Source organism: Macaca thibetana, chromosome 15 (genome assembly GCF_024542745.1).
Source record: "Macaca thibetana thibetana isolate TM-01 chromosome 15, ASM2454274v1, whole genome shotgun sequence".
Lineage (NCBI taxonomy): Eukaryota > Metazoa > Chordata > Mammalia > Primates > Cercopithecidae > Macaca > Macaca thibetana.
The window spans coordinates 37,798,622-37,870,710 of record NC_065592.1 but is presented as its reverse complement, the minus strand read 5'-3'; positions in this window follow the sequence as shown (position 1 = coordinate 37,870,710).

The following is a 72,089-nucleotide window of genomic DNA, read 5'->3' as shown; positions in this document are numbered from 1 at the left end:
TGAACTATAAAACCCCTAGAAGAAAACCTAGGAAATACTATTCTGGACATAGGCCCTGGCAAAGTTTTCCTGATGAAGATGAAAAAGCAACTTTGACAGAAACAAATAGTGACAAATTGGACCTAATTGAAGAGCTTCTCCTCACGGCAAAAGAAACTATCAACAGAGTGAAAGGACAGCCTTCAGAAAGGAAGAAAATATTTGCAAACTATGCATCTGACAATGTCTAGTATCTAGAATGTATGAAGAAATTAAATTTACAAGAAAAAAAGCCATTAAAAGGTGGGCAAAGGACATGAACAGACAATTTTCAAAAGAAGACATACAATGGCCAACAAGCATATGAAAAAGTGCTCAACACCACGAATCATTAGAGAAATGTAAATCAAAATGACAACAAGATACCATCGTACACCGGTCAGAATGGCTGTTATTGAAAAGTCCAAAAAATACACAGATACTGGCAAGATTTCAGAGAAAAGAAAACACTTAAACACTGCTGCTGGGAATATAAATTAGTTCAGCCATTGTGGAAAGCAGTTTGTCAGTGTCTCAAAGAACTTGAAACAGAATTATCACTTCATCCAGCAATCCCATTATTGGGTATATTTCCAAAGGAGCATAAACATATCTACCATAAAGAAACATGCATGTGTATGTTTATTGCAGCATTATCCACAATATCAAGGAGATGAAATTAATCTAAAAGCCTATCAATGGTAGACTGGGTAAAGAAAATGTGGTACATATGCAGCCATAAAAAAATAAGACCATGTCCTTTGCAACAACATGGATAAAGCTGGAGGCCATTATTCTAAGTGAACTAACACAGGAACAGAAAACCTAATACTACATATTCTCACTTATAAGTAGGAGCTAAACATTGAGTAGACATTGACAAAAGAAGTAAACAATAGTCACTGGGTCTACTTGAGGGTGGCGGGTGGGAAAAGGGTAAGGATCCAAAAACTACCTATCAAGTACTATGCTTATTACCTGAGTGACAAAATAATCTCTACACAAAATTCCTGCAACACGTAACTTATCTATAAAGCAAACCTGTATATGTATATGTAGTCCTGAACTCAAAAATAAAATTTAAAAAATAAGTAAAAATAGAAACAACACCAAAAAAAAAGAAAGAAAGAAAATAAAAGCCCAAACAAACTCAAAATATTACAACCAACCTAAAAATAATTTGGCACTTTCTCATAAAATTGAATACGTAATTACCATACATCCTAGAAATCGTATTCCTAGGTATTTACCCTAGAGAAATAAAAAGTTATTTTCACACACAATCTGTATAAAGTGTTTATAAAAGTTTCATTAATAATTTCCAAAAACTGGATATAACCCAAATGTGCTTCAGTAGGTGAATGGATAAACAAATTGTCACATATCTACATAATTGAATGCTAATCAGCACTAAAAAGGAATGAAATATTGATACACATAAAACTTGGATGAATTTCAAAATCTTTAAACTATATCAAACAAACAAGTCTTGAAAAGTTACATGCTATATGATTCCATTTACAAAATATCCTGGGAAAGGCAATATTATAGTAAAAAAGAGAGTATCAGTGACTGCTCCAGATAGGGAGTGGGCATGAGTATAAAATGATGGTATGGGAGTCTCTTGGGCTGTTAGAACAGTTCTTTATCTTGATTGTAACTGTAATTACATGAATCTATAAATGTATTAAAATTCATAGAACTGTACATACAAAGATGATTTCATTGTATGATAAAAACTAAAATTTTCTCCTATGTTATCTTTCAGGAATTTTATAATTCTGTGTTTCACATTTAGATCTGTCATCCATTATATATTAACTGATTTTAGTTGAGAAAAATACTATATATATTTATCATTTATAATGTGATTCTTTGAAATATACATATATTGTAGCATAGCTCAATTGAGCTATTTAACAAATGCCTGACCTCAAATACTTATTTTTTTGTGGTGGTAACACTTTAAACATCTCCCATTTTCAAAATGCAATACATTTTTATTAACTGTACTCCATTTTGACTTAATTTTTGTGAAAAATGTAATATGTCTAGAATCTCGATGATCTTGAGTTTGGTAATGACTTTTTAGATACAACACATGAAATAAGGAATTGATAAGCTGGGTTTTATTAAAACTAAAAATTTCTGACCTGTGAAAGACACTGCCAAAAGAATGAAAAGACAGGCTATGCACTGGGAGAACATATTTGCAAAAGGCCTATCTAATAAGACTGTTATCCAGCATATACAAGAAACTCTTAAAACACGACATTTAAAAACTAAACAATCCAATTAAAAAATGAGCCAAAGATACCTCACCAAAAAAGCTATATAGGATGACAAGGATATGAGAAGATGCTGCACATCATATTTCATCAGGGAAATGTAAATTAAAATGATGGTTGGATACCACTGTATCCAATTGAATGACTAAAATTCAGAGCACTGACAACATTGAAAACTGACAAGGATGTGGAGTAACAGGAATTCTCATTCTTTACTGGTGGGAATTTCAAAATGATATGGCCACTATAATCACTATTAACATTTAACAAATTAAACAAGTAATAAAATACAAACCCTAAGGCCTCAAGATATGTGAATGAACTATATTCTTTGAACAAGTAGGAATCTTAAAGTGTACTATAATGATTTACCAGGATGACTTTATATTGGAGAAAGCTAAAGACCCAGACCTTCTGGAGATTACTGGATACCAACTCTTAATGTACTTTAATCGCTAGAAATCAGAATTTCTCTATGCTTCACCAGTTACAGTAGGATCCTGTGGAGATCAGTGGATGGATTAAGTTTTGGCCCAATTTTGTTTCATGGGATTTTGTGGGACTAACTACAACACTCTAGTTGTTTCTCCACTTTGAAAATTTATAATGGAAACAGATGTACTTAGTTAACTGCGAATTCTTACATTAATTTTTGAGTGATGGAGGGAGGGCTTCTTCACAATGTCATTATCTTCACTGATCATTACTATATCACAAAGTAACAAAGGTCAACCTCTTTGGTGGCCCTTCAACTCTAATTGTTATCTCCTCAGGCATATGATACAGCTGCAAGCTCCAGTTCTTTGCTTTTCTGTGGGGAACAGTGCCTTGTATCTGGTTGCTATAGGGCCATATGGGAAATATTGATAAAGAAAGTCAAGCTCACTTCAATGTGTTTTCATTTAGTATCCTTCTAAAATGTTGAATCATCAAGTTCTGAAGGTCGTGGTCATAGTCCAATGCTGTGACTTTAAAGAACTTAGGTATTTTCTTTAAAAGTCAACTTTTGTAACTGTTCCTGAAAGGTCGTTTGAGGAATTTTTAAATGCCAAGAAAATTTACTTTTTGTTATAAAAGTAAGTAGAACAGTGCATCTGTTCCTATCTGTTGATTAGCAGAAGTTGCTGTACGGATGTCACATGGATGCCCTCGATCCACTGAGTATTGGCTGAATAGCCTCCCCACACTGTGACTGCCATCACACTAGCTCTGTAGGCTCTCCCATCTCTTGCCAGTATTTGCCTGCAAGCTGCCAGTTGTGAGGAGTTGTGAGGGGGGTGCAGCACTGAAATACAGCCAGGTTCAGGCTGTAGTGCAAGCTGCCCAGCCACTTGGGTCCTTATGACTCACCACATCCAAATATATTGGAAAGATCTTCAGCAAACAGAGTTGCTGTATGGAGTCTCTGACAATTACTAATAAAATCTCTAGGGTTTTGGACTAAGTCATGTCTTCTTCTGAAAACAACATACTCTTAATTTGAAAGCAGCTGAATGTTTAGAGCAGCTGAAAGACTGCATACACAATTACTGGACACCAAATAACTATTTGAGTCAAACTAATCATGAAATGTATCTTAGTAATTTATTGAACCTTACAATTGGACACGTACTTTAGCATTTCATTGTAAAATAGAAATATCATACAGGAGTCAGTGCCCTAGCAAGTGCAGAAGTTTCCAGGAAATAGCACAAGCAGGCACAGCTTTCCATGGCACCTGCTCCCATTTCGTTACAGCCTCACCACGATCCTCATCCCATGAGGAATTACTTACCATGTGTCAATGGATAGCAAAAGTAAAAAATTGAATTACAGATGGATTTATATGCTTTGCAGGCACCTGCCAAAGTGGATGGTTGCTGCCTTATGTCTATATTCAAGTATGGCCCCCCAAATTGTTGATTTCCAGTTAGCATATCTCTGGGTGTCACATTTGTTTGTCTACTTCATGTGGAAAGAACGACTGACTAAGATGTGTATTACAGTGCCTCACAGAAAGAGGCAACGCTTTCTGACTGTTGAGTAATTATCAAGATCAAGATTTTTTTAAAAAAATGGTGACAATGAGGTCTAAAGAAGAAGTATGTGGATGGGCCTCTCCTATTGGGTATATTTGTATTCTACATAAATGCTACAAGAGGGCATTTATTACTAGAGGAGAATCTAAAGAACCAGGTAAATATGATAAATTGTTATGTGGATGTCATCTTCCCATGACCTCAGTCTTCTGATGCTTTCTCTATGTGTCTGTCTAGAAGGTGGCCATAGTGGCAGAGATTAAGGCTGTGGAAGATGCTGCCTGTGTGCTCTGCCAATATGCCTTGAACGCTACATTTTCAGAATGTTTAGATGACTTCAAACTGCCAACATATACATCTGTGTCTAAGCATTTTTTTCTGCCTCTGCATCTGTGCCTAAGCATTTTATCCTGGCCATTATTTTCCACACATGCATCACACCCAGATTTCCTGGGAATTAATACCACTAGGATCAGACTTCAACCAATGACTGATTGGAGATTTAATGCATAAATACCTCAGCTTCCTCACATTGATATGTGTCCGTTCTGAGATACATGTTTTACACTTTTCCTCAGAGTTTCTCCTTGAATTAAGCCCACTTGTCCACTGTGGTAACTGGCATAGTAACTCAGCACTTATTGGCTGTCCCCTTTTCCCTGTATCACTTTATAATTCCACTGCTTGTTTTCACTGGAGTCCCAAATAAACCTCCTGCATTACAACCATTTTATTACTATGCATTTCCAGTGCAATTGAAGCTGTTTTGGCTACTTCTACTTCTGTGTGCCCAACATTCCAACAACAGAGGCCAAAGCTGAATCTGTAACATGTCACCATTTCCTGTAGATTCCAGTAAGTTCCCTCATAATGATGATTACATTAGACGCTGTCCATCATAGAGGTCATGACAATATGTCCTTACGGAGTGAAAAGATATTTCTGGTAAGTATTTGCAGTCTAAACAAAAAGCTCTTCCACCAGCATCATACTTAGGATTTTATGGAATATGTTGTCCATTGCATGGTATCTCGTAAAACAACATCTCTGACCAAGGTCATACTATGGAATGATGGCAGTGGCTCACAGCCATCGAATTCACTAGTCTTTCTCTGTGCTCCACTAATAATAAGAAGTTAGAGTGATATTACAATGAAATGTTGTTGAAGAGTTAATTAATGGCATTAATTGGGAGATAATATCATGAGATAGAGATACTAACCTAAAAGGTTCAGTAATATGTCTTAGACCCGTGCCAGGTTACCTCATACCCAGAATGTACAGGTTGGATAAGAGGATGAAAATATGTGTGACTACTTTAAATAATGTATTTTATAACATTTGAATATGATTGTTGCCTGCTTTGACATTTTTAGGCATTGATCAGTTTGCAGGTCCTTGTGTACTATGGAGGATTTTTTTTTTCCCCACTAGAGGACACAATCATGGTTCTACTTAATTAGATGCTGACAATACCACCTGCAATTTTAGGTTCCTCATTCTTCTGTACCAATGGTTAAAGAAGGAAGGACTCAGTGTTCTTGACTCCTATAACAAAGTAGAAATGTGGTTTCTTGTATACAATGAGGGTAAGGAAGACTATTTCTGAAACATAGGAGATTCATTGAGACACCTTTTAGTATTCTCTTGACAAAACGTTCTTGTCAATGAAAAACTAAAGCAAAGTGCTGAGAGTGATTAAAGATTACATGAATTGGGTGGTAGAAACAGATAGTTGTGATTAATTTAGGCTTAATGATCAGCAACAGAAGCAGGTACTGAAACACATTTGTTTTATGTTAATTATTTTTTCTTACCTCCACCTACTTTTCTCACATTATCCTATATAAACAGCATTGCCGGCACCTATTATAATATGCTTGGTTTCAGAGAGAAATCCAACCAAATTGAAATGATCTCACGATGATGTAAAGGTTAATGGAAATTTTACTGTCCTTTATTTTGAAGATAGAAAATTTTACCTGAAAAAAGGACAACTAATTAATCTTAGAGGCAAAAATAGTAATGACACTTTGGTTATCATCTGCATTGTCCCTAAACTACCCATGCATTTGTAATAATATTTTTAAAACTCTTCTCATATACTCAGTTTGAGTGTACATCTGCCATCTATTTCTTGCTTAAACCTTGATGAATGCACTTTTGAAGTCATACTTTCAGAAGAAGAGTATGTTTAGGTTACAAAAAATGTTAAACTGCCACTAAGATACAACATAGTTTATTGCAGTAGTCCAGCATTTTAAAAAATTTTTCTCACCATGTTTTATACTCCCTTTTTCCACAGAAAATTACTTATTGAACTCTATCACAGATCTTTTTGTTTGGTTTTCAGTTTGTACAGGTTCCTTATATGTGTTTTATCTTCTAGATTGTAGATAATAAAGGCAGGTTTTACATCTTTACATGGATGTTCATAAAATAATATACTCCAGTATTATATACTGGTATGTACTAAAGATTTATGATATAAATTACATTATTCTTAAAAACATAGTAAATAGAATGAAGTGTATTAGGAGGAATAAATACTAAAATAATGAGCTCAACAGTTTCTCCCTTCAGTATACAATGCTTTGGTTTTGAACAAAAGAAACAATTCAGGAAACATCTCTCTTGTTTAGGAACACTGCCACACTAACTTAGAATATTATTATCAAAGTGATGTGAACATTTACAACTTTCAGTAGTCACTAAGAAATGTGAAAGATGATTAGTATATTTTACTAGTAAAGCTTATTTAAAAATTCAGCAAAAGACTGAAGAGTTCAGTATAAAAAGAATTTTACATTGTTTGATGAGTTTATCCTTATTTGGTCATTTTTTTCTTCCAGGCCCTAGAGTATAATACATACATCCTAATAGAATAAACTATCACAAGCCATTTCAAGCTTTCTTTCATTTTGTTTTGATATAATCCCACTAGTCTTCAAGTTCTTCCTTACTTTCTGAAACAAAACTATATACTAAGTTAGTATTATACTCTCACTGTCCTGGACCTACAATCAACCTTTCTCCAAGGAATTTTTAAGTGGAGAATGGTGCTATTTGAACATCATTGCTTCTAAACCTCCCAGTGAGTATATATACATGTACATATAATATTATATGGAATATATGTCTTCATATATAGTATATATAATCATGAATTTGTAATATTATGTTATAATATTATACCATTCATGTCTAATACTACTAATATTACAGCTTCCTCCCAACTTGCATTTCTTTATGTTTTAAAAAAAATTTTTCCAGCTTTTAAGTTCAGGGATACACGTGCAGGATGTGCAAGTTTGTTTCATAGGTAAACACGTGCCATGGTTTTGTGCTGCACAGATCATCATTACCCATCACCTGACATCCTATCCCATCACCCAGATCATCCCATTCCCGCTTTTTTACTCTTCCACCCTTTTTTCACTCATCCCCTACAGGTAACCATTTTCTTGTTTCTTATTCTTCATATGTTGCTTTTGGTTAAAAGAAATAAATGGGTATATACAGCCTTATTTTTTCTTACATAAAATGTAAGAAATAAAATATTATTTACTAGTTTTAAAATCTGTGCTGCAGTGATATTCATATATCTTTTTTATTTTTAAAGTTCTCCATATGTGATTTTTTCTCCTCTCCCAAAACTATCTTTTGCTTTTTTGATCCTATTCATACTTTTAATTTTTTCCTTCACTTATATTCTTCATTAAAGAAGTTATGCAGATATTATGCATCTATAGGGATGATAATGTCATTTTCTTAATTTTTGGGTTTATTGAAAACATTAACGTATGCTATAATGGAAAACAATTCCTAGATTACTGAAATAAGCCATATTTTGTTATAAGTAACTTTAAAAAACATTTCTGAATTGTTGGTTTATTACAAACCTTCAAAAATGAAATTAATCTATATATGCTTTGCATTGTCTCATTTTTTAATTTTGATTTTTTTATGGATACATAAACTATTTTATAGTCATATGTATTTATGGGGTACACATGATGTTGTAAAACAATCATGTAATGTGGAATGATCAGATAAAGGTAATTGGGATATTTATCACTGCATGCATTTATCATTTCTTTGTGTTAGGAACATTCCAATTTAATTCTTTTAGTTATTTGAAATATATATCAATTATCATTAATTATAGTCACCCTATTCTGCTACCAACAACTAGGTCTTATTCTTTCAGTCTAACTGTATTATCTCATTTGGCTACAAAATCAAGGCAACATTAGCCTCAAATTAATTTGGCACCCTCCCCATCTCTATAGTGTGGAGAACATTTGGTTTAACAAATACATTATCTGTAATTTGATGGTTTGGTGGAGCAGGTGCTTTTTATGTGGGTAGATTTTGGACTTTCTTTTAAAATACTTTAATCATTATAGGTTTCTTTATATTTTAATTGTTTCTTGAGGTAAAATTTTACATAAATTACTTATTATATCTGATGTCAAATTTATTAGAAAACAGTTTAAATACTATTGTCATGTAACATTTACTATATTCATAGTTAGGTTCTGTTTTTCTCGTCCTTCAATTGTGGCATCCCTACTTGTACTTAATTGGTTTTGCTGAAGTTTTGTCTATTTCATTTGACTTTAAAAAAAATTCCCTAATATGTCTTTATTTTCTGTTTCATTAGTTTCTGCTATTGACTTTATAGTTTTCTACCTTCTTTTTCCTTAGTGGTTTATCCATTGTTATTTTTCTAACTTTCCAAGTGAATAACTCACTTATTTCTAGTATTTGTTTGTAACATTGGAATCGTGGGCTGTTGATTTTCCTTGACTAGATATTTTACTTGCATCTTCAAGTTATAACATGTATTGATGTTACTGTTATTTTAGTCTAAATATTGTTTCCACTATGATTTTTCTTCTGACACTTGAATTACATGTGTGTATGCATCTGTGCATATATGTGTGTGTGTGTTTTCCAATGTAATCCTTATTTTTTCCCACAACATTTTTATTGATTTGTATTTTATTGCACTGTGGTAAAAAATATTCTGTATTTCAGCTCTCAAATTCTCATTTTAATTTTTAGTTTACATTTTATGTGATGATTGTCTTTATTTTAGTGTTAGCTTTGTATTAGCAATTAATTGTATAATTTTTATAGAATATCTATGTTAAGGGAATGAGTGTATTTGCCACTTTAGCTTGTAGTGTCTCAATAACCCCAATATTTTGTAAAAGAAAACCAAATAGTCTTTTGTATTTGTTATAGAGCTAAAGTTGGGAGTGTAGAATTTTCTGATATGGTTGATTGCTTACTACATTTCAAATGCTTTACATATGTTGCCTCATTAATTAATGCTCTACATATGTTGCCTCTATCTATTAGGTAAATATTACTTTTTCAAGAATAAAAATATTGTTCCATGGTCACTTAATTAGGAGACCTAATAGTTAAGGCGTGATCTACTCTTTTTGCAATTACTCCAACTTGGTCCCTTGATTCCTAGCCCATCATGATGGACTTTCTTTGTGGTTTTCTAAACAATTCAAAACACATAGAAATGCAAATATGACTTAGAAAAGACCAAAATAGTGAGACTGTTGCATGGGTGGAGAACTATTTTTCCTAATGAGTAAATAAGCATGGAGGAATCATTCTCAAAGAATAAGATTGAGACTTGAGAGAATAGAGATGTTACAAAATAGTGAAAAATCAGCCTATATTGTAACATATTTTTAAATTAACATTTTAGGATTAAATACAATTGGTAAAATTTCAAAGCAATATTAAAATTCCTGAAAAATAATTGCTTGCATTGTAACTGTACTGTCTGCAGTGATGGAGAAGAGGATGTGGGTCAAAAGGGCAGCATATTGAGATAATTTTACTTTAAATTTTCACTGTGTTACTGTACTGATTTTATATATTAAAAAACAATTAGAAAGTTGGTTATACATAAATGTATTCCTTGGAAGTGTTTAGTTTGAAGCTGGTATTTCATCTTATAGAGTTATACTCCCTCATTGAAAAATAAACATTGTTGTGTTCCGTCTTTTTTTTTTTTTTTTGCTATTTATGTAAAATGTTAGGGATTTTTCATGTGAGAGTACAATATTTGTTAATATGCTATAATGAAAATATAAAAGACATGAGGAAAGCATTTATTGTAAGTCAGAAATTCTGTTTCATGGGTCATGAATTAAAAGATGATTTTAAAAATTACTCAACCACATTTAAATTGTGCCCAATCATACATCATATTTTAGAATGATATTAAGCTAACTTCCCTGCAATTATAATTTATTAATATGAGCTAAAATGTTTCTTTTCATTTTATTCTCCAGGAAATATCTGAAGTAAATTGAAATGAAACTAGATTGTTAACATATAACTTGAGTTCTAGAACAAAGGGTGTAATATATATTATATGTCTCTACCTGACATACTGGCCACCTGATCATATTCTATGCTAGTCTGTTCATTTTCAAAACTGAGAAAAATTGAAATATTTTAAGGGGATTTTACTGTAGTTAGAGGCTAAATTCAGAGTATTTAAAAATGTAAGTTAGAAATCTTCCTCATTAAAGCCTGCTTTTATTTAAGTGTATGGATAGTCTTTCCAAACTAGTTGTAAATCATATTATAAGAATATTGAAAAAAAATGAGCTTCAATCAGATCTTACAAATGGAGTTAAACTCTGAATAGCTAATCTAGTTAAACACAAAATCTATGAATAAGATTAACCATATGCTAATGTTTTCAGATCCATGGAACATTCAACAAATAGTTGGATGAATGGGTTTAAGAAACATACTGTGTATATGTATTGAAAATTCTTTTCCTGAGATCCAAAATAATGAATGCAAAAAGATAATCAGTGGATAGAAAATGTTTACAACATTTGCTAAATATAGAAAGTGATAATTGATAAGTCACGATAGAGAAAGCCACTATCTAAAGTTCTAATAAAGATGATTGCAACCAGAGGGATTCTATTTTCTTCAATGAATTGAAAATAAGCTCCAGATAAAATAGAGAATGAAAGATAAATCATGAGATGAAAATGGAAAGATTAATTTCATTTCTCTATAAGCAGGATTATTACCACCCTTCATTAGAGTAGAATTACCTAAATCCAGAAAATTTAATCACAGGTGATCAGGTATTGCCTAGAGGATGGTGGAAAGTGAGGAATCCAATTAGATATTGAGGGGGGTGATCAGGTATTGAGACTGGGAGGTTCTTGTTAAGCTGACATAGCAAGGTTCCTAGCTAAAACTAGATTGTACAGGAACATGCATAAATAGGCCTAGGAAAAGATGGAGAGACTGACTAAAGTTTGATCAATTTCAATTGCAATTATTAAAGTTTTGAATCTAGCTATTAAAGACCCCAAATCTTTAATAACTGAAATTGAAAACATACAACAGTTTTTTCACTGTAGAACATATTCAGTTGAAGAAGAGATTAGTGATTTAGAATACTGATTAGTATATTAAAAGATATGTATTCTCATCAACAATGAGGAAAAGAGTGATGGAAAATAAAGAAAAATTTTAGGAACCATATGGCTTTCAGTGAAAAATCTAACATATTTGTGTTTATAGAGTCCCACTAAGGTAGGGGGGGGGGGGGAGAGAGAGAGAGAGAGAGAGAGAGAGAGAGAGGAATCACAGAATAGAAGCAATATTTTTGAATGTATAATAGCTGATAATATTTCCAAACTTATGAAAGTAATGCTAATCACTGAAAGTAAAGTGAATAAAAGAAAAATACATATTGGTACACTATAATAAACTTTCTCAAAATAAAAATTTGCAAACTAAAGTATTTCTAAAGCATTCAAATTACAACTGGGGCATTAGCTTCAAAGGGAAAGTGAAGCTGGTAACTGACTTCTCATTAGTGCAGTGGAAACTGAATGGAAATGCAGTGACATCTTTAAAATGGTGAAAGTGTATAGTTTGAAGTCGGGTAGTGTGATGCCTCCAGCTTTGTTCTCTTGGCTTAGGATTGTCTTGGCAATACAGGCTCTTTTTGGTTCCATATGAACTTTAAAGTAGTTTTCTCCAATTCTGTGAAGAAAGTCATTTATAGCTTAATGGGGATGGCATTGAATCTATAAATTACCTTAGGCAGTATGGCCATTTTCACGATATTGATTCTTCCTATCCATGAGCATGGAATGTTCTTCCATTTGTTTGTGTCCTCCTTTATTTCATTGAGCACTGGTTTGTACTCCTTGAAGAGGTCCTTCACATCCCTTGTAAGTTGGATTCCTAGGTATTTTATTCTCTTTGATGCTATTGTGAATGGGATTTCACTCATGGTTTGGCTCTCTTTGTCTGTTATTGGTGTATAAGAATGCTTGTGATTTTTGAACATTGGTGTTGTATCCTGAGACTTTGCTGAAGTTGCTTATCAGCTTAAGGAGATTTTGGGCTGAGACAATGGTGTTTTCTAAATATACAATCATGTCATCTTCAAACAGGGACAATTTGACTTCCTCTTTTGCTAATAGAATACCCTTTATTTCTTTCCCCTGCCTGATTGCCCTGGCCAGAACTTCCAACACTGTGTTGAATAGGAGTGATGAGAAAGGGCATCCCTGCCTTGTGCCAGTTTTCAAAGGGAATGCTTCCAGTTTTTTCCCATTCAGTATGATATCGGCTGTGTGTTTGTCAAAAATAGCTCTTATTATTTTGAGATACGTTCCGTGAGAGTTTTTAGCATGAAGGGCTGTTGAATTTTGTCAAAGGCCTTTTCTGCACCTGTTGAGATAATCATGTGGTTTTTGTCTTTGGTTCTGTTTATATGCTGGATTACATTTATTGATTTGCATATGTTGAACCAGCCTTGCATCCCAGGGATGAAGCCCACTTGATCATGGTGGATAAGCTTTTTGATGTGCTGCTGGATTTGCTTCCTGACTTCAAACTATACTACAAGGCTACAGTAACGAAAAGAGCATGGTACTGGTACCAAAACAGAGGTATAGACCAATGGAACAGAACAGAGCCCTCAGAAATAATACCCATCTACAACCATATGATCTTTAAGAAACCTGACAAAAACAAGAAATGGGGATAGGATTCCCAATTTAATAAATGGTGCTGGAAAAACTGGCTAGTCATAAGTAGAAAGCTAAAACTGGATCCCTTCCTTACACCTTATACAAAAATTAATTCAAGATGGATTAGAGACTTAAATGTTAGACCTAAAACCATAACAACCCTAGAAGAAAACCTAGGCAATACCATTCATGACATAGCCGTGGGCAGGGACTTCATGTCTAAAACACTAAAAGCAATGGCAACAAAAGCCAAAATTTACAAATGGGATCTAATTAAACTAAAGAACTTCTGCACAGCAAAATAAATTATAGTGAACAGGCAACCTACAGAATAGGAGAAAATTTTTGCTATCTACTCATCTAACAAAGGGTTAATATCCAGACCCTACAAAGAACTCAAACAAATTTACAAGAAAAAAACAAACAACCCCATCAAAAAGTGGGCAAAGGATATGAACAGACACTTCTCAAATGAAGACATTTATGCAGCCAACAGACACATGAAAAAATGCTCATCATCACTGGTCATCAGAGAAATGCAAACCAAAACCACAATGAGATACCATCTCACACCAGTAAGAATGGTGATCATTAAAAAGTCAGGAAACAACAGATACTGGAGAGGATGTGGAGAAATAGGAACAGTTTTACACTGTTGATGGGATTGTAAACTAGTTCAACCATTGTGGAAGACAGTGTGGTGTTTCCTCAAGGATGTAGAACTGGAAATACCATTTGACCCAGCCATCCCATTACTGGGTATATACCCAAAGGATTATAAATCATGCTGATATAAAGACACATGCACACGTATGTTTATTGCGGCACTATTCACAATAGCAAAGGCTTGAAACCAACCCAACTGTCCATCAATGACAGATTGGGTTAAGAAACTGTGGCACATATCCACCATGGAATACTATGCAGGCATAATAAAGGATGAGTTCATGTCCTTTGTAGGGACATGGATGAAGCTGGAAACCATCATTCTCAACAAACTATCGCAAAGACAGAAAAACCAGACGCCGCATGTTCTCACTCATAGGTGGGAACTGAATAATGACATCACTTGGACTCTGGAAGGGGAACATCACACACCAGGGCCTGTTGTGGGGTGGGGTGAGGGGGAAGGGATAGCATTAGGAGATATACCTAATGTAAATGACGAGTTAATGGGTACAGCACACCAACATGGCACATGTATACATATGTAATAAACCTTCACGTTGTACACATGTACCCTAGAACTTAAAGTACAATAAAAATAAAATAAAATGGAGGAGCCCAATGCCAGTGGCCTATAACCAGAAACAAAACAAAGCAAAACAAAACAAAAACAAAAACAGAAAAACTAAGAAATATAAACAGAATAATTCTAAATAATAAGAATTAAAAGGATTTGTAGCCAGCAGAACTACCCCAAAAGACACACTTTATGTAAATGAAATATGATCCTTAATGGAAGCACAAAAAGCAAAGAAAGAATGAAGGGTATAGAAAGGGTGAATTTGTTGGTAAATCAAAACAAATATTGACTATAAAACAATGATAATTTATTTTGAAATTTAAACAAATAAAAAATAAAACAGACAATAACTATAACAGAAAAGGCAGAAGGGGCTAAATTGAGATAACCTCTTTGAAATTTCTTGCTTTCTCAAGGAAGTGGTAATAGTATTCATGTACAAACAATAAAATGTACTCAAAGATCTATGTTGAAACCGCTAGGGCAAACACAGAAGAATAGTAGAAGATTTTATAACCTACCAGCTGATAGAAGGAAGGATAAACTGGTTAAAATACGTAATTTTTTTTAAAAAAAGGGCTGGGCACGGTGGCTCACACCTGTAATCTCAGCACTTTGGGAGACTGAGGCAGGCGGATCACATGAGGCCAGGAGTTAGAGACCAGCCTGGCCAACAGGGCCAAACCTCGTCTCTACTAAAAATACAAAAATTAACCAGACATGGTGGTGGGTACCTGTAGTCCCAGCTACCCCCGGAGGCTTAGGAAGGAGAATCGCTTGAACCCAGGAGGCAGAGGTTGCAGTGAGCAGAGATCACGCCACTGCAGTCCAGCCTGAATGACAGAGCAAGACTCCATCCCCCCCAAAAAGTAAAACTATGTGGTTCATACTTGTTTTGCTCATATCATATACAATTTGTATGTAATAACACAGGAAGTGTGAAAATAGAAGTATGAAGAAAGATATACGCAAATGCTATACAAAAAAAGATATAACTATATGGATCTCAGACAAAGGTGAAGAGGGCTTTAAACATCACCTGTTTGTTTCTCCTGTATCATAGTCTCCACTGTCAGGGTAGCCAATCTCATGTTCATGGTCTCTTTATTGGAAAAGGTCTCTATGATCTTAATCTTCCACTATTTTTTTTTTTTACATACACAGGTATATATGAAATTTAGGAAATTCTCTGACACTCTCCTCTGTGTGTTGTTTTATTTTGTATGTCAGAATATTTTTACTACTGTATTTATTTTTCTCTCTTTGAATTGCTGCTGTACCAACTCTGATCTCTCATCACAAGAAAATATGTGCGTTTTTTCTTATTAGAAGGAGGATTATAAACATCAAAATGAGTAGGAGAAAAGTGCAATGATATGTTTAATACTATAACAGTTTATAATCTTTTTTATGTTGTATATAGGATATTGATAATATTATTTCATTTAATATTCACATGTTCATGAATATTCCAAAGTCTTATTAAAGCAAAAATTTATTCTTTCTTGAGGGAAAAAAGTTATGTAATTGTATCATTTCTCTTGTACTGTCAGATACCAAATAAAACAAAGACTTAACTTTAAGTTCAACCTCAACAGAGGTTTGAAGAAGCCAATTTGACTACTTTTGACATACAGTCAAACTATTTTGTCACTACAACTCTGGAAACTGAGAAAATTTCAATTCATCATATTTGTGTCAGAAGGAAATCTCTTCTGAAAATCAAGTTGACTTCTCATCTTTTTATACATTCTCACACTTCACCTCATGCCCTCACATGAACCATTAACTTTAAATGAGGTTGGGTGAAAGAACTCATGACCTGAAACTAGACCCAGGCAAGCCATGCAGTTGAGTGTAAAGAGATAGTTCCACTATTAAGTGGTATCCTGCAGTGAACATCATTTGCTATACTCCTTGTGTAACTGACCATTCCTATCATGTGACCTTGGGTAAGACTGCAAATCTGCCTAGGCCAAAATTGATTTGTAAAAATTGAGCATTATTATAATACTAACATTTTTGGAGCAAAGGATAAAATAGCTAATGTTTATAAAAGCCTTTCCTAAAATTTCAAAGACATATTTATTAGTTTTCATGTGGTTATTTATGTGAAAAATAATAAATAAATTGGGCTTTTATTTTACATTCTAATAACAATCTTTTACTTCCTCATTTCTTTCTTCCTCACTGTCATTTCCTTATGTTTTCACAAACTAACAAACTCTTAATCCAATCACCCCTCAGGTCATTTAAACTATCCAAACAACCTAAGCACTGTACAGAGAGAAAAATTAACGTGAGGATATATGCCTAATACCTCCTTGTTTTCTCTGTTCAGTGCTAATTGTGTATTATACACAATGGGGGATATTTTATGTGCATTTTCTTAATCCTTGCAGTAACTTGTGGAGTTAAGCATACAATCTCCATTTTTAGAAGTGACATAAAATTATGGCTCAAATAGGTCAAAGAATGGCCAAGGTCATTCAATTAATAACTGCCAGAGCAATACATTTCCTATAGGTCTGGTGACTAAGATCTGGCATGTGGGATGTCAACAAAAGTGTCATGTGTACTTCAATATTGCTGACTGGAAAAGAAAGGCTGTTCCCTACTTACGATCTTTACTCTAGCTGGCTAGAATGTGGGCATTATGACTACAACTGAAACAATGATCATATTCATGATGTAAATGCTGAATTAAACATGGTGGTATAACGCTGGTGGTTATTGAAATCACCTTATCATTCTTGAAATACTTACTGGATTTTTCATGACGGGGAATGAAAAATCTGTTTTAGATGGCTTCTATTTTATTTATTCTGTTCATGTCCCCTGCCTACTTTTTAATGGAATTGTTTGTTCTTTTCTTGTTTCATTCAAGTTCCTTATAGATTCTGGACACTAGTCGTGTTTTGGATGTGCAGTTTGCAAATATTTTCTCCTGTACAGGTTGTCTGTCTGTTCTGTTGAATTTCCTTTTCTGTGTAGTAGTTTGTTAGTTTCATTAGTCCCATTTCTATATACCAACAATGTTCAAGCTGAGAATCAAATCAATAACACACTCCCATTCACAGTAGTCACAAAAAGATAAAATACCTAGGAATAGACCTACCCAAGGAGGTAAAAGATCTGTACAAGGAAAACTACAAAGCACAGCTGAAAGAAATCATAGATGACACAAACAAATGGAAAAGCATTCCAAGCTCATGGGTTGAAAGAATCAATATCGTTAAAATGTCCATATTGCCTAAAGCAATCTACAGATTCAATTCTATTCCTATCAAACTACCAATGTCATTTTCATGGAAACACAAAAAACTATTCCAAAATTCATATGGCATTAAAAAAAAGAGCCCAAATAGCCAAAGCGATCCTAAGCAAAAAGAGCACGGGTAGAGGCATCACATTATCTGACCTCAAACTATACTGTAAGGCTACAGTAACCAATCAGCATCCTATTGGTAAAAAACAGATACACAAATTAATGGAACACTATAGAGATCTCTGAAATAAAACTGCACACCTATAACCAACTCCTCCTTGACAAAGTAAACAAAAATAAACAATGAGGAAAGAACACCATATTCAATAAATAGTGCTGGAAAAACTGGCCAGCCGTATGCAGAAGAATGAAAAGAATGAAACTGGATCCCTACCTTTCACCATATACAAAAATGTACTTAAGATGGATTAATGACATCCATGTAAAACCTCAAACTATGAAAATTATAGGAGAAAACCTAGGAAATACTTTTCTAGACATTGGCTGGGACAAATAATTTATGATGAACACCCCCAAAACAACTGCAACACAATTTTTAAAAAGTATGCTTTATTATGTCTCAGAATGCTTCACTGATTCTCATTCCACTATGCCAGTATGTAAAGAGCAGAACAATAGATGTTGTAAGAGTTTTAAGGAAAATCATATAGGCTACCGAGGTTTTGTGAGTTGGAATTAAGCCAGAGCAGAAGCAATAACACGTGGGCAAATATCCAAAACAACAGAAGAACTCCCTCAAAGGAGGAAGCTCTTCCTTTGAAATGTAACTTGAGAGGTGCTGTCAGACACTGCAATTCTTTGAAGATTATTAAGACAAGCTCTGTTGTTTATCCATGTTCATAAGAATTGTTGTTCAAATTTTTTAGGGAGAAATATGCATTGCTGAAAATATAATTGGAGACTTAATATAATAGAAAGAACATTAGTTTGGAACCAGATCGACTTAGGTTTGAAAGTCAGCCTTCCTAATTGTTAACTGCAGCACAAATATACCTGCAAAACAAGATCATAATGATCTCTCAGATTTGTTGTAAGCATTGATTGAAATATTTTAGTTATAAGTATGTACATATGGTTTGTATTTAAGAAATAATAGTGGTCTAAAGATATTAATTCTTTCATGGAAGTCCCTGAATCCTTGGAGCACATAAAGGCAGTTATTTTGGATTGAGTTGCCTCACAATCAAAGTCTGTAATCAGCATTTGCATGTAAATTACTTGGAACACAGTCCAAGGAAGGGGAAGTGAGAGAATGGGGAAAGTGAGGCAAGAAATGGAAAAAAGACTATTTGTGATAATGAGCTAACTGCTACTGTGAACACTGGGACTCAGTACCTCTGGGGATCCACTGATAAATCAAATAGAATATGCATCCAAATGAATAGAATCAAAAATAGGATCAGAATCTATCTGCTGACTCTCATTCCTCATTGGTTGCTGCTTGCTCTTGAAGGCACTAATTCTTCCACATTCTGAGCCATAACTACATAATGGCTGAGTGGCTTTTTATGACTTTGGAGAAAGTTCCAAGGCAGATAAGTAGAGAGATACTGTGAGGCGTTCCTGAAGTCAGATCATGGTCCTGTGTGCGGGATTCCTCATCACAGCTGCACTGAAATCTAATGAGCCAAGGGTATGTGGCCAAGGCATCTCAAGAGTCTGGGGAGTGTGTGTGTGTGTGTGTGTGTGTGTGTGTGTCTGTCTGTCTGTCTGTTGGGGGGTGGAGGTGTCTGTGCATTACGCTTAACTGTTGCAAAGCCTAAATGTGACATTGTACAGAAAAGTGGTGGGAAGGCCGAGAAAAAGATCTTTTTTTTTTTTTTTTTTTTTTTTTTTTTTTTTTTTTCAGTTTGGTTGCACTTATATCACCTCAGTGTGTTAACCCTGTTTTTTTTTTTATGCTGATTAAAAAGAAGTTCTGATTATTAGTAATGTCAAGGAATGTCTAGCCTATGAGAAAGAAAATAACAAAAGGACTCTTAGGTACAAAATATTTTTGAATTATTATCTTAATGCTATGTGATAATAATTATTTTTTGGTAAATTGGCTGACCTGTTTGGTCTTTTTGTAAAGTAACACTTTTGAAAAAAATTATTGTGGTGAGAATATTTCTTATATCATTAATAATGAAATAGAAGTGAAAGCCAATATAATTTTATTTTGCCAAAAGTAGTAACAAATAACAGTATATTTAAGTTTATATTGCTTTAAAGATACTCTTTATCCTAGCAGACCATGTGAGCTATTTTAATCATGTTCAGTAAGTAATATGGTTTTAAAAATTTAAAAGCTTATTGGGACTAATAAAAACATAAAGTGACAACATTCAATCCATTCTATGTACCTGCAGTTTCAGTCAGACTTATTTTTGGTTGTTGTATTTTTCATTAGACACTTGATAAATTGTGTTTTATTATTTACATTCAACTTGCTTTAGAAAGAAATTTGAAGTCATTTATAGAATAGGTATGTTCCTTTAAGAATACCTCAGTAAACAAAACAAACCTTAGAAAATGTCAATTAAAAGGAGATGAAGAGGAAAATAAGAAATAAATACAGCAGGATACCTAAGTTCAAAGAAAATAATTGACCTATGCTTCCTTACAATCAAGGCAATAAAGAAAGTCATGAGTTATATATTAATCAATAAATAATCATCTCTTTTTTCTATACTTATATTTTCTTGCTCAATATATATTTAAATTGAATAACCACGAAGCTAGATTTTCCAACAAACTAGAATTTATTCTTAAATTGGGCAAGTATCCTAAAATGAAAATGGCTGATTTTACAAAATTTATGGAAGTTAAATTTTGGACATTTAGTTTGGACAGCTTAGATATATGTTTTTAAGACATGCAAAATAACTATAATTCCTTCAAAAAATGACAGCAAAGTTGAAGAAAATGGCCTTTTTTGCATATAAGATTACATTGTTATTTGTTTTCACTAAAATGAAAATCTAAGCAAGTGAGAAAGAAATGTCTGTTTGATTTGAATATATCTATTTTCTTTGTTTTCAATCGACATGTAATTATGCATATCTATAGGGAACATGATATTTTGATAAATATATACAATGTGCAGTGATCATCAAATCAGAGCAATTAGCATATAAATTACCTCAAACATTTATCATTTCTTTGCGTTGAGGACATTCAAAATCCTCTTTTAGCTATTTGAAAATATACAAAAAATATCATTAATCATTGTCATCCTACAGTGCTATAGAACATTATAATTTATTTATTCATTCTAGCTGTAATTTTGTATTCTTTAAACAATCTCTCCCTATCTCCTTCCTATACCACCTTTCCCAGCTTCTAGTCATCATAATTATACTCTCTACTAGTTGCTCACCTTTTTTGCTGCACAGATGAGTGAGAACATGCAGTATTTATCTTTTTGTGCCTGACTTACTTCACTTAACATAATGTTCTTCAGGCTCATCTATATTGCTGCTAGTGACAGGACCTCATTATTTTGTATGACTAAATAGCATTCCAAGTATGTATAGTACATTTTCCTTATTCATCCGTTGATGGACACGTAGGTTGCTTCCGTATCTTGTTTATTGTGAATAGTGCTGCAGTAAACATGGGGATACAGATAGCTTTTTGATATGATTTATTTTTCATTGGACAACTACCCAGTAGTGAGATGGCTGGATCACATGACAGATCTATTTGTATTTTTAAAAAGAACTTCAATACTATTTTCACAGTGGTTGTACTAATTTGCCTTTTCACTTACCGTGTATGAGTTATTTTTTTCTCCACATTCTCATCAGCATTTGTTATTTTTTGAAATGTCTGCTGCTGGCCTGATAGAATTGCCTTTGTAGGTGACCTGCTCCTTGTTTCTAGCTGCCTTTATCATTTTTTTTTCCATTCACATTGACATTGAATCACTTGATAACTGTGTCTTGGGGATGGTCATCTTGTATAATAATTCACAGGGGTTCTCTGAATTTCTTGAATTTGAATATTGACCTCTCTAGTGAGGTTGGGGAAATCTTTATGGATACTATCCTAAATTATTTTTTCTATGTTGCTAGTTCTCTTTTTCCCTCTCTTTCAGGGACACTATTGAATCATAAGTTTGGTCTCTTTACATAATCCTATATTTCTTGAAGGTTTTGTTCATTCTTTTTTATTCTTTGTTCTTTATGTCAGATTGAGTTGGCCTTCGAGCTCTGAGATTCATTTCTCAGCTTGGTCTCTTCTGTTTTTAATACTTCTGATTGTGCTACAGATTTCTTGTAGTGATCTTTTCAGCTGTCTCAGACCAGTTTTTCTCTTTCTTAAAATTTCTATTTTGTTGTTCAGCTCTTCTATCATTTTATTAAGTTCCTTAGATTCATTAGAGTGGGTTTCAACTTTGTCCTGAATATGGATGATCTCTACTGCTATCTGGATTCTGAATTCTAAGTCTGTCATTTCAGCCATTTCAGTCTAGTTAAGAACTGTTGCTGGAGAGCTAGTGTGGTCATTTAGAGGTAAGAAGACACTGGTTTTTTGAGTTGCCAGAGTTCTTGTGCTGCTTCTTTCTCATCTCTGTGGGATAATGTTCCTTTGAACTTTGCAGTTGGTTTGGTTTGGATTTATTTTTTATTTTTATTTTATATACTTTGATGCCCTTGAGGATTTGACTGTGGTATAAGTTGAGTTCAGATGAATGGCTTCATGCTGGATAATTTCTGGTTGTCAAACCTGAGCTTAGCACTGCTGACTGCATGTCTTCACCCTAGGCGGCAGGTATCAGGGCATTGTTTTATTCTCTGGCCCCTCAAGATTAAGAACCTGCTGTGCTGGAAGGGCTGAGTGCTCCCAGTCCACTGGCAACCAACACTCTTATGGGTGTTGCTAAGAAAAGCACTTGATCAGGGTGGTGGAAGTGGGGCCAGCATGCACATGTACTCCAGTGTGGGAGTGTCTTCATGCACATGTGTGGTGATTCATGTCTGCATGCACATGTGTGGTGATGGAGCATCATCATCCATGCATGCTAGTAGCAGCAGTGCAGCAGTTTCCACACATGTGCCTATGCTCAGAGGTAGTGGCATGTTTTTTGTCTTTTCGATAATAGCTATTCTCACTATGTTGATGTGATATCTCATCATCATTTTAATTTACATTTATTTAATGATTAGTGATGTTGAGCATTTCTTTGTATACTTGGTGGCCATTTTATGTCTTATTTTGAGAAACATCTATTCATATTATTAGCCCATTTGTTAATCAGATTTTTAGATTTTTTTGCTGTTAAGCTGTTTGGTTTCCTAGTATGTTCTCAGTATTAATTCCTTGTTCTATAAATGGTCTGCAAATATTTTCTCCCATTTTGCAGGTCCTCTCTTCACTCTTCTGATTATTTCTTTTGAGGTGAAGAAACTTTTTAGCTTGATGCAATCCCATTTGTCTGTTTTTGCTTTTGTTGCCTGTGCTTTTAGTCTCATTCATATTTTCTTTGCCTAGACCCATGTCCTGAAGTGTCTCCCTTATATTTTCTTTAAGTAGTTTCATGAATCTTATATTTATGAAATATTAATCTTATATTTAAATATTTTGTAGTTTGGGTTTTATTTTTGCATATGGTGAAAGGTAGGGGTTTAGTTTCATTCTTCTGCATGGAGATATTTAGTTTTCCCAGCACCAGTGATTTATACAACTGTCCTTTCCCCAATGTAGGTTATTGGTGCCTTTGTTAAAAGTCAGTTGTCTGTGAATACGTAGATTTATTTCTGTGTATTCTTTATTTATCTCTATTTTGTTCCATTGGTCTACATCAGTCTTTATGCCAGCACCATGGATGTTTTGATTACTATGGCTTTGAAGTATATTTTCAAGTCATGTTGTATGATTCCTTGAGCACATTTTGTTTCTTTGGCTCAGTATTGTTTTTGCTATTCATAGTTTTTTTTTTTGTGGCTTCACATAAGTTTCAAGATTGTTTTCTCTGTTTTCATAAATAATGCCATTGATATCTTCATAGGTTTTGCATTAAATCTGTAGATTTCTTTGGGTCATATGGTCATGTTTTCAATATTAATTTTCTCAATCTGATATGGTTTGTCTCTGTGTCCCCAGACAAGTCTTATCTTGAATTGTAACCCCCACATGTCAGGGGAGGGACAAGGTCGGAGGTGACTGGATCATGGGGGCAGGTTTTATGTGCTGTTCTCATGATAGTGAGTTCTCAAGACAGCTGATGGTTTTAAAGTATGGCACTTCCTCATTCTCACACATACTCCCTCCTGCCACCTTGTGAAAAAGGTGCCTACTTCTCCTTTTGCTTCTGCCATGATTGTAAGCTTCCTGAGGCTTCCTAGCCATGCTTTCTGTTAAGCCTGCAGAATTATGAATTAATTAACCTGTTTTCCTTTATAATTACCCAGTCTTAGGTGGTATTCTTTATAGTGGTGTGAGAACAGACTAATACACAATCCATGAACATGGATGTCTTCCCGTTTTTAAGAAAAGAAAAGGAGAGAAGACCTAAATTTGCAAAACCAGAAACAATAAAGGAGACATTACAACTGATACTACAGAAATACGAAGTATCATTGGAGGCTATTTTGGTCAAGTATCTGCCAACAAATTAGAAAAGTTAGAGGAAATAAATAAATTCTTCAACCCGTATAACGTACCATGATTAAACCAAGAAGAAACAGAAAACCTGAACAGAATAATCAGAAGCATTGAGATTGAATTAGTAGTATGAAATTTCTCCCAACAAAGAAAAGCCTCACAGAGGATCATGTCAAAGCCCTATTTCACAACCTTTTAAAGAAGAACTAACACATATTCTTCTGAAACTATTCAAAAAAATTGAAGAGGTAGTAATTTATACAAACCCATTCTACGAAGCCAACATCACCCTGATACTGAAATCAGACAAAGACCCACAAAAAAAGAAAACTACAGGCCATTAGCTCTGAGGCAGTTTTGCATAGCTTTATAAATCCTTAACAAAATACTAGCAAACCAAATCCAACAGCACATCAAAAAGATTGTATACCACAATCAAGTGAGATTTATCCTAGGAAGGCAAGAATGTTTCAACATACACACATCAGTAAATATGACAAATCACATTAACAGAATGAGAAGCAAAAGACTTTAATCATCTCAGTAAAAGTAGAAAAAGCATTTGACAAAATTCAGCATGCCTTCATGATAAAAACTCGACAAATGAGATATAGAAAGAATGTTCCTTAACACAGCAAGGGCCATATATGATAAACCCACAGCTACCATCATGTTGAATGAGAAAACATTAAAAGCTTTTCCTCTAAGGACGAGAACAAGGAAAAGATGTTTACTTTTACTATGGTTATTCAATATAGTAGTGGAAGTTCTAGCCACAGCAATTAAGGGAAGAGAAAGAAAGAGAGAGACAAGACCATCCTGGCTAACACGGTGAAACCCTGTCACTACTAAAAAAATACAAAAAACTAGCTGGGTGAGGTGGCGGGCGCCTGTAGTCCCAGCTACTCAGGAGGCTGAGGCAGGAGAATGGTGTAAACCAGGAGGCAGAGCTTGCAGTGAGCTGAGATCCGGCCACTGCACTCCAGCCTGGGCCACAGAGCGAGACTCCGTCTCAAAAAAAAAAAAAAAAAAAAAAAAAAAAAAAAGAGAGGGAGGGAGGGAGGAAGGAAGGAAGGAAGGAATGGAGGGGAGACAGAAAGAGATAGAAAGAAGAAAGAAAGAAAAGAAAAGAGAAAAATAAAGAAGAAAAGAAAAAGAAAGAAATACAGTGAATCAGAATTGGAAAGGAGAAAGTCAGAGTGTCCCTGTTAGCAGACAACATAATCTTACCTATTGAAAAACCTAAAGACTATATCAAAAACCTATTAGAAGTGATAAAATAATTTGATAAAGTTGAAAGACACAAAATCAACATACAAAAATCAGTAGTACTTCTGTACACCAACAACAAATTAGCTCTAAATGTAAGAAAGAAATTCCATTTACAATAGCTGCAAAAAATAATGAAGGACCTAGGAATAAATTTAAGCAAGCAGGTGAAAACTCTTTTTTTTTTTTTTTTTTTTTGAGACAGTGTCTCGCTCTGTCGCCCAGACTGGAGTGCAGTGACCGGATCTCAGCTCACTGCAAGCTCCGCCTCCCGGGTTTATGCCATTCTCCTGCCTCAGCCTCCCGAGTAGCTGGGACTACCGGCGCCCGCCACCTCGCCCAGCTAGCTTTTTGTATTTTTTAGTAGAGACGGGGTTTCACCGTGTTAGCCAGGATGGTCTCGATCTCCTGACCTCGTGATCCGCCCGTCTCGGCCTCCGACAATGAAATCTACAAAACATTGATGAAAGAAACAGAAAAACATTTTTGAAGAAGCAGACAATTAGCAGACATAATGCTTTTTTTCTGCAATTTCAATTAAAGTCAACTGAGTGGTAATACAGTGCCAGATAAATTTAGCCCAAATCCACAGAGAATGTGCAATATAAGAGGCTCCTTCTGCACTGAACTGGTTAGTCTTTTTTGGATTACATTGACAGGAAGTTGAACAAAACTGAAAGCTTTGATAGATAAACGACAGGAAGAGAATGGTTGTGAAAACCAACTCAAGAAAACTCCTCTCTTTGTTTCATATTCCATTTTCAATCCATTTGAAAAAACGGTTGGCTTTACCTTCAAAACACAGGCAGAATCTAATTAGTTCCTACATGCTCCAGTGTTGCCATCCTGTCTCAAACTATATCATTTCTTCTCTGAATTTTTGTAATAGCCTCCTGATTGGCCTCTCTACTTTCACTTTTGTCCCCTTAAAGATTATACTTAACACAACAGCCAGAGAAATTTTTTAAAAATCTAACTAGATCGTGTCATCCTCTGCATAACAACTTCAATAGCTATACATCTTACTTATAGTAAGAGATAAAAATTTTAAAATGCATAGAGGTGATTTGGGGCCTCTCTTACTTTACCTCCTAGTACACTAGACCTTTCTCACTGTGCTTCCGGCACATTGGCCCCATTGCCAACCATACACTTTCCCTAGGGTCTTTGCCTTGCTGTTGCCTCTGTAGTGTAACTAACTTCCTTTCCCTTTTAAAGCCTTTTTCAAATCTCACCTTCCCAGTGGGGCCTGCTCCTGACTTTCTCCTCCTTGTTAACTCCTAATCTTCCTACTCCTTCTCTCTCTCTCTCTCTAACAGCTATGCTAAGGTATAATTGACAAAATAGTCATGTTCATTTAACATGAACAATTTGATAAGTTTTGACAAATTAATATGACTAGAAAAGTGTCATAACTATCAAGAAAATGTACATATCAACAGTACCAAAAGTTTCCCTTTACCCCCTTATAATCTTCACTCCTGCCCCATCCTGCCATTTAAACCCACCCACAGGAAACCACTGATGTTACTTTCTATTGCTAGAAGTTCTTTTTTGTCTCTTAGAATTTTAAATGAAAAGAATCATATTGTATAATTTTTTTTTGGTGGGAGGTCTGGCTTCTTTTTGTCTGGATTCTTTCACTCAGATTAACTGTTTTGAAATTTATCATACTGGCCTATATTAATAGTCCATTTTTAATTTTTACTGATGAGTTGTATTCCATTGAATGGATAGATCACTATTGTTACATTTACTTACATTTAGACAAAAACTAAAATTGTTTACCGTTTGGGACTATTACAAATAGAGCTGCTTTGAGTATTTGTGTGCAAATCTTTTTTGATGAACATACACTTTTATTTCTCTTGGGAAAATACTTAGAAGTGGGATGGTGGGAGCATAAAGTAGATCTATGTTTAACTTCTCAGGAAACTTCCCCAACACTTTTTCAAAATCAATTGTATCATTTTTTTATTCCCACTGGAAGCATATGCCAGTGTTTGAGTTTCTCCACATCCTCAAAAACGTTTTCACCATGGACAATCATTTTAATTGTAGCATCTTCAAATATGTTTATTTGCTATCTTTGTATTTCTTTTGGTGAAGTGTTTGCCTAAATATTTTGCCATTTTTTTAACTGTATGATTTGTTTTCTATTATTTGAATTTTGAGAGTCCTTTATATGTTCTATATACAAGTACCTTATCAGGTATGTAATTTCCAAATATATTTTTTCAGTCTATGGTTTCTCTTTTTTTCCTTTAACTCTATCTTTCAAATAGAAGTTTCTATTTTGATGAACTCCAACTTACTTGTTTTCTTTTAATAAATTGAATATTTCTTGTCATATGTAATTAAATCTTTGCTTTATGCAACACACAAAGATTATCTCATTTATTTTCTTCTAGCGGTTTTATACATTTTATATTTAAAGTCATAATCCATTTTGAGTTAATTTTTATAATTGGCTTAAGGTATGGTTTAAAGTTCTTTTTGTTTATTTAACTTTAGATATGAATATCAAATTGTTTCAGCATAATTTATTGAAAGAAAAATATGTACTTTCTCCACTCAGTTGCCTTTATGTCTGTGTTAAATAACAGCTGTGTGTGTGTAAGTGTATTTCTAGACTGTATTCTGTTTGGTTGATGCATTTTTAATCTTGAAAATACTACTACATTATTTTGATTGTTGTAGATTTCTAGTAAGATCCAGAATCGGCCATTGTCATGCTTCTTTATTTCTACCATTTTTGGTTTTTTTTTTCATTGTTCTAGTTCTTTGCATTTTATGCAAAGAAATGAATTTTAGAATCAACTTTTGAGTTTCCCCAAAATAGCTGGCTGAATTTTGGTTGGAATTGTATTAACTTTATAAATGCAATTTTTACAGACTTGACATCTTAACAATATTGAGTCTTCTGAGCTATGAAAAAAATTATCTAGTTTTTGGGTCTCTTAATTTTTCTCAGCAGTGTTTCATAGTTTTTAATGTACAGTTGTTTTACATATTTGTCATATTTAACCCTAAGTATTTCATATTTTTACACTATTTAGAATATTTTGATTAATTTCAATTTATGACTGTTGCTAGTATGTAGAGATATAATTGATTTTAGTGTATTGATTTTATGTCTTGCAACCTTGCTAAACTCAACAGCTTTGTTGATGATTCCATCATAGTTCCACAAATATGATTATGTCATCTGCCTTTTAAGCCAATATTCTTCCTTTCCAACATGGCTGCTTTTAGTTTCTTTCCCTTGTCTTACTGTAATGGCTAGAAGCTCCTGTGAAACATAGAAAATCAGTTTTTGGAGTGGACATTCATATATTTTCCCTGATTTGAGAGGCAAACAAAAAAAAAATCTTTTATGTTTAGTATGATGTTGGCTATAGGTTTTTTTAAAATTGTATGGACTCCTGTACTTAAATTTTAATAATCTTTTCTTCTGTATTTCTCACTGCTTGTTTCTCAGCAGCCACTACTCTTTGTGTTCTCAATGCCAGCAGCTCTTTTTTCCTAGCCTCCCAATTTTCTACTTCTAATGTACTATGAGTTAAGAACTAGAAGCTATAGATATGTACCATGTGCTAAGCATTGTGCTGGATGATTTTAAATCTCAGTGAGAAAGGCTCACAGGGATGACATGACAAACGCAATGTTCCATGTTGCATGTTGTGCAGGTTGTGTGCCTCTGTCGGATTGTGTTTTCATCATTTTGCAACTGAGAAAGGCTCACAGGGGTGACATGACAAATGAAAAGTTCCCTATTGCATGTTGTGCAGATATTATTCAGCGTATATTAACAATGTTGAGAATATATAGTGCAAGATATATGGCATATACTAGATTTCCTTTCTTGAGACATTCACAAACTAATACATGAATCTGAAGACTTTGCTCTTTCCACTATGCCTCATTGCCTCCAAGGTTTGTTAGGAAAACTAGATCACCATACTTATTAGAATGATGTAAAATGATGTGATCCAAAAAGTGCTGAGTGAGGGCTTGAGTATTGCTTCATTGAGAAAGATATATAAATTTTGGTACTTGGATTCTTTTTGACCAGCTTCACTGCTTTGTTATTTCCTTACTTTTATCCTAGTTCTCATTTACATTTCAAATGAGAAAATATATCTGATCCCAATTTTGGAATAAGTAGGTTGTTGCTATGCTTGCTTTTTCATTCTGTTTCCAAAAGAATTATTTATAGAATTATAATAGAAGAAGAAGAAATACATCCTTAGGGCAAATATCATCAAAAGGATGGGGATGACTCACTCAGCTTTGACACAGCTAGATTATTCTCTATGCTTATCTCTCATTTTTATAGTGTTATTGTTGTTCTTACAATTTTAGAAATAGACTAAAACTGCAGCCATCTAGCAATTTCTGTCAACTACATCTAGAAGCTGAACTCTTGTATCTCTCTTCTCTTTAAATTCTTTGCACTTTGTTTTTTTTTTTTTTTTTCATTTGAGTAGCTGGATGATGGAATGAGTTTTCTGTTTAAATGAAATTATAAGGTCTTGGAGGAAGTGATTGTGTTTTTTAACTATGGTTTAATTTAAGATCCTGCAGCTGCTACTCAGCAAATAAGATATGTGTATGTTCTAATAATCAACCAATATAATGTTCTGCTATCAGGGTGATGCCAAGTTGATTATGAATATTTGCATAGCAAATTCTAACCATTATTTAAATTATATGCTTCATCTGCAGAAGCTACTGCAAAGGTCTGTTGGACTGCAAGTTTTCCGTTATTCTCTCTGTCCAACTCTGCTCTTTCTCCTGGTTCCTCACTGTCAGACATGAAGTCATAATTCACCTAACAACCAGAGCTAAAATTTATCCAAGATTCTTGACCGCCTCTTACCTTTGATTCCTTATGAATTGGTCTCTAATTACTAGAAGTATTTTTAAACTATTATTTTATATTTCTTGAAAAACACCTCAAATTTTATGGATGGTGTAAAACTAGTTAATAAGTGACATATCAGGACAGAAAAACACATAATTTGTAACTCATCCTTTAAAACCAGAATAGCTAAGTGAAAGTCAGTACAGATTCTCATTTTACTTAAAAAATCAAAGGTACACATTGGGAGTTGAACTACTATGTTTTTTTCTTTCTAGAGATATGACATACATGTTTCCTGGTAAGTAATAGTCTACCATACATTGCACTAAACCAAAGCAGACAGAGAACTTAGTAAAGCTGTTTACTACATCCTACCCAGGCTGAGCTAAATCAGCAGAATATCATCTTAGTAAAAGAGATTTTGACAGGAAGAAGAAATTGCAGAGTCACTATCTACTACGTAGAACCTAACTGGTTTATACAGAAAGAATTTTCAGCAAGTATGCACAAACACATTTAACATGCTTTAAGAACAGCATACCTTTTAGTACATTTCTAGCACAAAACATATATTCATTGGTGTCCAGTAAAATAGAAATGAATGCCAACAAAAAAAGTATTTTTGACTTCATAGCACTAAGAACTAAAAACATCACACAGCATATATTACTTTCATCTCCATGTGGGTAATCATGGAAGTTCCAACATCATATCCTCTAGGTTAGCCTGAGTATTCATCTATAAGAATATTTTTTCAAAAAGAATGCTTGAAAGAGACTTCTAGGTATAGTGGGGCTCATCAGGACTAGAAGACAGTGACACAAAGACTGCAAATGGAGTTGATTTTCACTTGTGGCTTTAAGGTAAAGTATGTCTATTTTCATTGATTTCTACAGCCAAGATAACCTGTGATCACAGGAGATTCAGAAATCTCAAGACAGACAGCTGGCTTGAGTAATACCCTAAATAAATATCAAAAACCCTATTGAGGCTTAAGGACAGAAACTCTGATTCATATTAAAAAGAGCTGTGAGTATACAAAAATATTTATGCAAAGCCTGCTGAAACAAAGAGGATTTGTGATGGTGGGTTATTCCACACTGTTAACATACCGACATGTATGCTGGCGGAAGAGTTCCTCTAGGTAGAATCCTTGACATGGGCTTGCTCCAGAAAAGTCTGACTCAGAAGCACATGAGAGAGGTATCTACTTGGGGAAGGCAGGCATACTAGGGTTACTAAGCACCAAGGTTAATGAATACTTGAAGGTGTTTCAAGAGAAATGGGTCCAGAAGGGTTAAGTCATATTGGTTTTGACCTATCAATACTTAACATGAACAAACTATTGTAGAACAGAGTCAGTCTTTTCAAGATGTATTCTTTTGTCATCACTAGCTGAGACTATTGTCCTATGTGTCAGTGACATCCAGAATGATCCTATTCATTGGTTGGAGGTAGGACCTAGTGCTGTAGATTGTTCTAGGAAGCTGGCCTCAAGGATAATTTGCACAAGTCACCACTAAACCACCATGTACGTCTTGTCTCCAGCCCTCTTTTGCTGTTCTGTATTATACAAACATTTCTTTAAAAGCTAGAAAATCTGTAAATGGGAGTAACATGTTGAATATGTCACCAGCCACTTCATCTTCACTTTGCTGTAACATTGTTGTAAAAGCTGCCATGTTAAATCGAGGAATCTGCTCCAGAAGCTGTCTTTCAATATACTTTTCCACCAAATAAATATATTCGCTAAAAACAGGCACACAATTGAGTTTATTCTCTTCCCTGTCTTCAAACTCCTGGTAGCACTTGTCCATGAAATTTCTCTATAATAACTGGAACTCATCATCTACGATAATGTACTCTGAATATGCAACCACACAGCACCAAGCTGTGCATCAGTCAGAGGAGAAGGAATGTATGAAGCTCTCTTCTTCTAAGGCATTAATTGTGACCATCGCCCCTACACCCATGCAAGCAGGCTAGTGGCCTAATGTGCATGGAGGCACGTTGTTCAGCCGGGAAGGAGGCCTTACCAACCAACCCTCCACTCTGCCGCAGCAGGCCCAGACATCAGTTATGGACTGTGAACTATTTTTTAAATATGTTTTCAGGGTATCTTCTATAACCACAGTATAATGAAATTATTTTCTAATATCTCTAGGATGAATACCCATCCCATCCCAATCATCCAGATTGAGCTTCCTAAAAACCAAATCCATCAGGTTGTTTTAAACAGCTATTCAATTATTTTCCATGACCTGTTTTTATGAAAATAAAAACATTTCTTGGTTTTCTTAAGTATCCCTCTAAATTTTATGATCATACTTTCTAGCTTGATTTCAGCTGGTAACCAATTCACTCTTTGGACACCACTACAATCACATCAACTCTAAATCACCTATTTACCTTTTATATGCTGCCTGGAAACATCTATATTTTCCTTCACCATTCACTAATTCAAATGTTATATGACTTGTGAAGCTCATATTACTTAACTCACCCTTCCCAGTAACTACTCAAGACTGGTGACTTGAATAATGTGTTTTGGAATCTAAAAAATTCAAATCAGTCCAAGGTTAGTTATATATTTTTGAGCAAAACATTTGTCTCTCTGAAACTCGCTCCCTCTTACTGTAAAAAATTGAGTGTGATTATGAATGTTAGAATCTTCTTGCTCAAGGTGTTCCCAAATAGAATCAGAATTGGCATTACCTGGGAACATGTTAGAAATGAGAAATCTCAGGCCTTACTCAAAACGTTTTAATCAGAGTGTGCATTTTAACATAATCTCCAGGTTACTTGTATAGATATTCATTAAAATCAGAGAAGTACTGACACATGGTCACTGCATCTAGCATTGTCCTCGTCAACTGGAATATACATTCAGCAAATATTTATTTTTCTTCCCATTAAGCTGTTCATCTGTAATACTTTGAATATTATATTCATTTGTCGCAATTATTTTCTTATTTGTATAACACATCTATTTAGATTGTCAAGTCCTCAGTGACAGACACCTTTGTATCCCAAACATTTGGCCTTATGCTGATACATAGTAAATGCTCAATAAATGTTTACCAACAAGGTGATCAACTCATGTGCAACATTTTAAAGTGTATAATAAAGGCAAAATGGTGTTTGTAAACACTGAAATTCTAAATACCACATTAAAAAAAAATCCACATTGATTTCAGTGGTCACGTGAAGCTTTCGGATGGTGTATATGAGTTCACTTGTTGATCATCACTTTAGAAATTACTCATCTCTGGAGATAAATTACATTTCATTCATTAGCGTGTTTATGAGTCTCACAATCTAATGCAGTGGCTTTTAACTTTCACTTTTAATTAGTTAATTAATTATATTTCCCTGCATTGAACAAAGAAAATGCTACAAAAGATTAAAAATAGAAATGAAAATAAGGGGTGAAATTCTTGTCATATATATTAGAAGGTTACTGTAATTTTGGAGATTTTACATGTAGATCAAGAGGGACCTCAGCAACTCAGGGTGGCCTAATAAGGACTGGAATATAAACTCCCTGAAGGCAATAAGATATCATAATGTGAGATATTCAAGGGCCCCTGTGACCTCAAGATGAGAACCTTGGGAGAATTTCAGATAAGTATTATTCCCAAGAACAATGGCTAGCATGTCAAATTGAAGTTGTTAAAAAACATTTATTAAATGGATGAATCATGGATTCATAAATCTATAAATCCATGAATCCATGATTCATAAGGAATCATAAAGAAATTGAGCAGGAAGCACTACTGCAGAAGAGTTTCACAATGAGTAAAGAATATTCAAAGTTGGAAAATTAGATTAAAGATTATTTTTAAATGTTTTGGAGTTATCTCAAATGTGCTTGCAGACAATTTTCTCAGTTACCACACAACACTCAATAATTTCTGTTGCCACTTTACTTAGTTCTATTCCTGTGAAAGAGAACTGACCCTTTTATGGGTACAACTAGTCTTTTCTTCCGTGCAGTGCCACCTCTATCACACATTGGAGTTGCTTGGACTGGCAAGCATTACTCCAAGAGTTGTCTTAGATCCCTAAACTAACCGAGTCACTGGGTACAAAAGTGATTACTTGAGGTTTTGTTGTTGTGGTTGTTTTTCTTTTTCTTTTTTCCCTAGCAATTGCCCCTGCCTCTACTAGACACTGCTTATTATCTTTCTTTAAGCACCAAAGCCTTTTGCACTGGATTCAAGAGGATCTGTATCAGTTAAAGTCCTGGCAAGAAATAAATTACATACTTAAATTGCATAATTTAAATAAAGTTAAATAAAAGGGATAATTTACAAAGGTCAGGACAGGGAGCAAAGTCAAGAGAGTAAGAGTGGGATTGGGGAGCACATAGATAATATTTAATATAGGTGTCAGACTGTAGGTGACACTATGTATGACGAGGGGGGAGGAAAATGTTTTTCCCATATTATGGCATTCTTTTATCAGAGTTTCTCAACTATGGTACAATGTCTCCAGATATTGCTAAATGTCCTCAGAGGAACTAAATCATGCCTGGTTGAGAACCATTGTATTAGATGAAAGAACAGCACAGTTGAACACACTCTGATTAATTTGTTAAAAATTAATTGCTAGTAATCTCACCCCTTATTTCAGTCAGTTTATGTCCTGGAGGGAGCATGGCATGAAAGTTATTGATAGATCATTATTTGCTCTATTTTCATACATATGCCCCCTCATTGTTCAGTCTCTTTCCTATGATACTAATACATTTTTAAATGTATTTTTGGCCTTTAAGCCTAATCTAATTCATTTAATGCTTAACCAAAATAGTAATCTATTGAAACACTGGAGGAAGAACTGGGCTTATTGCCCTTATTGAGTGATAGTACTTTCTGAAGTTATTTGTAAACTCTGTTAAATTTTTACTTTACACATCTGTCCCCTACATAAGATATGAATCCATGTTTTTGATGTTGATGTCCCAGTGTACTGTGAAATGCTTAACGTATGACTTCTTTGATTTCAAATTATGCTGGCTTCTAATAAAAATCCATAACAACTATTCTCCTCCAATAACTGAAGAGTTCACATGGCATTGACGGGTGCGTGGTTTGGATTTTCATTGATAAATATTTCCAGAAAACTCTTTAGTTCCATATACAAATAGGCTTGTACACCACTTGAAATATACCAGTTCAAATATATGGTTAAACTCTAGCAGAGGACATAATTCAGACTCACAATATATTCCCTACCTATATAGCTATCTTAGGTATATTTATAGTATACATAATCATATATTCCTTGATAAGAAAAGGAAAAATTTTGCCCTTGATAGTTCCAGCAAAGAAATCAGTCCCACTAATGACTGACTTTCCTACAACACAGAAGTGGAGACATTTGCCCAAACTCATACTCTAGTGCAGCATCCTGATTTTGGATATTGGTATTGTATATATTTGACTTTATAATACATAAAGTATTTCTTTTGTGAGTTTCTATGTTATAACTCCCGGTGTCCTGACTCCCTCAAAGAGATATTTTTGAAGTTCTAGCCATGTTAAAAAGAATCAATGATATTGTGAACATCTGCCACTGTATACTGAATTACCAGGTGAAATATTGACCCTAATATTAACTTTCATGGTTTGTTTCTTTATATACAATAATATATGTTGTAAGGCTCTTTCCGGATACTAATTTTATAATTATAATTATCACCATTATTATTAATAAGCTAAAGGGATAATCACATGATAATGAGATGTCCTGTCAGTACCAACTAAATCAGTTATTTGTTATCATCAAACCTTAGACTTGTCACAGTACAGGTAGAATAATGTCTTAAATGTTTCAGAAAAATTCCCAGTGAAGTTGAATTCTCTAGACTCAAAAGATTAAGCTTGTTCTGAACCTGAATGTGTTAAGCTGTATGGATTTCTAATGGTAATGCAAACACAGTTTTACCAGAGATTGGCACAAAATCCTCTTTTAGATATTCAAATCTTATAAATTGTATTTCTACTTATGTTTGCTATCTCTTCAGGAAATATGAGCCTGTTTTAATTTTGCCATCCAGGTAGTTGATAGTGTGGAAATGACCTTCCCAGTACACAAAGCTAGTCAGAAACAAAACTTGAATATAAATCTCATAAATCTGAGAATTGTGTGCTTTACAGAATAACAAGAGTGAAATGGATAAACCCAAGACAACATACCCAAATCACTCATTAATGCAAGATTAGGGGAAAAAAACCAGTTCATTGCTCATTTAAAAAATGCTTTTGGTAGGATGTGTTTATGTACAATTTGCTCCAAGATATTAAGAATTAGGGCATTGCCTCAAAGGCTTATGAGAGCATTGAAACTTTAAAAATGTAAGAAACTGTCATAAGAATGTCCATAGGGTTTTTAAATAGAATAAAGTCATCTTTGGCTGATTTTTGAATATCATGCAGATCCTTAATTCTACATGTGGTAACTCTCATTGAAATATGCATTGACACATTTTGACCCTTAAGACCGTTAAGTTTTATCCACTTTTATCTCCATTTGTACTATGACAGATTATAAAATATTCCTAATTTCACGGAATAGTTCACTAAAAACTATTTGGAAACGGAATTATCTAATGAAACATTTCATCCTAAAAAGTAGCAAACTTTTTTTTTTTTTTTCATATGGAGTCTTGCTCTGTCACTCAGGCTGGAGTGCAGTGGTGCAATCTTGGCTCACTGCAACCTCTGCCTCCTGGGATTAAGTGATTCTCCTGCCTCAGCCTCCCAAGTAGCTGAAACTACGGGTGTATACCACTGCACCCAGCTAATATTTGTATTTTTAGTAGAGATACAGTTTCACCATGCTGACCAGGCTGGTCTGAAACTCCTGACCTCATTACCCTCCTGCCTCAGCCTCTCAAAATGCTGGGATTATGGGTGTGAGCTACAGCGCCCGACCAACTTTTTTTGTTGCTGTTTAAACAGTCAAACAACACTGCTTTTCAATATTTTAAAAATAGTGAGACAACACTGTTTTTTGGTATCAAGACACTCATGTACTAGTTTTAGCACTATCAATAGACACTTCTTAGAACTCTCAAAAATTATGTAGTTCATTGTGCCTCCTTTTCTTTTTCTTTTTCTTTCTTTTTTTTTTTAAATTATACTTTCAAGTTCTTGGGTACATGTGCACAATGTACAGGTTTGATACATAGGTATACATGTGCCACGTTGGTTTGCTGCACCCATCAACTCATTTACATTAGGAATTTCTCCTAATGCTATCCCTCCCTCAGCCCCCACCCCCCAACAGGCCCCGGTGTGTGATGTTCCCCGCCCTGTGTCCAAGGGATCTCATTGTTCAATTCCCACCTATGAGTGAAAACATGCAGTGTTTGGGTTTCTGTCCTTGTGATAGGTTGCTGAGAATGATGGTTTCCAGCTTCATCCATGTCCCTGCAAAGGACATGAACTCATTAATTTTTATGGCAGCATAGTATTCCATGGTGTATATGTGCCACATTTTCTTAATCCAGTCTATCATTGATAGACATATGGGTTGGTTCCAAGTCTTTGCTATTGTGAATAGTGCCACAATAAACATACGTGTGCATGTGTCTTTATAGTAGCATAATTTATATTCCTTTGGGTATATATCCATAATGGGATGGCTGGGTCAAATGGTAATTCTAGTTCTAGATCTTTGAGGAATCGCCACACTGTCTTCCACAGTGGTTGAACTAATTCACATTCCAACCAACAGTATAAAAGCTTTTCTATTTCTCCACATTCTCTGCAGCATCTGTTGTTTCCTGACTTTTTAATGATTGCCATTCTAACTGGTGTGAGATGGTATCTCATTGTGGTTTTGATTTGCATTTCTCTGATGACCAGTGATGATGACCATTTTTTCATGTGTCTGTTGGCTGCATAGATGTCTTCTGTTCATGTACTTTGCCCACTTTTTGATGGGGTTGCTGTTTTTTTATTGTAAATTTGTATGAGTTCTTTGTAGATTCAGGATATTAGCCCTTTGTCAGATGGGTAAATTGCAAAAATTTTCTCCCATTCTGTATGTTGCCTGTTCACTCTAATGGCGGTTTCTTTTGCTGTGCAGAAGCTTTTTAGTTTAATTAGATCCCATTTGTCTATTTTGGCTTTTGTTGCCATTGTTTTTGGTGTTTTAGTTATGAAGTCCTTGCTCATGCCTATGTCCTGAATGGTATTGCCTAGGTTTTCTTCAGGGGTTTTTATGGTTTTAGGTCTAACATTTAAGTCTTTAGTCCATCTTGAATTAATTTTTGTGTAAGGTGCAAGGAAGGGATCCAGTTTCTGCTTTCTACATATGGCTAGCCAGTTTTCCCAGCACCATTTATTAAATAGGAAATCCTTTCCCCATTTTTTGATTTTGTCAGGTTTGTCAAATATCAGATGGTTGTAAATGTGTGGTGTTATTTGTGAGGCCTCTGTTCTATTCCACTGGTCTATGTATCTGTTTTGGTACCAGTACCATGCTGTTTTGGTTACTATAGCCTTGTAGAATAGTTTGAAGTCAGGTAGCGTGATGCCTCCAGCTTTGTTCTTTCTGCTTAGGATTGTCTTGGCAATACGGGCTCTTTTTGGGTTCCAGATGAACTTTAAATTAGTTTTTTTCAATTCTGTGAAGAAAGTCATTGGTAGCTTAATGGGGATGACATAGAATCTATAAATTACCTTGGGCAGTATGGCCATTTTCATGACATTGATTCTTCCTATCCATGAGTATGGAATGTTCTTCCATTTGTTTCAGTCCTCTTTTATTTCATTGAGCAGTGGTTTGTAGTTCTCCTTGAGGGGTCCTTCACACCCCTTGTAAGTTGCATTCCTAGGTATTTTATTCTCTTTGAAGCAATTGTGAATGGGAGTTCACTCATGGTTTGGCTCTCTGTTTGTCTGTTACTGGTGTATAGGAATGCTTGTGATTTTTGCACATTGATTTTGTATCCTGAGACTTTGCTGAAGTTGCTTATCAGTTTAAGAAGATTTGGGGCATGAGATGATGGGGTTTTCTAAATATACAGTCATATCATCTGCAAACAGGGACAATTTGGACTTCCTCTTTTCCTAATTGAATACCCTTTATTTCTTTCTCTTGCCTGACTGCCCTGGCCAGAACTTCCAACCCTATGTTGAATAGGAGTGGTGAGAGAGGGCATCCCTGTCTTGTGCCAGTTTTCAAAGGGAATGCTTCCAGTTTTTTCCCATTCAGTATGATATTGGCTGTGGGTTTGTCATAAATAGCTCTTATTATTTTGAGATATGTTCCATCAACACTGAATTTATTGAGCGTTTTTAGCATGAAGGGCTGTTGAATTTTGTCAAAGGCTTTTTCTGCATTTATTGAGATAATCATGTGGTTTTTTTTCGTTGATTCGGTTTATATGATGGATTACGTTTATTGATTTGCATATATTGAACCAGCCTTGCATCCCAGGGATGAAGCCGACTTGATCATGGTGGATAGCTTTTTGATGTGCTGCTGGATTCGGTTTGCCAGTATTTTATTGAGGATTTTTGCATCGATGTTCATCAGGGATATTGGTCTAAAATCCTCTTTGTTTTGTTGTGTCTCTGCCAGCCTTTAATATCAGGATGATGTTGGCCTCATAAAATGACTTAGGGAGTATTCCCTCTTTTTCTATTGATTGGAATAGTTTCAGAAGGAATGGTACCAGCTCCTCTTTGTACCTCTGGTAGATTCTGGCTGTGAATCTGTTGGTCCTGGACTTTTTTTTAGTTGGTAGGCTATTAATTATTGCCTCAATTTCAGAGGCAATAATTGTTTGCGCTTGCTTCTCTAGTTCTTTTAATTGTGATGTTAAGGTGTTGATTTTAGATCTTTCCTGCTTTCTCTTGTGGGCATTTAGTGCTATAAATTTCCCTCTACACAGTGCTTTAAATGTGCCCCAGAGATTCTGGTACATTGTGTCTTTGTTCTCATTGGTTTCAAAGAACATCTTTATTTCTGCCTTCATTTCATTATTTACCCAGTAGTCATTCAGTAGCAAGTTGTTCAGTTTCCATGTAGTTGTGCGATTTTGAGTGAGTTTCTTAATCCTGAGTTCTAATTTGATTGCACTGTGGTCTGAGAGACAGTTTGTTGTAATTTCCAACATTCTTTTGCATTTGCTGAGGAGTGCTTTACTTTCAGTTATGTGGTCAGTTTTAGAATAAGTGTGATGTGGTGCTGAGAAGAATGTATATTCTGTTGATCTGGGGTGGAGAGTTCTGTAGATGTCTATTATTTCTGCTTGGTGCAGAGCTGAGTTCAGGTCCTGGATATCCCAGTTGACCTTCTGTCTCATAGATCTGTCTAATATTGACAGTGGGGTATTACAGTCTTCCATTATTATTGTGTGGCAGTCGAGTCTCTTTGTAGGTCTCTAAGGACTTGCTTTATGAATCTGGGTGCTCCTGTATGGGGTTCATATATATTTAGGATAGTTAGCTCTTCTTGATGAATTGATCCCTTTACCATTATGCAATGGCCTTCTTTGTCTCTTTTGATCTTTGTTGGTTTAAAATCTGTTTTTTCAGAGACTAGGATTGCACCCCCTGCCTTTTTTTGCTTTGCATTTGCTCGGTAGATCTTCCTCCATCCCTTTATTTGGAGCCTGTGTGTGTCTCTGCACATGAGATGGGTCTCCTGAATACAGGACACTGATGGGTCTTGACTGTTTATCCAATTTGCCAGTCTACGTCTTTTAATTGGGACATTTAGTCCATTTACATTTAAGATTAGTATTGTTATGTGTGAATTTGATCCTGTCATTATGATGTTCGCTGGTTATTTTGCCCATTAATTGATTTGATGCAATTTCTTCATAGGATCAATGGCCTTTAAAATTTGGCATGTGTTTGCTGTGGTTAGTACTGGTTGTTCCTTTCCATGTTTAGTGCTTCCTTCAGGAGCTCTTGTAAGGCAGGCCTGATGTTAACAAAATCTCTCAGTGTTTGTTTGTCTGTAAAGGATTTTATTTCTTCTTCACTTATGAAGCTTAGTTTGACTGGATATGAAATTCTGGGTTGAAAATTCTTTGCGTTAAGAATGTTGAATATTGGCCCCCACTCTCTTCTGATTTGAAGGGTTTCTGATGAGAGATCTGCTGTTAGTCTGATGGGCTTCCTTTGGGGGTAAGTCGACCTTTCTCTCTGTTTTCCCTTAACACTTTTTCCTTCATTTCAACCTTGGTGAATTTGACAATTATGTGTCTTGGGGTTGCTTTTCTTGAGGAGTATCTTTGTGGTGTTCTCTGTATTTCCTGAATTTGAATGTTCACCTGCCTTGGTATGTTTGGGAAGTTCTCCTGGATAATATCCCCAAGAATGTTTTCCAACTTGGTTCCATTCTCCCCATCACTTTTAGGTACACCAATCAAACATAGGTGTGGTCTTTTTACATAGTCCCATGTTTCTTGGAGGCTTTGTTCATTTCTTTTTACTCTTTTTTCTCTAACATTGTCTTCTCACTTCATTTCATTAATTTGGTCTTCAATCACTGATACCTTTTCTTCCACTTGATCAAATCAGCTATTGAAGCTTTTGCATCTGTCACGAAGTTTTCATGCCATGGTCTTCAGCTCCATCAGGTCGTTTAAGGTCTTCTCTACACTGTTTATTTTAGTTAACCATTCATCTAATCTTTTTTCAAGGTTTTTAGCTTCCTTGTGGTGGGTTCAAACATCCTCCTTTAGCTCAGAGAAGCTTGTTATTACCAACCTTCTGAAGCCTACTTCTGTCAACTCGTCAAAGGCATTCTCTCTCCAGCTTTGTTCCATTGCTGGCGAGGAGCTGCAATCCTTAGGAGGAGAAGAGGCACTCTGATTTTTAGAACTTTCAGCTTTTCTTCTCTGGTTTGTCCCCATCTTTGTGGTTTTAGCCACCTTTGTTCTTTGATGTTGGTGACCTACAGATGGGGTTTTGGTGTAGATGACCTTTTGGTTGATGTTGATGCTATTCCTTTCTGTTTGTTAGTTTTCCTTCTAACAGTCAGGTCCCTCAGCTGCGGGTCTGTTGGAGTTTGCTGGAGGTCCACTCCAGACCCTGTTTCTCTGGGTATCACCAGTGGAGGCCACAGAACAGCAAATATTGCTGAACCGAAAATATTGCTGTCTGATCCTTCCTCTGGAAGCTTCATCCCAGAGGGGCAGCTGCCTATATGAGGTGTCTGTTGGCCCCTGCTGGGAGATGTCTCCCAGTTAGGCTATATGGGGGTCAGTGACCCACTGGAGGAGGCAGTTTGTCCATTCTCAGAGCTCAAATGCTGTGCTGGGAGAACCACTGCTCTCTTCAGAGCTGTCAGACAAGGACGTTTAAGTCTGCAGAAGTTGCCTCCTGCCTTTTGTTTAGCTATGCCCTGCCCACAGAGATGGAGTACAGAGGCAGTAGACCTTGTTGAGCTGGTGGGCTCCACCTAGTTTGAGCTTCCTGCCACTTTGTTTACATACTCAAGCCTCAGCAATGGCAGATGCCCCTCTCCCAGTCAGCCTGCTGTCTCACAGATCAATCTCAGACTGCTGCGCTAGCAGTGAGCAAGGCTTTGTGGGCATGGGAGCCACTGAGCCAGGCACGGCAGAGAATCACCTTGTCTGCTGGTTGCTAAGACCTTGGGAAAAGCACAGTATTTGGGCAGTAGTGTCCCGTTTTTCCAGGTAGTCTGTCTTGGCTTCCCTTGGCTAGGAAAGGGAAATTTCCTGACCACTTAGGCTTCCCAGGTGAGGTGATGCCCCACCCTGCTTTGGCTCACCCTCAGTGGGCTGCACCCACTGTCCAACCAGTCCCAATGAGACGAACCAGGTACCTCAGTTGGAAACACAGAAATCACCTTCTTCTGTGTCAATCACTCTAGGAGCTGCAGACCAGAGATGTTCCTATTCGGCCATCTTGGAACGCCCTCTACCTCCTTTTCTTAAGCGATTAAAATGATTATAAGAATCAGATTCATTCAACAACAATTCACTATCCCTACTTAGGTCCCAATTGCTGTGCTCCACACTGGAGCTCTAAAGATGTGTAATAAATCATCTTTTCCCCGAAGCAACTCACAGTCTATCATGAGTGGTACAAGTCAAATAAAATAACTTTTTCAAATGTATCCCAGTATTGACAATGCTTGAGGAAGAAGAGTAGTATTGAGTAGGAGAGAAGATATGTAGAAAAAAGCCAGAGCCAAAAAGAGCAATAGGTAAATGTGGGAAATTTTTCCTGATCCACAGTCAGACTTTGCCCCAGGGTAAAACTGTTCCTAGAAAAAAAAAAGAAAAAAGAAAAGAACAATTCAATTTAAAAAATTCCTATTTGTGTGATGAAATGACTACAAAACAGAGATTTATAATTTATGACATAAGATCAATTTGTCAGGACATAAAGATAAGCATTTGCATTTATCCCTCAGGCAACCCATAGGTGATATTTCTTTCTCGGTAATCATAATTTTTCCCAGCTTAGCTCCCTGGTCTACAAATGTCTATCTTTGCCCTTTTACTATGAATAATTTCCACTGGAAATTTTCATTCTGAAGAGGGCATCATTTACTTGCCAAAACAAATAAAATGATTAAAAATGAAAGATATTCTAAAAAATTCTTCTTTGTGGAGAATAATCCTACATTCAAAGCATATTTATTGTTGAACCACTGTTCAGGAATTACATCCAAATCTGGGAGCTAGAGCTCAGTGATACCTGCTCTGAGAGTCATATAATCTACTTGAAATGTTCTTCCTCCAGGAACCAACTTGACCCTTCCCTCTCATCATTTCTTTCAAGTAATTACTTAGATGTCATTTTCTTAGTAAAGATAATACTTGTCTCCCCCATCTAAAGTTTCAACCATCCACATGCACATGTAACCCGCTTTATTGTTTTTTTTCCTATCTCAGCAATAATTACCATGCACCCTACTTCACTAACTTGTCTTCTTGTCTCTGTGACTAGAATATGATATCCCAAAAAGAGATACTTGTCTTTTTTATTAGTTTTATAGTCTAAGCACTTAGAATAGTACCTAACACAAATTGGTTTTGAATGAATAATTGTTGAAGAATGGAAGAATGCTAGAGCTAGCATTCTAATCCTTATCTGTACACAAAAATGTTCCTTTGTTCCGGGTGTGAATGTGATTTACTCTTTAGTTGACCTTTAGGATGTATTTTTTAATGTATCAATGATCGTTTGCGATCCTAGAAAAGAGATTCTGCCCCATTTTAATTCTAGAGTTTAACACAGCAGCCAAAATAAAAATAAAGTGGCAAAAGGAATGTGTTTATGGGAAATTAAGGAAATCTTTTCTTCGTTTGTTTTTTCTGAAAGAGGCTGGGTGGCAAAGCCAATCTCACTAGTATTTCCTATGGATTAGGTCTCTAAATCTATTAGATAAAACGTCTCAGGGAACTGGCTTTGGGAAATTGAGCAAATGAAGTGTTTGTGCTATGATGTAAAAATTAGGTTATTTATAAACTGCCTGTTCCCTTGACCTAGAATTTGTCTACTATCCACAAGTGTTGCTGTATCATTACATTCACAGTCTCAACTTTTAATTGTACTTTGGAAATAATCATGGTCCTAATCAGGGGGATTAGAGAATGCTTGGAGTGATTATGCACATTTTCAGCATCACCCCATTTTGACCTCAGGTCTAAGTAATATTTATAACCTTGTTTAGTGTCTTGGATCATTTTTTATTTTATTTTTTCGGACAAACAGATACTCCTATCCCCACTTCCTAGTTTTTCACTATTCTTTGCATTTGAATTTCTCACTATGTAATAGAGTAACCTAATTCTGGATCCATTTTACTCACTTCAAAACCTACCCCTACAACTTCATCACAATATGTTTAAAACTCTAGTTTAAATAAATATGTTTCTAATATAATATATATCAAAAATGGGCTCCAGATGGAGTAATATAAACAGACTAATATATCTTAAGAATGTATCTTATTAATATATTTTAAAATAGAGTTAAAATTCTCCTCACTTAGGAATTCCAAGCATAGGCATTTTAAGAATATTGTGGTAGGCAGCTTTCAAGATACCTAGCCCCCATCCCTCCAAGTAATTCTTGCCTCCTAGAATTCACACATTTGGATAGAATTTATTCAGACTCTTGCTGAATAGGGCTAACTTTTGTAACCATAAGATATTGTGGAAATGATGCATTATGTGTGACCTCTGAGGCTATGTCATAAAATACCTCATACCTTTCTTCTCTTTAGCTCTTTTATGATTACTCAATCTAAGGAAAGCCAGCTACCATGTCACGAGGATGCTGGTTTAGTTTATTTGGGCGACTGTAGCAAAACACCAAAAACTGGGTAGATTATAAACAGCAGAAATTTATTTCTCACAGTTCTAGATGTTGGGAAGTTCAAGATCAGGGTGTTGGCAGATTTGATGTCTCCTAGGGCCCTCTTCCTCTTAGACGGCTTTTTGCTGGAACATCACAGGGCAGAAAACGTGAGAGTTCTCTATGGGTTCTCTTTTATAACGGCACTAATTCTACTCATGAGGGTTCTGCCCTTGTGATCTAGTCAACTTTTCCCACCTTTTGATTTCACTATGCTGGCGGTTAGTATTTCAACACGTGAATTTTGAGGAGATATAAATGTTCACTCTATTGCAACTGCTTAGACAGTCCAGTCATAGGGTTCATGTGGTGAGGAACTGAGGCTTCCTGCCAACATCCAGCACAAAATTGCCATCCTGGTGAATGCATCATCTTAGAAGTAGATCTTTGTGTCTCAGTGAAACCTTCAAATATCTCCAGTCCCAGCCAACAAATTGATTGCAACCGATTAGGACACTGCAAGCCAGAACCACCATGTCAGCTATTCCTGAATCCCCGACTCAAAGTTGCTGCGTGAAATCATATTTATTGTTGGTTTTAAACAACTCGATATTAGAGCAATTTGTTGCCTAGTAAGAGATAACCAATACAAATATGTTCTAAGGTGCTTTCACAGAACACAGCGTGTCTCAGTAGCATCCCTTATACTAGTGAGTTGATCCTCACAGCTATTCTTAGAAAAAAAAAATATATTTTACCAAATTAAAAGAAAAAAAACAAATGCTCAAAGGCATAAGCTGACTTGCGCAAGGCTATGCAATTAGAGACTGGTAACATTGAGTTGGTCCAGGTCTAATGACTCCATAGGCAATGTTCTTTTAACAAACCACATCTGTCTTTTCAGTATGATGCCAAAGTTTTAGTTTTATAAACCCCTTAAGAAATGTCTCGGCCTCCTTTACAAATCATAGCTTCTCTGATCCCACAATAATTTATTTTTCTTTTTTTTTCTTTCTTTTCTATTCTCTCATTCTCTTTCTGTGTTTCTCTGTCTCTCTTTTTCTTTTTAAAAATTCTGAGCAAAAATTGCACTAACATGTATCAGTGGCATAAAATAATTGTTAATTTTGCATCTAGAGAAGGAAGAGGATTTCTTCTACCCAATGTGCTGCCACTATTCCCATCCTCCATTTCCCCAGTCACTTTCTTTAGCCACACTGCCATATTGGTAGCTCCATGTTTGGAACTGAGCAAAAGAAAAGAAAAAGGAGTATAAAATTCTACTTATTCATTATGTCTTCCACCTCAATGCCCAGTTACCCTAGACACTGAATTAGGAGAGTAGAGTAGAATCATTCACACATATATAGAGCTTTGGACAACTATCATTCTGAATTACACTATGCTGAGAAACTAGGGAAGCATATCCCAGCACTTATTCAAATAGATATAAAAGAAACATCTAAATTTCCTCCAAAATTCATAATATGTGAACAGAGACCTATAAAGAGTCTATAGTGACTCAGTTGGCATACACTGAGTATGATGTGAGGCTAAAGGAAAAAAAAATGGACCCAATTGAGAAAACAGAAAACACATAATTCATAAAAACACAAACCACGACCTGTGAATTTTTACTGTGTTCCTACATGAAAAAATGTAGGAAACATACATATTTGTTTTTCTAGACATCTAGGGTAACTGAACTGATCATTATCTACAATTTTAATTGTACTGAAATATCAGTAAGGACGTTACTGTCAAATAATTACTTTCATGAAATCACTATGTATATTATCTTGAATTTACCTCATTTTGTTTCTATAAACTCATAAGGTTATTCATGACAAAAATAATAAGAGCCTTTTTGTTATTAGTGAAAAATCATCAAATACACAAAAGATATTTTCTTCATTTTTTTAGGATAAAAAAATTAAATATTTTCTTTTCAAAATATTTAATTCCATGAAAGTTCTGTAATCCTATTTTCCAGGGAAATATCTATTCTTAAAACTTCTGATTTTGGGTTCCAGATTTTTCCTTAATGGGCTGAATTGTCACCAAGTATTCCAAGCCAACAATTTCAACAGTCACTCCTGTGGGGTTATATTTCAAACTTTCAATCGTGATAATAATAATGTCAGTAATAAATCATTACAATTCAAGAAAGGCTAGCTGTAAGGCAAAGACATAGCGATGGTCTTAGGGAAGTCAGTTTGCTGCTTTTTGCACTTTCCGTTTAATCTTAGGGGTGAACTTCGGGCTCCTTTTCCTCTATTGACTGCCTCGGCAATTTCCAGCAATTCCCCTTCTTAGTGTAAAGGGTTAAGAATTTTCTACAACCTTTACATAACAAAGAATTCAGAAACCAGAGAATAAATACTTTTTTTCTGAACTGGCCAACGTGTCCTGTTTGTTTTAATTTTATAAAAACCTGAATTTGCAGAATGTATTTGCCTGGACTGGACTTGCTTACCCTTAAGCCATCTGTTTCCAGAAAGCAAAGGTTGTTAATTAATCTTTGCTCAAGCTCCTTTCTTGTTTCCCTTTTCTCCTGACGTACTGAAGTGCCTGTAACATTAAAAACAAAACAAAACAGAACAAAACACACAGTTAATGGCCAGAAGTCACTCTTGGTTTTAGATGGACTCCCCTGCTGCAAACAAATGAAGCTTTTTTTTTTTTTTTTCCTCTTACCTGAAAATTTTCACTCTTATCTGAGAGTTTCAATCTAGGTCGCACAAAAATAGCCTTCCTCGCCAAAGTGACAGGGCTCTGTTTTATGACCGCGTCCTTTGCACATTTCACATTCTCTTCTCGGGGCCTTTCCACCCACCCCTTTACTCCATTGCCCTTTGTCCATGTATGGCATGACGACATTGATTGTTTCATTGCCATGGATCACTTTTGTAGCTCTTCTTGAAATGACGGATAAATAATTCGGACTTCAATCAATAGCCAAACCCTCCACATGTGTCCAGATCTAAACTCTTAATTTCTCAAAGACTTTACCCTGTGATGATCCCCCTTTCTTCCATGCCATCATTTTTTTTTTTCCTGTCAACTGAACCTTTCCTGTCTACAGCCAATTAAACTTTAATAATCTGGTCTTAAATAACAATGAGTAACAAAAACACAAAAACTGCAATCAAACAAAATATCATCTAACCTTGGCCTGAATTCCTTTTCAAGTACTACCTTGTCTCTCTGCTGCACTTCCTGAAAAAAAAGTTGAAATAATTAGTTCTAGTCACCATCACTACTTCCATTCTTTTTCTTCTGTTTGTTTGTTTTTTGAGATGGAGTCTTGTTCTGTTGCCCAGGCTAGAGTGCAATGGCATGATCTCAGCTCACTTCAACCTGCGCCTCCTGGATTCAAGTGATTCTCTGGCCTCAGCCTCCCGAGTAGTTGGAATCACAGGCATGCACCACCACGCCCAGCTAGTTTTTGTATTTTGAGTAGAGACGGGGTTTCACCATGCTGGCCAGGCGGGTCTCAAACTCCTGAACTCAGGTCATCTGCTCACCTCAGCCTCCCAAAGTGCTGGGATTACAGGTGTGAGCCTCCTCACCCAGCCTTCAACTTGATGCAGTAAAGATTTGATCAAGACTACTCTACTGAGACTGCTGTTGTCAAGGGCTCCCATGACCTTCCTAGTACCAAATCCAATGTTCATTTTCCACTTATATCTTTTGTTGTTGTTGTTTTGGAGATGGAGTCTCGCTCTGTCACCCAGGCTGGAGTGTAGTGGTGCCATCTCCACTGACTGCAACCTCCACCTCCCGAGTAGCTGGGATTACAGGCACCCACCACCATGCCCAGCTAATTTTTGTATTTTTAGTAGACACGGGGTTTCACCATGTTGGCCAGGCTGGTCTCAAGCTACTGACCTCAAGTGGTCCACCCTCCTCAGCCTTCCAACATTTTGGGGATTACAGCTGTGAGCCACCATGCCCTGTCTCCTTTGATATCTTAATCAAGTTCCAGCCATATAGACATGTTTGTTTATTCCATCTTCTTAAAACATCTTTTCTCTTGATTCCGATTACCTCTCACTCTTTTAGTTTTCTTCCTTCCTCAGAGGCCACTCCCCATTTTAATTTTGGGCTGTCATTCTCTCCTAAACACATAAAATAATTGAGGGATTCATTCAGATCGTTTTTCACTATTTCTATTTTTTTAATCTGCAAAATCTCCTCAGGAGATTTCTCCAAGTCCCAAAAATTCAAAGAGCATCTATAGTCAAATTATTTCCAGATATGTATCTCCAGCATTGACCACTTCTTGGGAACTTCAGACTCCTACATCCAACTTCTTGCTTGACCTTTCACTTAAGATGTTAAGCATCACACAATTAGCATGGTCAAAACACAACACTTGATATAACTCAGTTCAACCTGTGTATCACCTATTCTTTCCTCTTATGGTGAATTCTATAAGCATATACTCACTTGCTTCAGAAAAAAAATCTGTGTCTTTTTTCTTTATCTAAACTTTACAACCATTTCATCTGCAAGTCCTGTGGACTGTCTGCTGTAATTTCATCCACTTCTTTCCAGCCTCACTTGTATGCTTTGGGACTGGTCTACCATATCTTTCACAGAAGACTACAATAGCTTTCTAATTGATATCTCTCTTTAATTTCCAAACAAACTTTCATAGAGCAACCAGAGCATCCTGTAAAGAAGTAAATCAGTAATTTCGTGGCCTCCCATTCCCTTTAAAATGCTATTCAAACAACTTCTTAACTCTGGTTGACAAAGCTCCTACCTTTTCTTGCAATCTCGTTTCATAGCTTTCTGCCCCTCGCTCAATGTGCTTCACAAACACTGGTCTTCTTTGTATATCTGAGCTTGTTTCTGATACAAGTTTTTCACTAAATATTCTCTCTGCCTGGAATACTGTTTCCTGTTCCTTGACTGGCGTCCTTCCTACCATTAAAACACTACCTCCTGGGAGAAAACAATCCAATCATTATTACATGACGGTATTTTCGGTATATGCCTAGCAATTATTCAGTATCTACATAGCATTTATATCACTATCGGATCCCCTTATAATCACTACATCACAAAAAGGATGAGTGATTGTCATTCATTAAAAAGTATTGTATTTTCGACTGGGCGCAGTGGCCCACACTTGCAATCCCAGCGCTTTCGGAGGCTGAGTCGGGTAGATCATGAGTCAGGAGACTGAGACCATCCTGGCTAACACAGTGAAACCCCGTCTCTACTAAAAATACTAAAAATTAGCCAGGCGCGGTGGCGGGCGCCTGTAGTGACAGCTACGCCGGAGGCTGAGGCAGGAGAATTGCATGAACCCAGGAGGCGGAGCTTGCAGTGAGCCGAGATCGCGTCACTGCACTCCAGCCTGGGTGACAGAGCGAGACTCTATCTCAAAAATAAAAAAAAATAAAGTGTGGTATTTTCTTTATTGCATGCATTGCTTATATTTCCATGAGAGGTCTAACAACCTTGAGAGAACAATGTCTGGCCCACAGTGAGTGATTAGTAAGTGCTTGTTGAATAAGTGAACCTGGACTTCTCTGTTACTCAGGCAAACAATGTGAGCTAGGTAAATAATATGCTTGCAGCCTCTGTACATCAGGACTATGGGATTATTTTGTCTTAATGAGCCCGAAGCTCCTGGAAGAAAAAATGTCTGAGTCAGATTCTGAAGAATAATATTTTAAAAAGTAGTATTCTAAATTCATCTTTTTGAATTTGAATGCATTTTAAGAATTGGAAAAGTTAAAGATTGGTAAGAAAATGCCACAGTTTATAAGTGTAATTTATTTTTAAAGACCTGCTGTGCTGGTTAAAGCTACTTAATTTTCACTTTTTAAAATAAAGACTTGCATCTTTAAAAATAAAAACAAAATAACAAAATGTATGACAATCACTCCCTTATCTACACCTTAGTGATTTTTTCACTACAGTGACTATTCTTCATTCAATTGCATGATTTGAACCCTCTTTGTCTCTTTTTTGAAAAGTTAATAATGCTGCAACAATACCTTGGCTATTGTGAATTCGGATGTTTTAAAAAACCAAAGTTCCTGAACTTAAAACAAATGACACCTATTTACAACTGATTTATTGGAATGTTAGCTAGATAGGGTAAATGGTACTGTTTGCAGTATTACATTTTACTGTTGTGTGTGCTCTGGGGAACCAGAGCTTTTGTCACAGGTGGAAAGCATAGAAGGATTTAAACAAAACACAGTGTCCAGAACAGGATGATGGTAATGTATTAGGTAATATAAACAAACAAACAAAAATTTTCATTTAACCTGTGCTAAAGTGTACTTTCAAAAATGTATACATCTTTTTCCAAAGGAATACTAGTTTTATAAAAGTGAAATCAAATTTAGTGTAATTCTACACACTAAGTTTTATCATGCACTTACTATGTTCTAAACATTTGCTTTCTTCAGTCAGATGTGAGATTATAATAGCAAATGAAATCCAGTAGTAGGCCCAGGGGTAGAATACAGGAGAACACATGAATGCCAAAACTGCCTGATTCTGTATAACATAATTTAAAAGGCTTGTTGAAGTTATCTTAATTATAAAGAACAATCATACTTTTAGTTACAGCAACATTTTATTTTATAACAAACTGCAATTATGAGAAAGCAGAACACATGGACATATAGAGGGAAATAATAGTCACTGGGAATTCCAAAAAGGGGGTAGGTGAGAGAAGAGTGAAGACTGAAAGATTCACTATTGGGTACAGTGTTCACTATTTGGGTGATGGGTACACTAGAAGCCCAAATCTCACCATTATGTAGTACAGACATGTAACAAATCTGCACATGTACCCCATGAATGTATAAAACTAAAAAATTAAATTTAAAAAAGAAAGCAGTTAAAACTAGTCAAATCTCTTAAAAACTCGAAGGATTCAAATTAAGGAGGAAAAAACCCTAACTAAGGGTTGGTAAAATATCACGACTCAGAGAAAACAATACACATTAAAATGTACATTTTACTGCTTCAGATCTATTTTTTTGGTGTTCTGAAAAAAATAATATTGTTTTGGGAAAATTGTTTCTCCTATGATGATTGTATTGTGATATTCAATACTATAATATACACGAAAACATATTATTTTGGTGAATTAATGCTCCGTTAGGTCAAGAGTTCTAAAATGCTCCAAAACATAAGAGTGCAGCTCCTCTGCAAATCTAGAAAGGAATCTAGAGGGATTTTTACATTCAGGGAATGAAATCCTGAGTAAACGAGAAAGAAACAGTCTCAGCATTGTTATTTTTATCTCTTTGCCAAAGCATTTCGGAGTCACTTGGTGGAAAGATTACAAAAATAAAGCAAGCAATACAAATGTGTGTGTACGTGTATGTGCATATGTGTGTACATAATACATGTATGTACATTTGATGCATGCATTACTTTTCTAGGGCCGCTGTGACAAATTACCACAAACCATGTGTCTTAAAACAACTGATATTTGTTCTCTGACAGTTCTGGAGGCCAGAAATATGAAATTAAGGAGCTGGCAGGGCCATGCTTCCTTTGAAGGCTCTGGGGGAAATTCCATCTTTGCTTTTGATGATTGCCAACAGGCCTTGGCGTTCCTTGGCTTATAGGTGCATTACTGCAATCCCCGCCTCTGTTATCACATGGCCTTCTTCCCTCTGTATGTTTGTGTGTCCTGTATGTTTGTGCCTCCGTGTCCAAATCTGTTTTTCCTTTCTTATATAAAACCACCAGCCACTGCATTTAGGGTCTACCCTATCCTAATATGTCATCATCTTAACCTTATTATTTCTGCACAGACTACATTCCTACATAAGGTCACACTCACACGTACTGGGGATTAGGACTAGAACGTATGTTTATAGGGGAAATAAGTCAATCCACCACAAAATACAATGCCACAAATCCTCTGTGCATTTATATAAGCATATTGTCACCCTAGAATTCTCAGGAAAATCAGCTTTAGTGTCATTTTACTTAAAGTTAGTAAGCTGAAAAATAGTATCTGAAGAAAGGAGTTTGAGACATGAATCTATATTCCTTTATATTGGTTTATAATTTTAACAAATGTATCCCATTACTGAAGTCCCTGGGCATGTCCTTATAAACAAAATATCATAATACAAAATTTTCAGAGACTAATAATTCTCCTCTTGCAGATGACTGAATGATGAATTTTTTTTTTTTTTTTTTTTTTTTTTGCTTAGCTGAGGAACACTGGATGTAATTAGTCTTTACTGGTTATTCCATTAATTGAACACATTTCCTAAACTTAATTTTATGGTATATTTTCAGTAATTTTATTACCATGGATTGAGTTGGGCTCTTTGTCCTAAAAGGGTTTAGAATGTTTACACATGTTAAAATAGGTGAAACACATTTTAGGAAAGTAATGCAGTATGTGAATGGATTATTGACATCATTTAAAAGATACATAAACTGAGATCTGAAACTCGAATGGCTTTTCAAATATTATGGGGCTATCACAGGTACGGAACTCATAATATATGCATTCATGTGGTGAGGTGAAGGTAGAAACGTTAATGAATTAATGATGTAATCTAATGAAATAAGTGTAACAAAATTAGACATCAAAATAATATAATCAAATGATATAAGCAACTGCTACTGGGTCACATGAAAAGAAGAGAACCTTTTGGACAATATATTATCACTTTGGCTGAAGGCTTTTGGATTCTTGGACAAATTGTTGTTCAGGAAAAAAGAAATTATTCTTTCAACACACAGTTCCTGAGTGTCCTATGTAGCAGGCTCTGTATTTGCTGTATGTATTTTCTCTGATGAATTTTGTATCTCTTTAGGACAGGGATTGTACTTATTTTCCTTCAGCACCACTGTAGTGAACAGCGTGGTGTTGGAGAGGGAGGGACCGAGGTCTACATTAGGGAATATGGACTCACAGATTATGACTAATAATCAGAAGTCTTCCTATTCATAGAATACTTTAAAATTTTTACTTAAATTGTTAATTCAAACATTAATACTGCCTAAAAAATAATCAGAAGACACATACAATTTAAAAAGATGAAATATAAAAAGTAATAAATGATGTGATAGGATGTTAATTCTCCAGGCAGATCATGAGGTCAGGAGTTCGAGACCAGCCTGGCCAGCATGGTGAAACCCTGTGTCTACTAAAAATACAAAAATCAGTTGGGCATGGTGGCACATGCCTGTAATCCCAACTACTTGGGAGAATGAGGCAGGAGAATTGCTTGAACCCGGGAGGCAGAGGTTTCAGTGAGCCGAGATCATGCCTGGGTGACAGAGCGAGACTCCATCTCCAAAAAAAAAAAAAAAAAAAGAAAAACTGAAGAATTACTCAATTACAAACAAACCTTTTTCCCCCTTTTAATATAAACTCTGACTGGTGGCTACTGATGCTAGATCAACTAGCACTCTGAAAAATAGTATTAATTAATTAATATTATTAATTTAAAGGGAATTTGGCAATATCTCCCAATAACGTTTCCAGTACCTTTTTATACTTTGCATTTTATAAAACTGTCACAAAATCTGACTTATATAACTAATAACAAAAATTATGGATGACAGATTCTTAACCATCTTTTGATTCATACATTTATTTGAGAATCATATGAAAAATATAAATATTCTCACCAGAAAAATATGCAGTCACACTAAAATGTACATTAAATTTCAAGTATTCATTGATTCCCTGAAGCATATGTCTTTACCAATTATCTTTTTTCTCTTTTCCCTCTGTATTTATCCCTCTCTATCTCTCAGTGCTGTAGGTTGGGAACAATGAAAAATTTAAAAGTAAAACGCTGATAAATATTTATTAAGTTTTTGTTAAAATTACATTAACAATTGTTAAATTTATTTTAAAATAAATTTATTAAAAACTAAAATAAATTATTTTATTTTATTTTATTATAGTCATTAGGCATGTCCTTCATAGGAGGCTGAACGTTAGAAATTTTGTTAATGTGTTGCATTGCATCCAAAGGACCAAGAACAAAAACAACCAATCAAATCAACAAGTACCTGTCACAAATACCTGTTCTGAGAGTGAGAAGAAACATTTTCAGTCATCTGATTTAAAGTAGCACACTTTAAATCAAGGCCAGTGACTCAGGATTAAATTTGTGATTTAATCACTCAGTGATTAAATTTGTATACACTTTAACAAAAGTATACGGATGGAGATTTTCAGGTAATCAAATTCTAAATGAGCAACTCCAAGTGATATTCAAGCATTTGGACAGGCAAGTAAGTAATATACATTTTTGATTCTTAAAATGCATATACCAAAGAAATTAAAGAATAAAAACTGAGCACCTCTGATATTTAAACAAAAAATGATACTTTTTTTTTTAAACAGAAATTGTCAAATAATGGTGGTACTGAAAGAAAATAAGCACATTCCCTTCCCTAAAGAGGTACAAAATTCATCAGAGAAAATACGTAGAGCAAATACAGAGCCTGTCATAGAACACTCAGGATATATGTATTGAAAGAACGATTTCTTTTTTCCTGAACAACATGAATCCGTGAATCCAAAAGCCACCAGCCAAAGTGACAATATATTGTTCAAAAGGTTCTCTTGACATTTTTTTCCCAGAAATCACATTGCTAAAATTAATAATACTACACAGTAAAACAAAATCATAGAGATGTGTAACTGTCTACTGGATTTCTAAAACATTTATACCCATATATGTATGTAAATACATATATAAGTATGCATATATATATAATTTTAAATGCAGTGTAGTCAAAACTATGTTTTTTTTTTTTTAAATGTGACTTTGTTTTATGGCTGCTGTGCTTGCAAAGTAATTCCCTATTTCTATACCATGCAATATATATTCAATTTTTCATCATATTTGTATGCTTTGTTTTTTGTTTTTAATTTATTATTTCTTTTGCCATATTTTTGATTTTGCAACATATTCTGAAGCAATGCTTTTAACATATTTTATATAATCTGTAAAAAGTTGCTATCTTTCACAGTTTGAATTTGGTGGGGATACAGACGAGAATTTTATTTTTTTCTCTAGTTACTGCTTTCAAACAGACTCTCTTGTAGTTCCTTTTTTTTAACCTCTTGACAGTCTTGGGCATATCTTTTTCGGTCATTTTCGGTCATTTTCAGACATTAACTCTATTTCTATCTAAGTCACTTTAAAACTTCATTCTCATGTCAAATCTAATTTCCCCCGTACCATTTGTTCTCATTCTAGACCCAATCTGCAGCCCCAGATACCTGCACTGAAGGAAAAGACTTTCTTCTGCCTTATTGCTCCAGCTAAACTTTCTCCCTTTCTTTTCCATATACTTTTTTGTTGTTGTTTTGATTTTATTTTTGGCTTTTGCAGGCTCAGGTAAAGGGAATAGAGAATTACACAAAAGAGACCAAAATCGTGCTACCTGGTTGTGCACTGTTGGAGTGTGTATCCATGTGTTCTGAGATATAGGCATCCAAGTGCTAGCCCACACAAGTATATTCTTCAGGAAACCCTGTTCGAATTCTTCCCCACCAACCACTGCAACTCTCATTGCTTCATTACTCAATATTTCTAGAATGTCTTTTCACAAATTGTCTTTCAGTTACCCTATTTTTTGACTTGTTATTGTTTGTAGTAGTTGTTTATAATCTTTTTTATTTCTTTGGCATCAGTTTTAATATCTTCTCTTTTCATTTCTGATTGTATTTGTTTTCTGTTTTATTCCTTAATCTAGTTAAAATTTTGTCAATTTTGCTTTTTTCTTTAAACTCTTAGTTTATTTGGTATTTTTCTATTCTCTATTTTGGTAATTTCTGCTTTAATCTTTGTGATTCCCTTTCTTCTGCTAATTCTGGACTTATTTGTTAAGAAGATTAAAATAATAGCAAGTATCATTTCCAACCACAATAGATTGAAACTATAAATTAATAAGAGAAGAAAAACTGGAAAACGTATAGATGTGGAAATTAAACAATACACTCCTTAACTAACATGTCAAAGGTGAAATTAAAAAAGGAATGTGAAAATCATTTGAGACAAGTGAAAACAAAAACATAACATACCAAAACTTATGGGATGCCGCAAAGTGGTTCTAAGGAAGAAGTTAATAGCAATAAATGCCTATTTTAAAAAGGAAGAAATATCTCAAATACACAACCCACGTTTATGCCTCAAGAAAGATGAATTGTCTTAGTCGTCGTAATTTAGTCCATAGTGTCTTCTATAGGGTTTTGTATCCCAGCACTTAGCTTTCTGGGCAGGACCCTGACATGATGGCCTGTGCTCAGTTGTTATTATTTGTTCACTTATTTCATAGAAAACTCATCTGTCCATTGTTACCATTCATATTGTGACAATGCAAGCTCTGTCTTTCTAGCCTGATGTTTCCCTGATTGTCTTTCCTATCCCTCAATTCAAATAGAAACAGTGCAGATCAGCCGTTCTTCTGATAAGCAGTTTTCTCTTCATAACGGCTACACATCTCTTCTTCTACAGAACCTTATTCTGTACTAGTGGTTCTCTTGCTTTGCCATCTCTCGGCCTAAGAGAACAGCAACAGTTTCTCTAGGCTGACACAGCTGATGGGTGATGGAGTCATGGACTCAGTACTTAGTAAATCCTGTAAAATATAGCATTTAAGTTTTTGCCACCAAGAACATGAGAAAAGACAGAGTTTCTTTATCTCAGTTTTAGAAATGTTCTTACAACTCTAAAACAATACAGAAGATCCTCTCAACACCTTTTTATGTTAATTTTATAAAAAACATACTTTGGTCTTTTTTAGAAGTTTAAATTACTCAGAACAAATTTTTCGAGCTGTCCATCCTTCTGTACATAAGATGGTCGTCATTTACTTTTGCAATCTAAACAACCTATGGAGTACTGATTTTCTCATGCTCTGGAAGGGATAGCCACAGGCCATGGGACAGTGTTCACCTGAAAGCTACAACTGATTGAAGCAAGGTGAATTAATCCATGGGATAGACTGAGACCATCAGATTCTTTCTATCTGGTAATTTAAATTGAAACAATGAGACAGTCTGATATGTATTGAGCACATGAGAAAAAAGCTTCAGGTAGAATTGGTGCCACAGGTAATGCTAGGATTTTGGATGAGAAAACACTTATAGAAAAAGAGAGCTTATAATTCACCCAAGGAAGTTATACAAACAACGGAGCTGCCTGATGAGTTTTTAGCTATTGGGAGACCATGCTTTACTTTGTGTGGTTTGTTTTTGTGAGTTCTTTATTCTCACAAAACAGAAAAGTCTCTCTTTATTTATATTATTTTTAAAGTGTTCATGTTCCTTGCAAGAAAATGAGGTCTAACAGAATACCTTTGTGAACCTATCTTATCTGATCTATCACTGTAGAAATAGAGTTTAGTATTGCTTTAAAAAATAAATTTAACTAAGCAAAGAAACAGGCTATCAGAATCAAATGTAGGATAGTCAATATTTTCCTAATTTGACAATATCATGCAAGCTCTGTTCATGCTGACATGTCCACATTTTCCATATTCTTTTCTGCCTGCTCAGTTGCTATTGCAGGGGCCTTTGAAAACAGTATGCTGAGAATAGAGAGGGCTCAAGGACAGTATCTCCAGTTGAACTTTTAATGAACTCCCGTAGACGCCAAGAAGGCGGGCAGATAAGAAAGAGCATAGAAACAAGGAACTGAGTAGAAGGTTACATGTGGGAAAAGAAAGTTTGTTTTGCATTGCATTCTTTCTGCTGACGTGGGGTTTATAGAGTATAAATAAAGTGAGGCGGAGGCTCTGGGTGCGGCCGCCATATTCTCTGTGTGTCTTTGTCTTTTGTGTGTTCTTTCATTCTCCACCACCCCCGGCACGGACCCCAACAGCTATAAGTAAGGGAATCCTCCATCTCTCATCAGATTACAGATCTTGTAGTGCCACTCTTTCCCTTGTTCTACTGTGTGATCAGCTTGTTCCCCCAAGGTACTTGCTATTTCTGGTGGGACAGGAGTAGTGCCTGAATACCACAGAATCCTTCTAGTAAGTTTTGTTTTTGATGCCTGCTGGAGGCATGGCTTATGTCAATAAGCTCTAAGAGAAATGTCCATGTTTACCTAAGGCTATGGATGTCTCAGTCAAAATATTCCCCATTTGTAAATTCTGCCTCTTTCTAATTATATAAACCCTGAAACTGGCAGTGGCCTTAGAAGTGGTAGAGATTTTGTAAGTACAGACCATAGAAAGAGATCAAAATTGGAGAGGAGAGAAGATTTAATTTTGTATAAATAGACACATATACACACTTACATATTTAGGAGCAAACACTGGTCTTCCTAAAAGTTGCTAAGCGTGTGGCTAAATTATATCATTTTAATCTTTTCCTGAAAATCCACAGGCTATGTTCTTCCTCCCTCTTACTAAGTGCCTGAGACATGGAACTCTAAGATTCCTATCCGCCTCAGAATTTTTGAGTATGTGTCTGATTTGCTTAAAAACTTAGCCTCCATAGAAAAGGTTGAAAAAGGACATGGGAAAATTTAGACAATATTTCAGACATTCTGACAAGGAAGGGGGTATGAACAGAGGATCAAATTTCATCTCAAACGTGGTGGGAGTGTATTTGGTTGAGCAAAGAAAATATTTTGAGGAAAGTATGCTTTGAAAGTGACTAGTGTATGTGTCAAACTCTGGTTTCCTTTCAAATGAGCAAGTCATTTGGAGTCAACGTAAAGGGAGGTAAGCAGAGGTAATCGCACTCTGTGACCCATTCTCAGGTGACATATTTAAAGTTTTTTGAGAGAGAAGTCTCTGTAACCACTGGAATGGCGGCTGAGTTCAGTAAACCCTTAAACATTTGCTACCTGTCATACTGCTGTGCGAGGCTTTGTGTATATCAATCTAAATAGAAGGTTGAAAACTTAAGCATTAACACCTGTCAGCGGAAGGTACACAGATCAAACACTATGAATAGGGCAATGATAGAAAAATATACTAGATTTTAGGATGATGGAATCAGAGGGGAACTTGACCCTGTCTGCAAATCTGGAAAGCATCTGGAGAAGAGAAGATGTATTAATTTTCTTTTGTTTCTTTAACACATTACTGCAAACTTAGTGGCTTAAACAACACAAATACCTTATCTGACAATTGCGTAGGTCATAGGTCTGACATGGGTCTCAATGAGCTATAATTAAGATATAGGCAGAGCTGCCTTTTTTTCTGTATGTTCTGAGTAGTAGTCACTTGCTTGACCTTTCCAGGTTTAGAGGTTACTTGTATTTCTTGCCGTGTGCTCCACTTCTTCATCTTTAAAGGCAGCACCAATAGGTCAATTTCTAACATATCATTATCTTACCCTAATATTCTGGCTCCCTTTTCCACTTTTAAGGAACTTTATGATTAGATTTGAGCTCACCTGAATAATCCAGGACAATCTCCGATCACAAGTTTAACCATGCCTGCAAAGCCCCTTTGGCATTTCAGGTAACATATTTACAGGGGGACCAGGATGTGGACATCTTCAGGAACCCATTATTCTGCTTAACACAGGAGATACTGACTTGAGCTGAATTTCAAAGCATGAAAGGGTTAATCAGATCAACAGCATGGCAAAAGGTGATCCAGGAAGAGAGAACTGCATGAAAAAAACCATCTTAATGTGTGCAGAGAACTATCAGTAGTTTACTTCTGCTGTGGCATTATGCTCCAGGCAGAGATTCTGGCACAGCAAACTAGAAGTCCAGTTGTCTTCAGAACACGTTGGCTTAATGATAACAATGACAACCAATAGTATATGTTTATCACTTACTGTATTCTAATGTTGTGTACTGTATTCTAGGCATTGTGGTAATCACTTTACATGTATCAACTGCTTTAATCCTGTAAACAATCCTATAAGGAAAGAGGTTTCATATGCAATACACACACACACACACACACACACACACACACACACATATATATATTTAGAGAGAGAGAGAGAGAGATTATTGCAAGGAATTGGTTTACACCATTGGGAAGTGTGCTAGGCTAGTTCAAACGGCAGAAAAGCTTATCAGGAAGGGCAGGCTCAGTTGTGGGCTAAAGCTATTGTTCATGGAAGAATTTGTTCTTCTTTAGAGAGGTCTCTATTCTTCTTTTAAGCCCTTTCAATAGATTGAGTCAGGCCCACTCAGGTTGTCTAGGATAATCTTCTTTACTGAAAGTCAACTGATTATGGGCTATATTAATTTGTGTAATTACGGAAGTATCTTACAGAAGTATTACACAATACCTCCTTAGCAACATTTAGGTTAATGTTTGATTGAATTACTGGGGACCTTAGCCTAGCCAAATTGAGACATCAAAAAACCCCAAAAACTTGAAATTATTCTCCCTACTCTGGTTAATCAAATCTATATGAATATTTATATTTGAATGAATATATCTTAAAAATTGCTAAGTACATTGTCTCATTCTGTTTCAAATAAATGTAGAACATTATGCATTTTCAAATATGCTACAAACCAAGGAATGATGATGATGTATTATAAATAATGTGAAATCATAACTTTATGTAGAAATTAGCACTAAATGCCAGACTTTTCTCCTATAATGACAACAACAACAAAACCCAAGTAGCTACCCCCGACCTACAAACAGACGGAAATATTAAGTCTGTGTTTTAGGAGAACACGTATGTTATCAAACATGCTGTAATTTTCGGTTTGATATTCAGCTTAGCGTGACACTACAAATTTAGGCTTGATTTCAACTCTTACATCCTCAAGAAAGACCACTGGAAATTCCCAAAGCAAAATGTATAATCTGAAAAAAAAAAAAAAAAGAAAGAAAAGAAATCAACAAACCTAGGAAGGCAACACTGTGATTATAATGCAATGCAATTACTCTCCTATTCGCCATCTTTGCTATCACAAATTGCGTTTTGGAGGACATTTTGATAAGGGAGTAAAGGTTTTGTTTTCTTTCTCTTTTTTTCTTTGAGACAGCATCTCAGTCTGTCATCTAGCTGGAGTGCAGTAGCATGATCTCAGTTCACTGCAACCTCTGCCTCCCAGGTTCAAGTGATTCTCCTGTCTCAGCCTCCTTAGTACCTGGGATTACATGTGTGCCACCATACCTGGCTAGTTTTGTATTTTTAGTAGAGATGGGATCTCACCATGTTGGCCGGACTGGTCTCGAACTCTTGGCCTCAAGTGATCCAACTGCCTCAACCTCCCAAAGTGTTGGTATTACAGGCGTGAGCCACCATCATGCCCAGTCTGATAAGCAAGTAAAAGCCTTTTCAAACCTGGGAGAAAACATTCCCAGAATCTCTTATTGGAGGATGCTTTAGTTTGGGAATGTTTGGGGATGAAGTGTTCTTGGATTATGTTCGGTCTCAAAGCACACATCACTTAGTGAATTTGATTGCAAGTAATAAAAACAATCTGGCTAACTTAAGCAAGGGGGACATTTATTGAAAGTATTTTGAGTAATTTTAGGAGAGTGAGCCTTAGGAAGGATTGGAGTCAAAAGACTTCAGGGACGCTGGATAGCAAAAACCAATAAACAAGCTCTGTAGACCTTCTTCGATTTCACATACTGGGCTGTGTTCCCTGTTTTGCCATCATAATATGTATCTATTATTTCTCAAAGCCCAGTTCACACTGTACTGCCATCTTCTGTCTTCATCTCTGCATTTGAACTGAATTAGCTCCAACCATTTTCCTTCTTTATTCATTTGCTATTGGTGTTTACAAGATGACCACAAATTTACCATCTTAAACCAGCATTCATTTAATGTATCACAGGTTTCTAGGTCAAAAGTCTAGGCATGGTGTGAAGAATTCTCTGCTCTCGGTTTCCTTGCTGGCTGTCAGCTGGGGACTGCTCTCAGCTCCTAGAGACCACCTGCATTTTTTGCCACATGGCCACTTCTACTTCAGATTAGCAATGACAAATTTATCCTGTGTCAAATCCCTTTCATGCTTTAAATATTTCTGTTAAGAGAAAGCCCAATCCCCTTTAAGGGTGCATTTAATTAGGTAAGGTCCATTGAGTTAAGAAAAGGAGTAATCTTTCTTAATTCAACTGACTTGGGCCTTAATTCTATCTACTAAGTCTCTTGTTAGCAGCACCAAGTCAGTGTTTTATGAATAACTAGGAAAAGATGTGGGTACAGGAGGGAGTGGGGACTTTGGGAGACTTTCTTTGAACTCTATCTACCATACATTTTTGCTCCACTTTGCTTAAGCTTCATATTTCAAAGACAGACTCATTTCACGTAGTCTAGTCACAGATTTACCTTCTGGCTTAGGGAAATTGGAGCACCTTGATTACAGTCCTCAACCAACTGATTGCAAAGGTGGCAGTTTTTCCTTAATGGATAATTAACATTTTCTTATGGTAAAAATGAAATAAGGATGCCAGAGAGGAAAGAAGAAATGACTTTAGAGGTCTCCTAGACTTTGCTCTATATAGAGATAAACTGAAAAGCTTAGTTATTTGAGGTAGGAAAGAAGACCAGGGGCCCAAGGCAGAAGTTCCATTTATTAAGAATGCCTATGGCATCTTCTCTGTTGTCCCTCTTAGGTCAGAATCTTAGGATGACAGAATCATAAAATAGATGAAGAAGGAAATAACCAACCAAAGCACAGGAAAGCTCTAAAGAGTTACTGTTTCTGTAGAAGTATGCAGGAGATTTATTTACTGAGATGAATGCAAAAATGGGTTATCAGGATAAGTAAAATTTTAAAAATGCAGAATGTGAAAAATGCATTCAGCCAGTGTTACAGAAATGTTCCCTAGAGAAAGGATTATTAGGTTAATTAGAAAAACTGAACATGCACAGATACAAAATTTGAACAACTTTAATTTAAAACATCATTTAAAATAAAGGTGGCTACTTCCCCTTTGATCTTTGTGCTGCTTGAACAATTATGAAGCACAATTCTGGAGTGCTTTTAAGGCAGTCTTAGCTAATAAGATTCACAGTTTATTAAGATTTCTTAATGCCAATGGAAATAGTGGGAGCAACAACCTAATAACTGATTTTTCAAAATTACTGACAATTTTCTATACTAAATTCCAATTCTAAGTGCTAGACTGTTTATCCACTCTTTCCTCTGGCTAAATCATCAGCCATTTGGAAATAAGAGTATTACTATTAAATTTATTGAAGAAAATGTGACATTAGGGCCTTTGAAGAATTATATAATGAGAAACTATAATCTCTCCCTTTTTGGTGCTGAATAACTTAGAAACATGTATAAAAAGCAATAAGTGAACATTTTATCTTGATTTAATTCACCATAATTCAATAAACTTTTAAATTAAATAACAAAACTATCTAATTTTATATAAGATATAAAATCTACACAAAAATAAGTTGAGGATTAAGGTAAATTGGCCATTATTGCATTGTAAAAACAGCCTGGTAGGTTAGAAACCAACCTCTAGAATTCATTTCAGTGTATCATTTTGTAGGGAATGTTTGATTGAGTAAAATCAAAGTACAAAGAAAAAAACATAAAAGACTTAGGAAAAAACCTTACCTACTTAAGAGGAGAAGGACAAGAATTATAGTAAATTCTCATCAGAATTCATAAAAGCAAAAAGGGAAGAAGTGAAATAAAGTATTAAAAGAAACAAAATGCCTATCTAGAATTTCCTTCTAGTGAAATTATCCTTCAAAAATGAAGGAGAAATATACTCTCAAATTCAAGAAAAGTGAAGAAATTCAACATTAGCTGACCTGTGGTGCAAAGAAAAAAAAAAGCTAAAAATAAATTTTCTAGTATCTTAACAAATCTCCTCCTATCCTCCATTACCCCTCACCTCCAGAGCCAATCCTGTTCTACTTTTTACTTCTGTGAGATCAACCCCCTTTTTTTTTTTTTTTTTTTTTTTTTTTTTAGTTTCCACATATGGATGAGAATATACCACATTTAACTTTCTGTTCCTAACTTGTTTAACTTAACATAATGTTCTTTAAGCCACACATGACATAATTTTATTCTTTTTTTAATGAGTGAATAGTATTCTATTGTGTATATATTCCACATTTTCTGTATTCAATTTTTGTTGGATATATAAGTTGATTCCATATCTTGGGTATTGTGAATAGTGCTGCAGTAAACATGGGGATGCAGATGTCTCTTCGATATACTGATTTCCTTTCCTTTGGATAAATGCCCAGTAGTAGGATTGCTGAATCATATGGTAGTTCTATTTGTAATTCTTTGAGGAACCTCTATAGTGTTCTCCATAGTGGCTGCTCTAGTTTATGTTAACAGCAACAGAGTATGAGAGTTGCCTTTTCTCCTCATCCTTTATCTTTTTGCATTTTTGATAATACCCATCTGAACTAGGGTGAGATGACACCTCACTGCTGTTTTGATTCGCATTTCTCTGATGATAAGTGATGGTGAGCATTTTAAAAATAATATATACTTGTTGGCCATTTGTATGTCTTCTTTTGGGAAGTGTCTGTTCAGATCGTTTCCTCATTTTTTAGTTGGATTGTTTTTTACTGTTGAGATATTTGAGTTACTTGTATATTCCAGATATTAATCCCCCATTAGATGAATCATTTGTAAATATTTTCTCCCAATCTGTAGATAGGAGGAATAAGTTCAAATATTCTACAGCACTGTGGATAACTCTAGTTGACAATAATATATTATATACCTTCAAATAGCTAGAAGAAAGATACTGAATGTTCCCAACACAAAGAAATAATAAATGTTTGAAATGATGGATATTCTAATCATTCTCCTCTGATCACTATACATTATATGTGTTGAAACATCACAATGTACCCCATAAATATGCATAATTATATGCCAACTTTAAAAAGTTGTAAAAAATTAAAAAGAATTATTTAGGATGAAGAAATATGGTATATATCAGAAACTATTATCTACGAAAAGAAAGTGCACTAGAGAGAGAATCAATGAATGTAAAATAATATCTTTATTTTTCTTATTCCTAATTTATCTAAATATAACTACCTCAATACATAACAAAAGTAGCAAGGAACTGGGTGACTTTAGCACTTTGGTAAGTGAAGTGAGTGACAGCAATCTCACAAAGAATGGAAGTGAGAAAATGAGAGTATTCTATAATAAGGCACCTGCACCACTATGGACTGGTAGAGTGTTATTTGATGGTGGAGATAGATCAGTTAAAAAATGTTTAATGTAAATTCAAGTCACAGTGTACCAACAACAACGACAAAACAATTTTTAAGAAGACTGAATTATATGTTGTTTATAAGATCTCACTTTAAATATAAAGACAGATATGTTGTAGTTACAGGAATGGGAAAAGATACATCATGTTAACACCAATCAATTGAAAATTTGAATGCCTATATTAATTTCAGACAAAGCAGTCTTCAGAATGTTGGGGCTCAGAAAGCAGTACCCCAAAATATGCTGCTTTGACATGCTGAATTGAAGAAACCTCAAGTTTTCTCTAACCTGTACTACTCACCTCCTGTCTCTTAATCCTCTGTCTCTCCCAAAGTATAGAATGAAGTTGATTTCTGAAGTTCCATCTCTGACTAAAGTTTGGAACTGTCAAAGAAGAAAACAATTACTTCTAGCTGTTTCCCTCTTTAGTTAGTTTGCCTTAACTAAACTCACCGGAAGAAAGACTGAAGTCTGCCAACAAACAGGGTCATACTTTTGTCACAAACCATTATGTGCTTTCTGGGTCCAACAAACTTTGTCCCAGGGCATTGTATGTTCTTCAAGCCTATTGAATTCTCCTAAAAATCATTCATATCCTCCCTAAAATAATCCACATTTCCCTATCTCCCTTTTCCCTAAGAAGAAGGATGTGTAACCATCTGTACTCCATTGTATGCTGGAGCAATCACTCTATGATTCTCCTCCATGCCTGCTAACAAATTTGTATGCTATTTCTCCTATTAATTTGCCTTTTATAAGTTTATTTTTTGGTGAATTTTCTGAGGGTTAAAGGGAAGCTTTCATCTTTGCCCCTATAGGAACGAGCAAAATTTTCAGGGATAAAGAAGGGATTCATTTCTTTAAGAAAGAAAGCATTCATTTCTTCAAGAAGACGTAACAATCCTAAACTTGAATGCATCCAACATCTGTGTGAAAATACATTAAGGCAAAAATGATAAAACCGAAAGAAGAAAGAGACAAACTTCTCTTACATTTAAATGCTTTAACATTCCTCTGCCAGTAATTGATACATCAAATAAGAAGAAACTCAATAAGAGTATAGATATCTCAAATAGCACAATCAATAAACTTTATCTAATTGACATAAAATATTCTATTGAACAAAAGCAGAATGCGTACTCTTTTGAAGTTCCCAGGATATTCCCAGAAAAAATTCCCCAGAATATTCCCTACTCTGTGCCATTAAACATATAACACATTAAAATAATAGATATTACATAAAGTATATTATCAGACTGTAATAGATTCAATCTAGAAATCAATAATAGAAAGATAATTGGAAAATACTAAGCCATTTTGAAATTATACAACACATTTCTAAATACATTGAATATCAAAGAAGAGGTTTAAAGAATATTTTTAATGAAACTAAAAGAAGAGAAACACATCAATGTTTATAAAATGAATATCAAGCAGTGCTTAGAGGAAAATTTATAGCATTAAATATAAATGTTATCTTTAAAAAACCATCTAGTATAAATCTCAGTTTTTACTATAGGAAACTAAAGAAAAAGCAGAAACTTAATATGAGGCTAGCAGAAGAAAGAAATAATAAAAGTAGAGCAAAAAAGAAAGCATGAGGTATGTATGTGTTCCCTGGTAAATCCCCCATTTAAGGAAGAAATCATAGGAATTCTCAATAACCTTTTCCAGAAAATAGAAAGAGAACCTACCTAATTTAATTGGGCCAGAAGTATCCTAATTCCAAATACAGATACAAATACTGTACAGAAAGAAAATTATGGTGTAATATCTCTCATGAATATAGAAGCAAATGTCTTTAACAAAATATTCACAAGTCAAACTTAGCATTATGTAAAATAATATATCATAATTAACTGGGGTTTGTTGTAAAAATGCAAGAGTGCTTAAAAATCATAAATATAATTAATTAACAAAAGAATAAAATCATATCAATAGATACAGAAAAGCATTCAATAAAATATGATTCATGATAAAACTATAAAAAATTAGAAGCATGAGAACTTCCTTATCCTAATGAAAGCAATGCCAAAAATCTATAGCCAATATCATCCTCAACTGTGAAATGATTACCACCTACCTTTACAATTGTGAGCATAACAAGGATATTCACTTTTACCAAGCCTACTCAAAACTATCCTTGAAGATCTAATCACTTCAATACAATAAGAAAAAATATAGTAACAACTACCCAGATTAGAAAAATCTCAGATTCCTAAAATATTTCTCAAACTAATAAGCAAGTATACCAATATTGCAGGATAAGTTGTCACTTGATTTCCTAAAAACCAGCAATGAACAATTAGAAATTGAAATTTAAAAAAAAATTATTATAATGGTAGCATCCCAAAATAACTTATGTGTATCTCAAATAAATGTGTATAGAATCTGTATGCAAAAAATGACAAAATAATGGAAAAATCAAAGAAGAACAAAATAAACGAAGAGATATTCCAAGTTTGGGAATTAAAGGTTCAATACTGCTTATATATATATTTTTCCAACTTGACCTACAGATTGAACACAGTCTCAATCAAAATTCCAGCATGCTATTTTTGTAGATACAGTCAGACTGATTCTAACATTTAGACGAAAAAACAAACATCCTGTAATAGGCAACTTGGTCATAAAAAAGAACAAACTTGGAATATTCATAATAACTGATTTCAAGTCTTACTAAAATGCTATAGTGATTAAGGCATTGTGTTATTGGTGAAATAGCAGAAACACAGACTAATGAAACACAATAGACAGCCTAGAAATAAAGTCATACTAAATAATAAACTAATTTCTGATGGGTGCACAATGGCAGAGAAATGGTAGTCTTCATAAACAATTGATGCTGGAACAATTGGAGATCCATATGCATAACAAAAGACCTAGACATAGACCTTACATCTTACACAAATCTTGGCTTAATGTGGATCGTAGACTTAAATATAAAATGTGAAAATGTTAAACTTCAAGAACAACAAACTAGGAGAAAATCTAAGTAACTTGGGATTAATAAGTGTTTAGATATAGTATCAAATGCATGATATTGAAATAAATGATAAATTGAATGTTATCAAATTTATAAACTGCTCAGCAAAAGCCACTGTTAAGAGAAAGAAAAGAAAAACCACAGACTTTTGTCTTTTGCAATTTGTCATTAGGAAAATACAGATTAACACAACAATGAGATAATAATACTCCTAATTGAAGGACTAAATTTTTTAGAAACCTGATATTAAGTGCTAATGAGGATGTGGAAAAACAGGAACTCTATGCTGGTGGGAAAGCAAATTGGCACAGCCATTTTGTAAGACAGTTTGGTAACTTCTTACCAAGCTAAAGGTAGTCTTACCATGTAGACCTGTTATAGCACTCCTGGACATTTACTCTCTGATTTGAAAACCTGCATGTGAAAGTTTATAACAGTTGTGAACTATATTCACAATCGGCAAAAACCGTAAGCAACCAAAGTCGAACTCAATAGGTGAATGGAAACATTGTGTATAAAATAATACTATATGATAAAAGGGAATTTGTTACCAAACCGCAGAAAATATTGATGAACGCATATTGCTAAGTGAAAACAAAACCTAGTCTAAAAATACTATACATTGCATTATTCCATTTATATGATGTTCTGAACAGACAAAACTATAGAGAAAGGAAGTAAATCAGTAATTAAAAAGCATTTGGGATATAGGAGTCAAATGAAAGGATACCTGGGAGTAAGGGTGAAACAATTTCAGCAACTGTTCTGTTGGATTTTAACAATCCCATGCATAAAATAGATAGAATCAGCTAATTTCTTAAACAATGCCTTCACCAAAGCCTACAAAACTGTCAGTCTCTCAAATAACTGTCCATCACAAGAGGTCATGCTAGGACCAGTTTCCAGGACTTTCTAGTCTGTCTCAAACTGCTGTAAATAATGAGATATGCCTGGTTGAATCTAGAGACATAATCACACAGTCGTTATTGTTGTTTTATGGTTTTGCCACATCTTGTTTTCAGAGAAACACTGGCACAAATTTGAGATGTTTTTATTCCAGTTGACAGATTTTATAAAAATATAAATTCTACACATGGACTAACTCCGACGATTCATCTTCCCAAAATTATGAAGTGAATCATTATGTTTTCAGGCAAGTAAATTGAGAGATGCAGTTTCCTTCTTGTCGATCTCATTTTTCAGAGCAATATTAGATGAAAAACATTCGCCATTTTCTAAAATGTCTAATGTTGATATAAATTTTAAAATCAATACCAAAAAGATATGGCTATGCAAAGGGAGAGACAAAGGAGATATCTTATAATGTGTCAGTATATTAGTATTTATTTCTCATTAAAAGACAGTGGAACATATTAAGGAGAAAGAGTGAAGATGAAAGAAAAGGAGGGAGACACTGTAGAGCTTTTTGTTTAAATACTATCACTCGTGAATGCTGTTTATACAATTCTTTCCATTACTGTGAGCATCCCTAGGCTGAAAGGCTAAAATTTCCATTTTTTTCTAGATTACCTTGAGTCTCCTTAAGATTTTGTTTGCTATGTTTCATCAGAGTATAATATACATGTAATCACACACTTAAATTTTTTTTGCAATTCATCCTATTCGAGAAGAAAATAATGGTATACCTGAAGTTAATTAATTATAATAATATACTTTATATATGCATATATATAATAGTCTATTATTATAGACATTATATAAGGGAGACACCCATGTATAATCTTATTATTTGTGTAATTTAATAAAAACTGTGAGCAATATATATCTATGTGCTTCATTAGTGTTGTTTGGTGAGCAAATGTGGTAGAATAGATTATTATTCAGCTGATGATTATTTCCTCCTCTTAGCCTTCATGGGAGATTTATACTTCTGTGCCCCATTAATGTTTGTAGTTGGCCATATTATTTTCTTTGGCCAATGAAATATGAACTTTAAGAGCTTTTTTTTTTTTTTAATTTGATCCTCTGGGAATTTTTGAC